At 42.0% G+C, this 72,089-nt stretch overlaps 1 protein-coding gene across 2 annotated transcripts; it reads left to right on the forward strand.

Moving 5' to 3' along the window:
- Positions 1 to 15,414: 15,414 nt before the first annotated feature.
- Positions 15,415 to 49,743, forward strand: ptdss2 (phosphatidylserine synthase 2). Of its 2 annotated transcripts, none has more exons than XM_024379124.2 (13): positions 15,415 to 15,511; positions 17,292 to 17,637; positions 35,989 to 36,090; positions 37,380 to 37,462; positions 42,849 to 42,916; positions 44,044 to 44,178; positions 44,633 to 44,683; positions 44,855 to 44,968; positions 45,447 to 45,565; positions 45,775 to 45,889; positions 46,115 to 46,260; positions 46,339 to 46,524; positions 49,513 to 49,743. In XM_024379124.2, the coding sequence occupies exons 2-13, from the start codon at positions 17,396 to 17,398 to the stop codon at positions 49,664 to 49,666; spliced, it is 1,515 nt and encodes a 504-aa protein (XP_024234892.1). In that variant the 5' UTR covers positions 15,415 to 15,511; positions 17,292 to 17,395; the 3' UTR covers positions 49,667 to 49,743. The 2 variants fall into 2 exon arrangements, with proteins under 2 accessions (XP_024234892.1, XP_024234893.1); XM_024379125.2 differs by lacking the exon at positions 15,415 to 15,511 and adding an exon at positions 15,531 to 15,962.
- Positions 49,744 to 72,089: the final 22,346 nt, after the last annotated feature.

A 72,089-nucleotide genomic window follows, 5' to 3' on the forward strand; every position in this document is an offset into this window, starting at 1 on the left:
CACAAAAACATTTAGGATAATAAATACAAATGGAGAAATCTGTTCTTGCAAAAGAACCCCTCAAATATGTTGTACAGTTTAATCGGGAATCATATTTATTTGGTTCTGTAATTAACCAACACTTGCATGTTATGAAATTTATTAATAAGGTGAACAGTAGGACAAAGTACATTTCATATGTCGTTATCACATGTTCTTTGCGCAGAATGTCAGTGTGATAATGACCCCGTCAGTTACAATCAGGTTAATTACCACACCTATTACCGCAAATGGGTGGGTATAAAAAAGCGTAATGACGCACAATGGCTGCTTTGGCGAATGGAAGAATTCATTGAGAGCGAATTTTCAGAGACAAGCAAGATTTACTGGCAGATGATGTGCTGCTTATGAGCCGGTTCAAATTACCAAGAGCTGTTCTCTTGGATCTCTGTGCTGTAGTGGGACCAGCTTTACAGAGAAACAACCTCAGAAATCAAGCCGTGCCTGTCCCACTTCAAATCCTGACAACCCTCGGATCTCTGTCAACAGTCACATACACCTCTTGGGAGGGAATGCAACACCCTGCTACACTCAACTCCCTGTGGAGTGAAAAAGGTATGCGACTGTACAGTAGGTGTGGGTAAAGATGACAGAGAATATTACCATTTACAGGGAATTTATTTCATTCACATGGTCATTTGGTGAAAAGGGGCTGGACGGAACCAAAGTAAAAGTTAGAGTTTCCTCTCCTACCTTACCTGCCTACCCACTACTTGCCTACATTAACACCACCTGGCACGCTAACAAAAATACAGGGAGGGGGGTCCGCCCAGGTCTTACCTAGTGTGCATAGACAGAGTACATACTACGGGTATATGTGTGCCCACAGGCCTCTTGCCTAAGCACTCCCAAGGTGCCTTCCCCCCTGGTTAAAATTTAAACAGAATAATACAAACTTAAAGTTATATAATCACAAACACAGTCCTTCTGGCATACACATACCTCAGCATGACCGGCTACAAAATACTTTACAAACTGTCTCTGAGCAACAACCAACACAGGACATCAAAGAAGCTCTCTCTCCTAACAAAGGAACACTGGCTTTTATCCAGCTGCAGAAGGAGTTTGTAATTGCCGACAGCTGTATCCCCTAACGAGAGGGCGGGATCAGAGCTCCAAACTGCAATGGGGCCGACCAATCAGCTGCTTGGGGGATTCAGGAAGCCATTTCCTGAAATACACACATACATTTACACAAACCCACAACACAGAAACTGGGGAACGTAACAGGCACTTTTCAAAGGGAATTGGCTGACAGGTCAGGAATGTCTCAGACAACCTTTATGCCAGACGTGTTAGGAGGTATAATTTAATTGATGCACCTCTACATAAAGTTTCCTTACACGGTGGGTGAACAGGCAAATAAAAAAGTGCAATTTGCAGCAATGTCTGGTTTCCCAAATGTAATTGGTGCTATTGACTGCACTCATGTTGCTATGCAGGCACAGAGTGAGAATGAATTTGCTTTCAATAATCGAAAACATTACCATTCCACTAATGTCCAAATCATATGTGATCTGGACATGGTACTGACTAATATAGTGGCTCGGTCAACCCATGACTCATTCATATGGAGCAACAGCAGTGTTGGGCGCAGACTTGAGGCCGGAGCTGTGCGTGTTGGCTGGCTTCTAGGTACAGATGATTAATGTAGAAATTCTAAATCAATTGCAATTTGTCTCTACTGCAGTGCCTAACCCATTCACTAACCTTGCAGGCGACAGTGGTATCCCCTCAAGTGGTGGCTGCTCACCCTTTTCACCAACCCACAGAGCGCAGAGGAGAGGAACTACAACATACACGCTGTTGTGGAGCGGGCTTCTGAAGGGCAGATGGTGCTGCCTCGATTCCTCAGGTGGAAACCTTTTTATACAAGCCTGAAAAGGTCTGGGACATTGTGAGGGAGTGTGCTGTGCTACATAATGTGGCACAGCTAAGGAATGTGGCTTTACCCCCTGACGCTGTTGGTTGTGTAGAATTGCATTGGGGGCATAGTTATCTCACTGTACAGCCTTACCTATAAATTGTGGATCAATGACATGGGGTCATTTGGATCCAAGATGGTGTAGCAGTAGGACTTGTGTATTTGTCTTATCCCGTGTAAATAGAGTCTATTTCGTATATATCATAATCTCACTTTCTATGTACGAACTAAATATGCTTTCCTGCAACCCAGCTCACCCAATGTGGTACGGATCTGCTACTTTTATTCCATTATTTCATTACAACTGGATCTTCCATCAGGAGCTAGTCAGCTAACTAGCTACTAGTCTTTGTTAGCCATAGCCCTTAGTTCACTCCAGACTTGACTGCCCTTGACCAGCACAAAAACATCCTGTGGCGTACTGCATTAGCATCGAATAGCCACTGTGATATGCAACTTTTCAGGGAAGTAAGGAACCAATATACACAGGCAGTTAAGAAAGCAATGGCTAGCTTTTTCAAACAGAAATTTTCATCCTGTGGCACAAACTCCAAAAAGTTCTGGGACACTGTAAAGTCCATGGAGAATAAGAGCACCTCTCCCAGCTGCCCACTGCACTGTGGCTAGGAAACACTGTCACCACCGATAAATCTCCGATAATCGCATATTTTTCTACAGCTGGCCATGCTTTCCACTTGGCTACCCCTACCCCGGTCAACAGCTCTGCACCCCCCATAGCAACTTGCTCAAGCCTCCCCCATTTCTCTTTCACCCAAATCCAGATAGCTGATGTTCTGAAAGACCTGCTAAATCTGGACCCCTACAAATCAGCAGGGCTAGACAATCTGGACCCTCTCTTTCTAAAATGATCTGCCGCAATTGTTGCAACCCCTATTACTAGCCTGTTCAACCTCTCTTTAGTATTGCCTGAGATTTCTAAGGTCTTCGAAAGCCAAGTTAACAAACAGATCACAGACCATTTCGAATCCCACCGCACCTTCTCCGCTATGCAATCGTTTTTCCGAGCTGGTCATGGGTGCACCTCAGCCACGCTCAAGGTACTAAATGATATCAAAACCGCCATCGATAAGACACAATACTGTGCAGCCGTCTTCATCAACCTGGCCAAGGCTTTCGACTCTGTCAATCACCGCATTCTTCATGGCAGACTCAACATCCTTGGATTCTCAAATGACTGCCTTGCCTGGTTCACCAACTACTACTCAGATAGAGTTCAGTGTGTCAAATCGGAGGGCCTGTTGTCCAGAACTCTGGCAGTCTCTATGGGGGTACCACAGGGTTCAATTCTCGGGCCGACTTTTCTCTGTATACATCAATGATGTCGCTCTTGCTGCTGGTGATTCTCTGATCCACCTCTATGCAGATGACACCATTCTGTATACTTCTGGCCCTTCTTTGGACATTGTGGTAACAAACCTCCAGATGAACTTCAATGCCATACAACACTCCTTTCGTGGCCTCCAACTGCTCTTAAATGCAAGTAAAACTAAATGCATGCTCTTCAACCGATCGCTGCCCGCACACGCCCACCCGTCCAGCATCACTACTCTGGTCGGTTCTGACTTGTGGACAACTACAAATACCTAGGTGTCTGGTTAGACTGTAAACTCTCCTTCCAGACTCACATTAAGCATCTCCAATCCAAAATTAAATCTAGAATTGGCTTCCTATTTCACAACAAAGCATCCTTCACTCATGCTGCCAGACATACCCTCGTAAAGCTATCTTACCGATCCTTGACTTCGGCGATGTCATTTACAAAATAGCCTCCAACACTCTGCTCAGCAAATTAGTAGTCTATCACAGTGCCATCCGTTTTATCACCAAAGCCCCAAATACTACCCACCACTACGACCTGTATGCTCTCGTTGGCAGGCCCTCACTTCCTATTCGTCGCCAAACCCACTGGCTCCAGGTCATCTATAAATCTTTGCTAGGTAAAGCCCCGCCTTATCTCAGCTCACTGTTCACCATAGCAGCACCCACCCGTGGCACGCGCTCCAGCAGGTATATTTCACTGGTTAACCCCAAAGCCAACACTTCCTTTGGCTGCCTTTCCTTCCAGTTCTCTGCTGCCAATGACTGGAACAAATTGCAAAAATCCCTGAAGCTGGAGTCTTATATCTCCCTCACTAACTTTAAGCATCAGAGCAGCTTATCGATAATTGCACTTGTACACAGCCCATCTGTAAATAGCTCACCCAACTCACCCATATTGTTATACATTTTTTGCTCCTTTGCACCCCAGTATCTCTACTTGCACATTCATCTTCTGCACATCTATCACTCCAGTGTTTAATTGGTAAATTGTATTTATTTCACCACTATGGCCTATTTATTGCCTTACCTACCTAATCTTACTAGATTTGCACACACTGTACATAGATCTTTCTATTGTGTTATTGACTGTAAATTTGGTTATCCCATGTGTAACTCTGTGTTGTTTGTCGCACTGCTTTGCTTTATCTTGGCCAGGTCGCAGTTGTAAATGAGAACTTGTTCTCAACTGGCCTACCAGGTTAAATAAAGGTGATTTTGTTAAATATAATAATAAATTCAGTCTACCCAGAGAATATTAGCGTCATAGCTTTTATTGCGGGACTCTGAAACTAGGGATGCACGAATTATCAGTGAAGATATTGGAATCGGACGATATTAGCTAAAAATGCCAACATCGACATCGGTCTGATGTCTAGTTTAATGCTGATGTGCAAAACTGATGTCAAAGCTTACGTACATATCTATATAACGTAGGTACATGACGTAATGACGCCACGTAAAATGTTGCGCTACACGTGCAACATTCCTAACCTAGCCCACAATGTCTGCTGTGTGGATCGAGCAGTCAACAAGTCAAGCAGTCATTTGAAAGAGACCATTTCAGCGACACAACTCAAAGGCGGAATCCATTAACGCCAAGATAATGGAATTCATTGCCCTTGACAATCAACCATTCTCTGTGGTGGGTGACGTTGGCTTTCGCCGACTGGTCGAGCACTTGTACACACTACCAAGTGTGCTATTTTTCAGATGTTGCCCTACCGGAGTTACACAGTAATAGCGCCGCTGCTATTAGCTTCACGACTGACATTTGGACCAGCGATATCAGCCCCATGAGCATGATGAGTCTGACAGCACAGTGGGTCGTCAAGGATTTCGCACTGAGAAAAGTTGTATTTCCTGCTCATGAATGTGCTGGTTGTCATATTGCTGCTGCCATTTCAATGGCATCTGAGAACATGTTTGAAACTTGGAAACATGAACATACTAGCTAGCTCCATTCGAACAACTGATTCGAGAAATAAGTTCATCAACTGCGCCTGCAGCAGACGTGATACCCTCTGTCATGGCATTGAAACGCCTGCTCAACAGGCATTCTCTTTACTGTGTCGCACCACTACTTCAATGCAGACAAGAAATAGGTTTTACGTGAAACGTTACATACACAGCTGGACAAGATGGAAACGGACACAGTGACAGTGCGCACCGAGGAAGAGAGGCAACAAACGTAAATGCCAACAAAATAACTTTTTGGTCAGTGTGGTGTGTGTGTGTGTGTGTGTGTGTGTGTGTGTAACCTTTATTTTTCTGGGCAAGTCAGTTAAGAACAAATTGTCATTTACAATGACGGCCTACACCGGCCAAACCCTGAGGATGCTGGGACAATTGTGTGCCGCCCTATGGGACTCCCAATCACGGACGGATGTGATACAGCCTGGATTCAACCAGGGACTGTAGTGATGCCTCGTGCACTGAGATGCAGTGCCTTAGACCGCTAACTGTACTGGAATGCTTAAAAGGCGGCAAAAATGTTCAATATCGGTTATCGGTATCTATTTTATTTGCAAGGAAAATATTGGATATCGGTATCAGTGCATCACTATCTGAAAACACTGTGAATTGAGACAAATGTATTGTACCAGTCAACCTACTATGTGTATTGAACACTATTGCAGCAGAAAAACAATACAACTTGGATGTTTTGGAGCCTGCTAACTCTGAGGAGGACTTTGCTAAAAAAGCACTTGGATACTGAGTAGAATGATACCCCATTTCATTGATCCCCAATCGTTAGGTAAGGCTGTATAGTGAAATATACATGTCAATATGCACAATAGGCTGACTGGGGAGGTGATTTCCCACAGTCAAAGTCCCTCAATAAGAGCTACTGTGACACTAATATTTGCATAAACTCTTCCCAGTTGTGTTCTGTGGGACTAGACTCATACTCCGTTTCATTGCTCCACATTCCAACACTCCAACCTTGTTTGAGATTGTCTAGTCTAAATATGTATGTATGTAACCTTCTGCATTACTTTCAAAGAGGGACTTTTATTTTGACAACACATAACCCGTCCGGTCAAGCAATACTGGTATGGAAGTTTATAGCAATAGTTTTGGGCAACAGGGTTAAGTAGCTGGCTAGCTAGTTATTTCAATATTTCAAAACAATCTTGTTTTGCACACTTTGTACAAAATAATACAATGCAGTACTACAGGATATTTCTTAACGTAGCTCTTTATTAGCTAGCTATAACTGGCATGTTCATGTATCGCCAACCAGGATCAAACTACCCATGACCTAACCATTTGGGTGGTCTTAACCAATCATAGCACAGTATGATATGGCGGTAAAATGCATCCAATTACAATTCAGTATGTTTACATATATGAATATTACAGAGAACAACAAGTTGCTACCTAGCTAATACTTACTCACAAGGATTCCTAAACCATTGCTAATAATATTGAAAATGACTGCAGTTTCTACTGGTCATTGTTTTCAGGCTGGTTGCATTGGTGCTAGCTAGGTACCACGCTAAAGCTAGCTAGCTACCACAGAAATTGCTAATAACATCTGTATCAAAGATATTTGCAAACATTTTTGATCTTGGTCTAATTTCATACGCTCACACAGACGTTTTCCCATTCGGTCAAACAATAATGCCTTATTACCAATGCAGTTCTGTACAGCTTTGAAAATAACATGAAAGGGGGATACCTAGTCAGATGTACAACTGAGTGCCTTCAACTGAAATATGTATTTTGCATTTAACCCAACCTCTGAATCAGAGAGGTGTGGGGTTGCCTTAATCAACATCCACATCTTCAGCACCCAGGGAACAGGTTAAGTGCCTTGTTCAGGGGCAGAAAAACACATTTTTACATTGTCAGCTTGGGGATTTGATATAGCAACCTTTCGTTTACTTGCCCAATGCTCTAACCACTAGCCTACCTGGTGGCGCTTGGCTTGTGTTTGCAAATTCAGCACACACAACATTATGTAATTAAAATGGTGTTATTTGACCGTCAAATTCTGTTATTTGACGTGTATCTTTTTGGACACGCAAAGACCCAAATGGCGTTCCATACGCAAAAACCCAAACAGCGTTCCATACGCAAAGACCCAAACAGAGTTCCATACGCAAAGACCCAAACGCTCCCGGTACATGCCCTCTATTCATTTGAATGTTGTCATTTGGCCAACGGTCCAATATTCTAGAACACCGCTGTGAGTACATATTACACGTTTTGGACTACAATAGACGCTTAACTCAGCACGTTCTCCGGTTTGTAAAGATGTACACATATACCAAAACCCAACCTGAATTGCCACACTGTCTGTTGAAAGTAGCTCCCAAAAGTAATTATTGGGCGAGTGTAGATATTGAAGTGAAAGAAAGTAAATCATCAATGTTATAAATTACGGTTAAACTGTCAACGTCTAGTGAATCTCTGTTTTCATTTCAATAATTTACTATCCGTGATGTGCTAGATGCCTTGCTTAAGATTGATGTGAAGAAAAAAAATCCACTGGGGCTCATATGGTTGATCCATTTCTGCTGCAGCTCTCTGATGGTGTCCGTATTGATCATCTCCCTGCTTACAAATATCTGGGCATCTGGATAGATGAAAAGCTGTCTTTTAAAACCATATTGAGGAATTAATTAAGAAGCTGAGAATAAAAATGGGCTTATTTTATAGAAATAGGTCCTGCCTCTTGCCAAATAGTAGAAAGCAGATTTATTTAGTTGACGTTCCTATCAGTCCTAGACTTTGGTGACATGAACACAGCTGCAACTTCATTAAAGCCGTTAGATGCAGTTCATCATAGTGTACTGCGCTTTATTACTGGCACCAATTGTAGTACTCATCACTGCATTCTCTACCAGAAAGTTGGTTGGCCCTCATTGATGTCACATAGGTTGATACATTGCTATGTTTTCATTTATAAAGCCATTTTTACAAAAAGTCCCACTGTACCTAATATCTTTACTTAACTTTAGACATGAGTTACCACACCCGGTCCCAGGGATGGTGAACTCTGGAAATTCCTTTGTTCTCTACTGAGTGAGGTAAATCAGCTTTTAGTTTTCTTGCACCTTATTTGTGGAACAATCTTGAACGTGTTCTTAAATGTCATGTTCCGGTGCCTCTAGGGCAATTCAGAAAGCTGATTAAGGACCTGACTGATGAATATGTTTGTTTTTTTATGACTGTTTTTCTCCCTGCTTGTATTTTGTATTTATATTGATGTGTGTATTTTCTGTAATTTATGTAAATCAGGGCTCATCTGTAAAAGAGACCTTGGTCTCGGTATGACTCCCCGATTAAAAAGGTTTAAAAAAAAAACGTTGAAATCAACTAGGCTAGATAACTTCAAGTCTGGTTGTGCATGTGGCAAAGGCATGAGTACTGCCTGTTTGTTTACTCCAGTTGCTAGGCAACCCAACTCACCCGGTGAGTGGGAGTACAGCTACAATCAGAAGGGACTTTTTCTTACCAGGTGAGGATCATTTATACAGCAGGTTAGGTTAATTAAAGTGGCAGGTTATGAGACTTAGGTTAAGGTTAGGAAAAGGATTAAGCGTAAATCATAGTCCGTAGACACGGAGACAGAATAGTCCGCCATCCCATTGCCACCGTGATAGGCCTAAGAAGACACAGTGGCAGAATAAATTCAACCACACCTTTGTCTCATCACAAAACCGGAGAGCAACATCTGTCCGGTGAAGTCCACAAAGCATTTTGCCTGTAAGAAACAGTTACATGACCTACAGCATGGTTAAGCAAGTTAACGTTTCCAACATTTTCGGACTACTAAACAACTATTGATTTAGAACACCGGAGAGTTACCACAAGTTGCAAAGAAAACAGGAGCATCCTCCACTATTCCAGCACCATTTCAACTTAAACATTTCAAAATAATCAAATCACATATTGCTTAGTGTAATACAGTGACAACTAAAAGATAGGGGAAAAAATGTTGTCCAATCAACGTAAGCTAAATATGATGTGGCTTGTCCATGGTTGTGATTTGTGTGTGCGTGCGTGCAAGTAGAAAAAAAAAACATTTTGACTCCCCCTACTTGTAGAGAAACGCCAATGACTTTCATGTTGCCAAAACGGTCTATGACTCTGTCATACAGTACATGCTTTTAGTTTTTGTTGTCCTAGGCTACCTGGCTAAAATACCTGCTCGCTATCTTAACTTATTTTCATAGGCAACAATGTGCCAGTCCAGCTAGTTAACATTAGCCTACTACATCTACAGTAGCTGCATATTGAACTTCCATCCTCTCAGGCCAGGGGCACAAAGTATGAATTTATGGTTGGATCAGAATAGTCGTTATAATCGTTGGCCAGTACGGAGGATTAAGTAAAACCACAATTCCAAATCCCTATCTCCATCCATGGCTAATTTAGGAATGTGATGATTTTAGCTAGCTAGCTAGCCACCGAAGCACAACAAAATGCAAAAATGTAAAAAAATTCTGTAAATGGCGATCTGTTTTTGATGTGGTGTGAAGTTAAATCCAAACTGGCTTCCTATGACTTCTGTTCCACAAGGCAACCAAAAAGAAGGCACTGGCTGTCGTTGGCGAACCCTCCCACCCTCTACACCCTCAGTTTGAGAGGCTTTCTTCGGGCCAGTGCTTCAGAACGCCCATGGCCAAGAAGAATGTGTTCAAACATGAATTTGTTCCTTATGCTGTTGGACTACTAAAAAAGTGAAGTAAATTATATTGGTATCTGGACTTATCTATCTAGTGCAGTTGGGACAGTGGTTGTTGTGAGTGAATGTATTAATGTCCTCTGTTGTTGTGTATGCAACATGATGCACTGACTGGTTTAAATGTGTATGATGTGAGAATGTATGTGTATGTGATTGTTTTGATGAAGGTGATGCCAAAGAAAAATGGCCATCCTGGATGGACAATAAAGTTTTATTCAATGACACTTTTTTTTGGTGTGCCTGCCAGAACTATTTACAGTTGAGATCACTCAGTTTAGCTCATCGGTGATTGGCTGTTATTTTATTAAATATTTTTGGTCAATTCTTGGTGGAAGCCTTGCTTCCCTTGGCATCCATGAGAACACACCACTGATTGTGACATAGCTACGCAGCTCTGAGACCAACATCTAAGGGGAATGGCCCAAACACGCACCTCCCCACAATTCCTAACCAACAAGTCTCCAGTACGCAGCCTCGATACATTTGAATTTGTTGACAGTTGGAGAATTTGCTGGAGCTGCACTGAGAATTCGAAAAGTATGAATGTCAACAGTACAATATTCCAGAACACTGCTGTGTATACCCATACAGTACTCTGATAGACCCTTTAGGGGCTGATGTAAGCCTTAAAGTAAATAAGATGTTTTAATTGTCACATAATGTAGGCAACACCAGATAGGTGCAATGAAATGTGTTGTTTTACAGGGCCATCCATGTACAGCGCCCCTGGAGCAAATTAGGGTAAGTGCCTTGCTCAAGGGCACATTGACTGAGGTTTCACCTTGTCGGCTCAGATATTTAAACCAGCAACCTTTCAATTGCTGGCCCAACGCCCTAACTGCTAGGCTACCTGCCGCCCTAAAGTGCCCTAGCCTTTGTACTGCATACACTGCCCTGTGCTGTTCTGTGCCAATTACTATGAATCTTCAGCATTATTAAAACACCTAAACTGTAATAGTGGACCACAGTATGAGTCATAATACCCATGGTTATCAAAACGTCACACCAGGGTAAGCCTATGTGAAACACAGCCCTTATTTTAAGTGTTTCTAAAGTTCTTGTGCAATTTTTATATAAAGGCTACATTGAGGTTTTTCTTTCATTATTTTAGGCTTTCTGACATTAGTGCGTAAACCTAATCTTTAGGGCCTAACTGTAGGCATGCCAAATAGCCTACATGCCAATCGCCAAATGCTTTTGGTTAAACAGGTTGATCCACAGAGACAATAACTGAAAAAGCTGCAAAATGGAGAGTTGAAAATAAAGAGAAGGGAGGGTCAGAAAAGTAACTTAATGTTTGAGAAAGATTTGGTGAAGTGATTAATGAGGATGACTGCAGGGCCTATGTTATGTGTGACGATTGTGAGGTGCTGTAGCCTACAAATTCTACAGTCACAAGATGGGACTTCAAATAAGGCCTATGGCACTTCAAGGGAACTGTAGCCAACTAATAGGATGGGTTAAATGGGAACTGAAATCTGGACATTGAATGAAGGTCTAGAACTTCTCACATAGCCTTACCATCAACTCCTGCATAATTAAGCATGTCTTACAGTAATATGATACGCCAAATTTAGGCTACAGTGAAGAAATCAGATTTCCTTCAGCATCTTGAGAGAATGCAAATGCTCATTAAGACAGGCCTACCATATGTATAGGTGATATCTGTATTAGCATTATAAAAACTGATAGTATTTCAACCACAAAATATGCACCCATGCCAAACTGAAATATTTTAAGAAACATGTTGCGTCATTTTCAAAGCTTTCTATTTCCTTACAACCGGTCAAGTTGATGTCATTTCACATTTTACACAGAAAACATGCCTGAGTTACTGCATTTTGTCCCCCATCCCTAAACGTCTTTGCGCCATGAAAGAAGCAGAGATGATATATAAACTTTACTGCTGTCAACTGGATTAAAGCATTCATTCTATCTACAGTATTTATGACATTATTCTGGTGAGAAAGGGTTCATTTAGTCTTCTAGGGCAACAGAAAATGACAGAAGAGAAGCTGCATGTATATAATTATACGACCTGGTCTCAAAGCATCTTGTATTATTTGTACACATATTATTTTAACACACTACGCCACCAGGGACTCAAATCCTGCAGTGCCAGACGTGTCCCCCTGCTTAAGCCAGTACATGTCCAGGCCCGTCTGAAGTTTGCTAGAGAGCATTTGGATGATCCAGAAGAAGATTGGGAGAATGTCATATGGTCAGATGAAACCAAAATATAACTTTTTGGTAAAAACTCAACTCGTCGTGTTTGGAGGACAAAGAATGCTGAGTTGCATCCAAAGAACACCATACCTACTGTGAAGCATGGGGGTGGAAACATCATGCTTTGGGGCTGTTTTTCTGCAAACTGACCAGGACGACTGATCCGTGTAAAGGAAAGAATGAATGGGGCCATGTATCGTGAGATTTTGAGTGAAAACCTCCTTCCATCAGCAAGGGCATTGAAGATGAAACGTGGCTGGGTCTTTCAGCATGACAATGATCCCAAACACACCGCCCGGGCAACGAAGGAGTGGCTTCGTAAGAAGCATTTCAAGGTCCTGGAGTGGCCTAGCCAGTCTCCAGATCTCAACCCCATAGAAAATCTTTGGAGGGAGTTGAAAGTCTGTGTTGCCCAGCAACAGCCCCAAAACATCACTGCTCTAGAGGAGATCTGCATGGAGGAATGGGCCAAAATACCAGCAACAGTGTGTCAAAACCTTGTGAAGACTTACAGAAAACGTTTGACCTCTGTCATTGCCAACAAAGAGTATATAACAAAGTATTGAGATAAACTTTTGTTATTGACCAAATACTTATTTTCCACCATAATTTGCAAATAAATTCATAAAAAATCCTACAATGTGATTTTCTGGATTATTTTTTCTCATTTTGTCTGTCATAGTTTAAGTGTACCTATGATGGAAATTACAGGCCTCTCTCATCTTTTTAAGTGGGAGGACTTGCACAATTGGTGGCTGACTAAATACTTTTTTGCCCCACTGTACATGTAGATAGAGTTATTAAGGTGACTATGCATAGATAATAACAGAGAGTAGCAGCAGCTTAAAAGTGTGTGTGTGGGGGGGGGCAATGCAAATAGTCTGGTTAGCCATTCGATTAGATATTCAGGAGTCTTATGGCTTGGGGATGATGGTGGTCTGCTTGAAACATGTTGGTATTACAGACTCGGACATGGAGAGGTTGAAAATGTCAGTGAAGACACTTGCCAGTTAGTCAGCTCATGCTCGGAGTACATATCCTGGTAATCCGTCTGGCCCTACAGCCTTATGAATGTTGACCTGTTTAAAGGTCTTACTCACATCGGCTGCAGAGAGCGTGATTATACAGTCATCCGGAACAGCTCATGCTCTCATGCATGTTTCAGTGTTACTTGCCTCGAAGCTAGCGTAGAAGTAATTTAGCTCATCTGGGCGGCTCGTGTCACTGGGCAGCTCTCGGCTGTGCTTCCCTTTGTAGTCTGTAGTAGTTTGCAAGCGCTGGGTTAAGGTTAAGGTTAGGATTTAGGTTAAATGGTTAAGGTTAGGGGAAGGGTTAGCTTATATGCTAAGTAGTTGAAAAGTAGCTAAAAAAAAGTAGTAATTAGTTGCAAAGTTTTTTTATTGGTCATAAACTCAATTTTGAAAGTTGTCCAAGATTTGAGCATGCAACATTTGAGTTGCTAGACGTTTGCGTTATACGAGACCAGGCTGAACTATAGACAAGTTGACGAACAAATAAGATACCAAAATGTTGGAATTTATAGGCAGAAACATATCTAAATCAGATTTTTTTTAATCCTGCACCTCCAGTCAAAAAAAACGTTCCGCCGTTTCTGACTGTAGCCTATAGCATTTTTTCTATATTAGCGGGTCGTGTGTGAGCCTCAGATTTTCACTTGATCACATATGGTTGTGGTTGTGGATGGTTTATTAGCAATTGTGGGCAGCTGCAGGTGAACAAACAGCTGACCCATGTGTAACAGTATAACTTTAGACCGTCCCCTCGCCCATACCCGGGCACGAACCAGGGAACCTCTGCACACATCAACAACAGTCACCCACGAAGCATCGTTACCCATCGCTCCACAAAAGTCTCGGCCCTTGCAGAGTAAGGGGAACCACTACTTCAAGGTCTCAGAGCAAGTGAAGTCACCGATTGAAACGCTATTTAGCACGCACCACCGCTGACTAGCTAGCCGTTTCACATCCGTTACACATGCACCACTAGGAGGTATGGCTACACGAGAAGAGCTGGAGATTAACTCCAGTTATACATTAACTCCAAGAAACAGTGTGGACGTAATTGTGTTGGGAAAGTTTGCTTTCTGTGTTGCACTGAAGAAATCCCCTCACAATGGCCCTCTGCCAAAGGTCATATTTGCTCAGTTCTTCTATTTCTATTTGGTTTGTTTTACGTAGACTTTGGAGACCTCATATTAGTACCTCATTAATTTAGTCTGGGACCGCAAGGCAAGGCAAAAAAACAAACACTTTTGAATTCATGTGATATTGCAAAACGGTATGGATCTAAAGATAGGCTACATTATAGATTGACCATCTATCAGGCTATTATCAAATAAAATCAAGAGAAGAGCCAATAGTGTTAGTGGTTGGGTCAGCCAGTTGGACTGTGCAGTGGGTAAATGACCTTTGTGTTAAATCTCCAGCTCATCAGTGCTTGTTTGAACCCACACAAAAGGAAGATATAGATGGTGTGACACTTTTTGAAGATTTTCGCCAGGATTTCTGTAGGATATTCCATATTCGGTCTAGTGAACAGATGTTCGCTATGATAACCTTGTGCTATCTACACATTCAGTCAAAGATCAACCGTGACAAGATCTATCACAATGAGAAAAGTTTTTAACACTTTAGCCCAAGACATGCTCTGACAGTAGTGGAGTGACTAAGAATAAAAGAAGACAGATTTTGAGCAGCTTAATCTGTTTTAGCCTATAGGCTAAAGGGGAATCAAGAACATTTGGGTTAAATTGAAATAATTCTTGGCTATTCAGTTGTATTGTTGCCTGCCCTTAATTGTATTCACAAGAAATAAAGACAGACCTATTCTGCATTAATTGTAACCTGTCTTTTCTCCAGAATACATCTGAACACTCTTCAAATGTTCAAAAGAGAAACCATGGGGGAGATGTTTGAACCTGAAAGGGTCGTTACATTATGAATCACATAAAAAGAGTATTGGTGAAGCTATGAGCTATATAATATATATTTTATAGTCTTTACTTATACAGATTAGAAAATTAATATCTATATAGATCTATGTCAGTAATATAGATATTCTTATTCACTATAAATATTCTAAAGAAAATCTTTGACAGTGAGTGGCACAGTTATCTTTGAGTAAAATAAATGACGAAAACGACACATTTGGTGACGCAATGGGATTATGTGTATGCTGATCCAGAAGGAAGTGACGACAAAAGCGGCCACCACAAAATGTTCGTTCGCATCCCCTGAAATTATTTTCGAGGCAACGTTATACAGGTAAGTTAGGTTGCAACAGTAGCTTTTCCACAAACTGGACGTTGCGCGGAGAGACAAGTATTTATGTAGCACAACCTAAGAGGAGAGTCGCCTTATGTGATCAACCCGTCGTTTACAAGCCAATTATATGCGATTTTGACGACGCTCACATTTGATTTTTTTTTTTTGTTGTTGTTCGCGATTCATCACTCTTGACGGAATGCCCATGTGTCCAGGTTGAAGTAGCTAACGTTAGCTACAGTAGCTTGCCTGGAGAGCTGTGGACACTGGGTCTGGCTTTTATAGGCTATCATCAGTGGTTTGCAAATTGCGTAATGGCTATCATTTATGTAACTATCCAGTTGAGCACAGTCTGACGTTGAACTGGTGTATTTAGCTATCTTATTCGCAGTGACATAACATTTGCGGGGTATGAACAGTTGGAATAAGTGATACATTTCTTAGATTTGCGGTAGGTGGAAAATGGCTAGCTAGCTAGCTAGCTAGCGAGATGTTGTTTTTCTTTCAGCAATGTATCACTACAACAACGTTATTATAGCATAAACGTTGAGACACGGGAACATTTGTAGCAAGTCATCGCGTTGATATAAATGTATACATTGTGTCAAGTTTGCTAGTCGTGTTGGCATGAACTGCCTGGCCCTGGCATTTACAAGGTCAATTAGAGAAAAAAGCTCGGATGGGAAAGCCCAAGGTTAATTTCGTAACGGGTTCAATTTATATCTGTATTTGTGACAATGATTTCCCTTTGTAGCCAATTCAATTGCAGTAATTACATTTGGTAACAGAATCTTACGTTTTTATCACTTAATAAACCACATAGCTATAAGTAAAAACGCGAACTAGTTGGAAGGTTTTAGTTCACACAAGTAAAGGTAGATTATCATCCCTGCATGAGGGAGAGAAATGAGAAGATATCTTAAAGCTATGTGGGTTTTTGGTAACAGAATTAAAGGGATACTTCGGGATTTTGGCAATGAAGCCAGTCATCTGCTCCTCACGAGTCCGATGAACTCGTGGATACCATTTTTCTGTCTCTGTGTCCAGTATGAAGGTAGTTTAATGATCCAATGCTAACTACCGTTAGCGCAATGAATGGAAGTCTATGGGTATATAGACTTTCAGTCATTGCGCTATCGCTAGTTAGGATCTTCCTTCAAACTGCGAGCAGATGAATAACATGGTATCCATGAGTTCTGACTCTGGGGAAGTAGATAAAGAGCCTCATTGCCAAAACCCCAAAGTATGCCTTTAAGGTCCAGGGCAATATTTCTTAAATGTACACAAGGCAAATGATATCTCAATAACTAAATATAGAATTGTTATTAGTTGGCAGGGGTCTAAAGCATTGTTATGTTTTGATGTATTTCTAGTACCTATTTAAAGGGATATTTAGGATATGAGGCCCCTTTATCTAACTCGTGGATATCATTTTTAATGTCTCTACGTACAGCATGAAGGAACTTAGTGGTAGTTTTGCGAGCCAATCCTAACTAGCGTTTGCACAATGACTCGAAGTCTATGGTATCTGCTATCATACTAGCAAATACAATAGACTTGAATGGAAATCTATGGTAGGGTTTCCCAAACTCGGTCCAAAAATCAACATCTTTGCTTATTCCTATTTTCTAGGATGGAAAATCTTTGAAGTAGTTTTATATGCTGTAATTTCTCAAATATAGACTCCTAACTTTAATTTGACACCAGCTTTAACATGCTCCCATGAACTTCACTTGTGCTTTTCAATTAACGGTGTGTTTGCTATCTCAACCCGCTTCAGATGCTGACAGACTTGGGTGGGGCTGTTTTGGATGACACGCAGTGAAATAACAGAAGATATTCTCAGGATATAGCTATCTACTCAACCTAGGGATTCAGAACACAATGACCAAGCCCGACTCGAAGAGGAGCAGCGTGGCTCTTGTCACTGGCAAACCTGCCAATGCTGCAGAGGAGCAGGTCAATAATGGCTCATCTGACCCTTCAGTGTCCGGTTCTCCCCACCACGCATTGACCCCGCCGACTCCAACCAAACACAAATCTGCTAAACAAGTCTCCCGAGACAACCTTTCTAGACGAAACACGGAGTCTGAAGTATTCGACGATGGAACCAACACCTTTTTCTGGTGAGTGCTGCTGATCAATGGCAGGTCATTTTATTCTCCCAAACTGAAGGCTGTCATTGTTGGCTATTGACGTGACTGCCTGGGGCTCTTTAGATGGTGACAGCTCTGCCTTTTATGTGGGCTATGAATTCAGGGTTAATTGTAAATTTGTCACATGCCACTGGAATACAAGCTCAAACAGGTTTTTCATGCCCCTGTGTATTTGTGATGAACATTGAGTATTTTTGGTGAGACAGATCTTTTGTCTCTGTTAAACTGAAAGCAACATGCCTAAAAAAGTTACCTACCATTATCTCCGATTGTGAAATGTGAGTTCAATAAAAAAAAGTTTAGCTTTTTTTAACACTTTGCAAAAGTGAGTATGGACCAGAATGAGGCTCTCCTCTCTAACTATTGTTCCTGCAGTCCGGAATTACCATCTTCAGATAAGGTTTTTATAAGATATCTCCAGATAATTGTTGTCTGGAGCTCAAAAAGTATTAGTAGCAGTATGCAAATCAGAGAGACAAATGAACAGCTCTTTTACAGATGTGATTTGGATCAAATCTCAAATAAAATGATATTTGTCACATGCGCCAAATAAAACGTGTGTAGACTTAACTGTGAAATGCTTACTTATGAGGCCTTCCCAACGACGGAGAGTAAAATAAATTAAAATAAAATAGTAACACAAGGAATAAAATGCACACACTGGAGCTATATACAGGGAGTACCAGTACCAGATCAATGTGCAGGGGTATGAGGTATTTGAGGTAGATTTGTACAGGAAGGCTGTGTAAAGTGACGAGGCATCAGGATAGATAAGAGTCAAATGAAGAATGGCGTTGCAGCACAATATGATAAGTGTGTATTCAAAGTATTTGTACCCCTTGTCTTATTCCTCATTTTGTTGTTACAGCCTGAATTCAAAATTGATGACATATTTTTTTTCTCACCCCCATCTGCACACAATCCCCCATAATGACAAAGTGAAAATAATTTTCAATACATTTGCTAAAATGTCTTAACATAAATACAGAAATATCTCATTTACGTAAGTATTCAAACCCTTTCAAATACTTTGTAGAAGCACCATTGGCAGTGATCACAGCTGTGAGTCTTTCTGGACAAGTCTCTAAGAGCTTTCTATACCTGGATTGTGCAACATTTGCCCATTTTATTCATTTCAAAATTCCTTCAGCTCTGTGTGAAATTAGTTTTGATTTAGAATGGACTATTATCATGCACATGTCTTGAAATGGGGGCAGGGGAAACAATACATGTCATCTATGCACTTAAATAGCGAATAGAGGATGCTTTTCTTGTGGTTAATTTTCATGACAGCTAGGTAGGCTATACTCATGTTGTAAAGATAAGCAATGTGATTTAATATTTGCTCAATATTAGGAATGTTGAGAAATCAACATAGTAGGCCTAGCCTATAGAATTCTGATGGGACCCTCTTTTTAAGAGGCCATCACTGTTTTCTCATGCAATTGCATAGCCTTTTTGATTACGTTTACATTGATGTCAGAGTGATTAGAAGGACAATAGAGTGCTGAGTACCAGGCAGGTAACAAGTTTGGTAGGCTACTAATGACCATCAGCAGCATCCAAGCTTTGAGAAGTCTGATTACCGTGACTAAACGGTCACATGGAATTTGACTGCCTTCATGACTTGTGACCGGCGGTGTGACGGTAATACAGTCGCCGCCCTATGCCTGGCTCCTACTACTATACCCCGTTCACAGGCACTTCAATATTTTGTCTTGCCCATTCACCCTCAATGGTACACTTACACAATCCATGTCTCAATTGTCTCGAGGCTTAAAAATCTTTCTTTAATCTGTCTCCTCCCTTTCTTATACACTGATTTAACAATCAATGTCAATAAGGGATCATAGCTTTCACCTAGTCAGTCTGTCATGGAAAAAGCAGGTGTGTTTTGTATATCTCTGTTATGCATGGGAATAATACATTTTATAACTGTTTACCTACACCTTAGCCAAATGCGTTTAAACTCAGTTTTTCACACTTCCTGACATTTTAATCCTAGTAAAAATTCCCTATTTTAGGTCAGTTAGGATCACCACTTATTTTAATGTGAAATGTATGAATAATAGTAGAGATTTATTTCAGCTTTTATTTATTTCATCACATTCCCAGTGGGAACACACTTAATTAGTATTTGGTAGCATTGCCTTTAAATTGTTTAACTTGGGTCAAACATTTCAGGTAGCCTTCCCACAATAAGTTGGGTGAATTTTGGACCATTTCATCCTGACCGAGCTGGTGTAACTGAGTCAGGTTTGTAAGCCTCCTTGCTCACACATACTTTTTCAGTTCTGCCCACAATGGGATTGAGGTCAGGGCTTTGTGATGGCCACTCCAATATTGAATTGTAAGCACAGAATAGTCTAGAATGTTATTGTATGTGTTAACATTTCCCTTCAGTCTTAACTACAAGACCCCATGAAACAGCCCCAGACCATTATTCCTCTACCACCAAACTTTACAGTTGGCACTATGCATTGTGGCAGGTAGCGTTCTCCTGGCATCTGCCAAACCCAGAGAAGTCCGTCAGACTGCCAGATAATGAAGCATGATTCTTTACTCTAGTGAACGTGTTTCCACTGCTCCAGAGTCCAATGGCGATGTGCTTTACACCACTCCAGCTGACGCTTGGCATTGCGCATGGTGATCTAAATAGGAGACCAGAAAGCATATAGGCCTACAACTCTATAGGCCAACGAGACCGACAGCGTTAGCTGAAAGGTATGGAATGGCTAAAAACTTTCAACAGAGAAGAAGAATATCTCTTCAAGGCTACACAGTCAGTCTGCAGCTGTATATGTACAATACTCTAAGGAAACTCGACAGAAGAAGAGCGAGAAGAACAATTTCCTCTAACGAACCGAGCCTGTGAACCACTGTTGGTATATCTGTGAACCACTGTTGGTATAACCACTGTTACTATATCACTTTCTGTCAAATTACTCCACAGATGGACCGGCAATTTCAACAGACAACAAAGGTGTACAATTGTAAATATAGTGGCTTGTGAAAATATTCAACCCCTTGGGATTTTTTCCTATTTTGTTGCCTTACAACCTGGAATTAAAATGTATTTTTTGTGGGTTTGTATCAATTCATTTACACAACATGCCTACCACTTTGAAGATGCAAAATATTTTTTTTATTGTGAAATAAACAAGAAATCTCCGCTGTGGTGCTTTGCAGCTCCTTCAGGATTATCTTTGGGCTCTTTGTTGCCTCTGAATACTCTCTTTGCCTGGTCTGTGAGTTTTGGTGGGCAGCCCTCACTTTGGTGGGCAGCCCTCAGGTTTGTTGTGGTGCCATATTCTTTCAATTTTTTAAGTAATGGATTTAATGGTGCTCTGTGGGATGTTCAAAGTTTCTGATGTTTTTTAAATAACCCAACATGGATCTGTACTTCTCCACAACTTTGTCCATGACCTGTTTGGAGAGCTCCTTGGTCTTCATGGTGCCCCTTGCTTAATTTCATGGTGCCCCATCTTATTTCACTGTAGAGCCTCTAGCCCTGCTCAATATGCCTTAACCAACCATGTTGTTCCACCTCCTACATATGCGATGACATCACCTGGTTTAAATGTCTCTAGAGACTAGAGGTCGACCGATTTATGATTTTTCAACACTGATACCGATTTATTGGAGGACCAAAAAATGCCGATACCGATTAATCGGACGATTTTTATTTATTTGTAATAATGACGATTACAACAATATTGAATGAACACTTTAACTTAATATAATACATCAATAAAAATCTATTTGGCCTCAAATAAATAATGAAACATGTTCAATTTGGTTTAAACAATGCAAAAACAGTGTTGGAGAAGTAAAAGTGCAATATGTGCCATGTAAAAAAGCTAACGTTTGAGTTCCTTGCTCAGAGCATGAGAACATATGAAAGTTGGTGGTTCCTTTTAACTTGAGACTTCAATATTCCAAGGTAAGAGGTTTTAGGTTGTAGTTAATATAGTATTTATAGGACTATTTCTCTCTACCATTTGTATTTCATATACCTTTTGACTATTGGATGTTCTTATAGGCACTATAGCATTGCCAGTGTAGCTTCCATCCCTCTCCTCGCCCCTACCTGGGTTCGAACCAGGAACACATCGACGACAGCCACACTCGAAGCAGCGTTACCCATCGCTCCACAAAAGCCGCGGCCCTTGCAGAGCAAGGGGAATAACTACTCCAAGTCTCAGAGCGAGTGACGTTTGAAACTCTATTAGCGCACACCCAGCCAACTTGCTAGCCATTTCACATCGGTTACACCAGCCATTAGGCTAATAGGCTTGAAGTCATAAACAGTGCTGTGCTTGCGAAGAACTGCTGGCAAAACACACAAGTGCTGTTTGAATGAATGCTTACGAGCCTGCTGCTGCCTACCACCGCTCAGACAGACTGCTCTATCAAATCAGACTTAATTATAACATAACACACAGAAATACGAGACTTTGGTCATTAATATGTTTGAATCCAGAAACTATCATTTCAAAAACAAAACGTTTATTCTTTCGGTGAAATACGGTTTGGTATTTTATCTAATGGGTGGCATCCCTAAGTCTAAATATTCTTGTTACATTGCACAACCTTAAATGTGATGTCATAATTACGTACAATTCTGGCAAATTAGTTTGCAATGAGCCAGGCTGCCCAAACTGTTGTATATACCCTGACTCTGCGTGCAATGAATGCAAGAGAAATGACACAATTTCACCTGGTTAATATTGCCTGCTAACCTGGACTTCTTTTAGCTAAATATGCAGGTTTAAAAATATATACTTCTGTGTATTGATTTTAAGAAAGGCGGCCTCCCGGGTGACACAGTGGTTAAGGGTGCTGTGCTGCAGCGCCAGCTGTGCCATCAGAGACTCTGGGTTCGCGCCCAGGCTCTGTCGTAACCGGCCGCGACCAGGAGGTCCGTGGGGCGACGCACAATTGGCCTAGCGTCGTCCGGGTTAGGGATGGCTTGGCCGGGTAGGGATGTCCTTGTCTCATCGCGCACCAGCAACTCCTGTGGCAGGCCGGGCGCAGTGCGCGCTAACCAAGGTTGCCAGATGCACGGTGTTTCCTCCGACACATTGGTGCGGCTGGCTTGCGCGCTGTGTTAAGAAGCAGTGCGGCTTGGTTGGTCGCATGACTTTCAACCTTCGTCTCTCCCGAGCCCGTACGGGCGTTGTAGCGATGAGACAAGATGGTAGCTACTAAAACAATTGGATACCACGAAATTGGGGAGAGAAAGGGGTAAAAAAAGGCATTGTTGTTTATGGTTAGGTACAGTTGTCCAACGATTGTGCTTTTATTGTAAATGTGCTTTTGTTAAAGCATCGATTATGTGCAACGCAGGACACTAGTAATATCGTCAACCATGTGTAGTTATAACTAGGGATTATTGTTTTTTATAATTTAATGCTAGCTAGCTGGCTTCTACTGCATTCGCGTAACAGGCAGGCTCCTCGTGGAGTGCAATGTAATCAGGTGGTTGGAGCGTTGGACTAGTTAACTGTAAGGTTGCAAGATTGGATCCCCCGAGCTGACAAGGTGAAAGTCTGTCGTTCTGCCCCTGAACAAGGCAGTTAACCCACCGTTCCTAGGCCGTCATTGAAAATAAGAATGTGTTAACTGACTTGCCTAGTTAAATAAAGGTAAAAGAAATACTGATTCCGATTGTTATGAGAACTTGAAATCGGCCCCAATTAATCGGCCGACCTCTACTAGAGACTATATCTCTCTCGTCATTACTCAATGCCTAGGTTTACCTCCTACCTTACCTTTGTCTGTAAACTATGCCTTACATCTATGCTATCGTGCCCAGAAACCTGCTCCTTTTAATCTCGGTTCTGAACGTGCTAGACGGCCAGTTCGTATAGCCTTTAGCTGTACCCTTATCCTACTTCTCCTCTGTTCCTCTGGTGATGTAGAGGTTAAACCAGGTCCTGCAGTGCCTAGCTCCACTCCCACTCCCCAGGTGCTCTCATTTGTTGACTTCTATAACCGTAAAAGCCTTGGTTTCATGCATGTTAACATTAGAAGCCTACTCCCTAAGTTTGTTTTACTCACCGCTTTAGCACACTCTGCCAACCCGGATGTCTTAGCCGTGTCTGAATCCTGGCTTGGGAAAACCACCAAAAAAACAATCTCCATCGCTAACTATAACATTTTCCGCCAATATAGAGCTGCCAAAGGGGGCAGTGTTAGCCTGCAGAGTTCTGTATTACTATCCAAGTCTGTACCCAAACAATTTGAGCTTCTACTTCTAAAAATTCACCTTTCCAGAAACAAGTCTCTCACTGTTGCCACTTGCTACAGACCTCCCTCTGCCTCCATCTGTGCCCTCGATACCATATGTGAATTGATTGCCTGACTATTCTTTAAAAGTGCCTTCCTCACCATCTTAAATAAGCATGCCCCATTCAAAAAATGTAGAGCTAGGAATAGATATAGTCCTTGGTTCACTCCAGACCTGTCTGCCCTTGACCAGCAGAAGAACATCCTGTGGCGTTCTGCATTAGCATCGAATAGCCCCCGTGATATGCAACTTTTCAGGGAAGTTAGGAACAAATATACACAGGCAGTTAGGAAAGCTAAGGCAAGCTTTTTCAAAAATAAATTTGCATCCTGTAGTACTAACTCAAAGTTCTGGGACACTGTAAAGTCCATGGAGAATAAGAGCACCTCCTCCCAGCTGCCCACTGCTCTGAGGCTACGAAACACTGTCACCACTGATAAATGCACTATAATTGAGAATTTCAATAAGCATTTCTCTACGGCTGGCCATGCTTTCCACCTGGCTACCCCTTCCCCGGTCAACTGCCCGGCACCCTCCACAGCAACCTGCGAAAGCCCCCACCATTTATCCTTTACCCAAATCCACACAGCTGATGTTCTGAAAGAGATGCAAAATCTGGACCCCTACAAATCAGCCGGGCTAGACATTCTGGACCCTCTCTTTCTAAAAATTATCTGCCGAAATTGTTGCAACCCCCATTACTAGCCTGTATCACCCTCTCTTTTGTATCGTCTGAGATTCCCAAAGATTGGGAAGCTGCCGCGGTCATCCCCCTCTTCAAAGGGGGTGACACTCCAGACCCAAACTGCTACAGACCAATATCTATCCTACCCTGTCTTTCTAAGCTCTTCGAAAGCCAAGTTAACAGATTACCGACCATTTCGAATCCCAACGTACCTTCTCCGCTATGCAATCTGGTTTTGGAGCTGGTCATGGGTGCACCTCAGCCACGCTGGACAGCTCTGACTTAGAATATGTGAACAACTACAAATATCCAGGTGTCTGGCTAGACTGTAAACTCTCCCTCCAGACTCACATTAATCATCTCCAATCCCAAATTAAATCTAGAATTTGCTTCCTATAACGCAACAAAGCATCCTTCACTCATGCTGCCAAACATACCTTCGTAAAACTGACCATCCTACCGATCCTCGACTTCGGTGATGTCATCTATAAAATTGCCTCCAATGCTCTACTCAACAACACGCTGGATGCAGTGTATCACAGTGCCATCCGTTTTGTCACCATTGCAACCTGTATTCTCTTGTTGGTTGGCGCTCGCTTCATACTCGTCGCCAAACACACTGGCTATAGGTCATCTACAAGTCTCTGCTAGGTAAAGCCCCGCCTTATCTCAGCTCACTGGTCACCATAGCAGCACCCACTCGTAGCACACCCTGCAGCAGGTATATCTCACTGGTCACCCCCAAAGACAATTCCTCCTTTCCAGTTCTCTGCTGCCAATGACTGGAACGAACTGCAAAAGTCTCTGAAGCTGGAGACTTACATCTCCCTCACTAGCTTTAATCACTAGCTGTCAGAGCAGCTCACAGATCACTGCACCTGTACTTAGCCCATCTGTAAACAGCCTATCTGTCTACCTACCTCATCCCCATACTGTATGTATTTATTTCTTGCTCATTTGCACCCCAGTAGCTCTACTTGCATATTCATCTTCTGCACATCCACCATTCCAGTGTTTAATTACTATATTGTAATTACTTTGGCACCATGGCCTATTTAATGCCTAAACTCCCTTATCTTACCTCATTTGCACTCACTGTATATACTTTTTGTTTTCTTTTGTTCTACTGTATTATTGACTGTTTTGTTTATTCCATGTGTAACTCTGTTGTATGTGTCGAATTGCTATGCTTTATCTTGGCCTGGTCGCAGTTGCAAATGAGAACTTGTTCTCAATTAGTCTACCTGGTTAAATAAAGGTAAAATAATGGTGTTGCAGACGCTGGGGCCTTTCAGAATTGTGTATATATTGTGGCAAGAAGGTTTGCTGTGTCTGTCAGCGTAGTGTCCAGAGCATGGAGGCGCTACCAGGAGACAGGCCAGTACATCAGGAGACGTGGAGGTGGGCAACAACCCAGCAGCAGGACCGCTACCTCCGCCTTTGTGCAAGGAGGAGCACTGCCAGAGCCCTGCAAAATGACCTCAGCAGGCCACAAATGTGCATGTGTCTGCTCAAACTGTCAGAAACAGACTCCATGAGGGAGGTATGAGGGCCCGACGTCCACAGGTGGGGGTTGTGCTTACAGCCCAACACCGTGCAGGACGTTTGGCATTTGCCAGAGAACACCAAGATTGGCAAATTCGCCACTGGCGCCCTTTGCTCTTCACAGATGAAAGCAGGTTCACACTGAGCACATGTGACAGACGTGACAGAGTCTGGAGACGCCGTGGAGAACGTTCTGCGGCCTGCAACATCCTCCAGCATGACCGGTTTGGCGGTGGGTCAGTCATGGTGTGGGGTGGCATTTCTTTGGGGGGCCGCACAGCCCTCCATGTGCTCGCCAGAGGTAGCCTGACTGCCATAAGGTACCGAGATGAGATCCTCAGACCCCTTGTGAGACCATATTATGGTGCGGTTGGCCCTGGGTTCCTCCTGGGTTCCTCCTAATGCAAGACAATGCTAGTCCTCATGTGGTTGGAGTGTGTCAGCAGTTCCTGCAAGAGGAAGGCATTGATGCTATGGACTGGCCCGCCCATTCCCCAGACCTGAATCCAATTGAGCACACCTGGGACATCATGTCTCGCTCCATCCACCAATGCCACGTTGCACCACAGACTGTCCAGGAGTTGGCGGATGCTTTAGTCCAGGTCTGGGAGGAGATCCCTCAGGAGACCATCCGCCACCTCATCAGGAGCATGCCCAGGTGTTGTAGGGAGGTCATGCAGGCACGTGGAGGCCACACACACTACTGAGCCTCATTTTGACTTGTTTTAAGGACATTACATCAAAGTTAGATCAGCCTGTAGTGTGGTTTTCCACTTTAATTTTGAGTGTGACTCAAAATTACACTTGCATGTATGTAATGTAATGTAATGTAATGTAATGTAATGTAATGTAATGTATAACTACAACCCCCCAAAAACCAAATAATTCCTGAATGGATTTTTTTTTCAGGTTTTCGCCTGCCAAATCATTTCTGTTATACTCACACACACACACTATTTTAACAGTTTTGGAAACTTTAGAATGTTTTCTATCCATTATATGCATATCTTCTGGGCCCGAGTAGCAGACCGTTTAATTTGGGCATGGTTTTTATCCAAAATTCCGACTGCTGCCCCCTACCCTAGAGAAGTTAACTTCCTGACTGATGTCTTGAGATATTGAAGCAACATATCCACAACGTTTTACCACCTCATGATGCCATCTGTTTTGTGAAGTGCACCAGTCCCTCCAGCAGCAAAGCACCCCCACAACATGATGCTCTCACCCCTGTGCTTCACGGTTGGGATGGTGTTCTTCGGCTTGCAAGCACCCCCCTTTTTCCTCAAAACATAACAATGGTCATTATTAGAGGTCGACCGATTTTAAACGGAATGGCTGATTTAATAATGCCGATTTCAAGTTTTCGTAATTACCATTTTTGATTATTGCCGATTACATTGCACTCCACGAGGAGACTGTGTGGCAGGCTGACTACCTGTTATGCGTGTGCAGCAAGGAGCCACGGTAAGGTGCTAGCTAGTATTAAACTTATCTCAAAACAATCAATCTTAACATAATCGCTAGTTAACTACATTACTAGGTTAACCTCTCTAGGGTTCGTGGGACGCTAGCGTCCCACCTGGCCAACATCCAGTGAGATTGCAGAGCGCCAAATTCAAATACAGAAATACTCATAAAAATTCAAAAAAGATACAACTATTTTACATTGGTTCAAAGATTAACTTCTTGTGAATCCAACCACTGTGTCAGATTTCAAAATGCTTTACAGCGAAAGCATACCTTATTATTTGAGAACATACCCCACCAGACAAATCATTACAAACCGTAACCAGCCAAGTAGATGAGTTACACAAGTCAGAAATGGAGAATTAATCACTTTGATGATCTTCATATGTTTGGACTCAGACAGTCATTTATTCAATAAATGTTCATTTTGTTCGATAGTCTCTATATCCGAAAACTCGCAAACAAAACTGAGGTTTTCTTCAGTAATCCACAGGCTCAAACGCAGACAAAATCCATTATATCCGTAAAGTTAATAGAAACATGTCAAGCAATGTTTTATTCAATCCTCAGGTTGTTTTTATCCTAAATAATCAATAATATTTCAACCGGACAATAACGTTATCAATATAAAAGGTAAACAAAGGCACTGTCTTTGGTCGCATGCATGAAAAAGCTCTGACACTGCAGGGTCCACTCATTCAGACTGTTCTTACTCCCTCATTTTTCAGAATACAAGCCTGAAACAAAAGACTGACATCTATAGGAAGGCATAGGAAGTGCAATTTGAGTCCTAAGTCAATGGATACTGTTATGGCATTGAATAGAAAACAACAACAAAAAAAGAAAATCCTACTTCCTGAATGGATTTTTCTCAGGTTTTTGCCTGCCAAATCAGTTCTGTTATACTCCGTCATTATTTTAACAGTTTTGGAAACTGTTTTCTCTCCAAATCGACTAATTATATGGATATCCTAACTTCTGGGCCTATGTAGAAGGCAGTTTAATTTGGGCATGCTTTTCATCCAAAATCCAAATGCTGCTCCCTATCCTATAGTAAAGACACAACATAGAAGTTAACTATCATTAAATTGATGACAGCTTTATCAAAGATTCCCTGTAATTAGTACACCGCGATCAAAGTAATTAATCGTGTAACTAATTAACTAGGAAATAGGGGCCACCAAGGAAAGTATTCAGATTAAAGTTATAATTTCCCAATATAACCTTTCAGATATTTTCATATCTGATCAATAGTCTTCTGATTAATTATTTATTTAGTTTACCTCACGCTAGTCTCATTCCAAACATCGTAAATTGTTGCCCATCCTGCACGAACCCAGTCATGACTATGAGTCATCCATACATCAATTGTCTTAAATCATTTATTACTAAGTAATGCACAGCAATGCATAAACAAACAGTAAATATGGTTACATAAAATGAGAGAATGTGCCCTAGTGGGCTGAACCAACATGGCAGCTTGTTAGACAGCGGGGCAATGGTGGGTTGACTAAGAAGTCCCTACAGAGTTAATTATAACAATTTAAAATGCTAATCCCTTACACATGAACGCTCACTCATTCTAGAACAATTGCAATCAATATATATATTTATGCTCAGTGTGTCGTCTTGATCGCTGGTGAAAAGTTCATTTATTTTGCAGAATTGTCCGTTTCTCTCCATCGGTTGTGGTTAGAGGATTGTTCCGTCACATTCGTTATAGAATGGATGTTTCGGCGGTTGTCGTTCTTCTCGTTCAATGATGCCGAATTCCTAGCTGCAGACTAGTAATTAGTATCAAAGACTTATTCTTATTCTGTCGGTATCGATAGTCTAAGAGTTTTAACCGCGTGGTATGGTTAAAAGATTCAGCAATGGTCTACAACCTTCAGTCCCTCTCCTACTGGAGAAAAACATGGTCTGCTGATAATTTCTCAAAGTGGGGTTTTATTCAGAGTGGCAGAAGAGGGATGTCCCAGGATGTCTTACCCTAACTGGGCTCGGGGGCAGTCCTCTGATTTAGTTCAAATCAAAAGGGAATTGTATTTTCCTTCATTAAACAGTCCACAATCATATTACACCATTATTCAAACAGTATCATCCTCACTCATTCATCTTAAACAACATTTAGATGTAAACCTCATATCTGAGGCTTTCATATAAACAGAGTTATGGTAATGTGGCCACACTGTCTCTCTTGAGCTTCCCAAGTTGTGACAAACGCACCAGTTCGTAGCTGGATTCTTCGCCGATCTTTTACACTTTCTCTGGAACATGAAATTTGTTCGTACCTCATGTTCTGTGAGGTGGAAGAATTTCCTTTGTCTCCATGAAACTGATTCTCTATAACTGTGTGTCCATGAGGCAGGGTCTTCCTTAGGAATTTACGACCTCACTCTGCCCACAGCAGTCTGGTTGTAGAAGCAGAGAGCAGGGGATGGTGCTCGATGAACTCAGAGGGCAACATCATGACAACTTGTCCTGCGTTGCATATAATCAATGCGGTGCCTGTTAATTTGTCATTGAATAAAAGCCTACTTCACCAAACGGGTGATTTAACAAGCGCATTCGTGAAAAAAGCACTGTCGTTGCACCAATGTGTACTTAACCATAAACATCAACGCCTTTTAAAATCAATACACAAGTATATATTTTTAAACCTGCATATTTAGTTAATATTGCCTGCTAACATGAATTTATTTTAACTAGGGAAACTGTCACTTCTCTTGCGTTCTGTGCAACAGAGTCAGGGTATATGCAGCAATTTGTGCCGCCTGGCTCGTTGTGAACGCCATTTCTTCCTAACAAAGACAGCCAATTTTGCCAAACGGAGGATGATTTAACAAAAGCACGTTCATGAAAAAAGCACAATCGTTGCACGAATGTACCTAACCATAAACATCAATGCCTTTGTTAAAATCAATACACAGAAGTATATATGTTTTAAACCTGCATATTTATTTAAACGAAATTCTTGATAGCAGGCAATATTAACTAGGCAAATTGTCACTTCTCTTGCGTTCATTGCACGCAGAGTCAGGGTATATGCAACAGTTTGGCCCACCTGGCTCGTAGCAAACTAATTTGCCAGAATTTTACATAATTATGACATAACATTGAAAGTTGTGCAATGTAACAGCAATATTTAGACTATTTTAGGGATGCCATCAGTTAGATAAAATGAGGAACGGTTCCGTATTTCACTGAAATAATAAACGTTTCGTTTTCGAAATGATAGTTTCCGGATTTGACCATATTAATGACCTACGGCTCATATTTCTGTGTGTTATAATTAAATCTATGATTTGATAGAGCAGTCTGTCTGAGCGGTGGTAGGCAGCAGCAGGCTCGTAAGCATTTATTCAAACAGCACTTTCCTGCGTTTTTGCCAGCAGCTCTTCAATGCTTGAAGTACAGCGCTGTTTATGACTTCAAGCCTATCAACTCCTCAGATTAGGCTGGCAAATACTAAAGTACCAATTAGAACGTCCAATAGTCGAAGGTGTATATGAAATACAAATGGTAAAGAGAGACCTAGTCCTATAATAACTACATCCTAAAACTTATTCTCTGGGAATATTGAAGACTCATGTTAAAAGGAACCACCAGCTTTCATGTTCTGAGCAAGGAACTTAAACGTTAGCTTTTTTACATATTGCACTTTTACTTTCTTCTCCAACACTTTGTTTTTGCATTATTTAAACAAAATTAAACATGTTTCATTATTTGAGACTAAATAGATTTAATTGATGTATTATATGAAGTTAAAATACTTGTTCATTCAGTATTGTTGTAATTGTCATTATTTCAAATAAATAAATATATATATATATTATATATCTCTCTCTATATATATATAAATAATCAGATTAATCGGTATCTGCTTTTTTTTTGGTCCTCCAGTAATCGGTATCGGCATTGAAGAATCATAATCGGTCGACCTCTAGTCATTCTGGCCAAACAGTTCTATTTGCCGCTCAGCAAGGAAGAAGCCACTGCTCCATAACCGGAATTAAAAAGCCAGACTACGGTTTGCAACTGCACATGGGGACAAATATCTTACTTTTTGGAGAAATATCCTCTGGTCGGATGAAACAAAAATGGAACTGTTTGGCCATAAATGACCATCGTTATGTTTGGAGGAAAAAGAGGGAGGCTTGCAAGCCGAAGAACACCATCCCAACCGTGAAGCAAGGGGGTGGCAGCATCATGTTGTGGGGGTGCTTTGCTGCAGGAAGGAGTGGTGCACTTCATAAAATAGATGGCATCAGGAGGAAGTAAAATTATGAGGAGATATTGAAGCAACATCGCAAATGGGTCTTCCAAATGGACAATGACCCCAACCATTCTTCCAAAGTTGTGGCAAAATGGCTTAAGGACAACACAGTTGAGGTATTGGAGTGGCCATCACAAAGCCCTGACCTCAATCCAATAGGACATTTGTGCAGAACTGAAAAAGTGTGTAAGCAAGGAGGCCTACAAACCTGACTCAGTTACACCAGCTCTGTCAGGAGGAATGGGCCAAAATTCACCCAACTTATTGTGGAAGGCTACCCGAAATGACGTTTGACCCAAGTTAAACAATTTAAAGGCAATGCTACCAAATACTAATTGAGTGTACTGTATGTGAACTTCTGACCCACTGGGAATGTGGTGAAATAAATAATTGTCTCTACTATTCTGACATTTCACTTAAAATAAAGCGGTGATCATAACTGACCTAAGACAGTAAAAATGTTGTATGATTAAATGTCAGGAATGGTCAAAACTAAGTTTAAATGTATTTGGCTAAGGTGTATGTAAACTTCCGACTTCAACTGTACCCGTCTGCGGTCTATATGAGATCAATGTGACGCTTAGATTGCACGCAGTTGGACTTTAACTAATTCTGTGACTTCTGAAGGTAATTGGTTGCACCATAACTTATTGAGGGACTTCATAGCGAAGGGGGTGAATACATATGTACGCACCGCCTTTCAGTTAGTAATTTTCTAGATCTTTTTTTAGAAAGTAACTGATCATGTGCAAAGCATTTCGTTATCAGCTGTATGTGTGTTGGTGAAGTCCTTTTTCTTTTCTCATGCTCTTTCTTACATGGCCTTCTCTCTCCATTTGGTCTTACAAGCTGTCATATCGGTTTAGTTCACTAGGGACCTTTCTTTGCATTGGATTAGTAACCAATAACTCAACAGTGTATGTAATTATTTAGTTAGCTAGTAAATAAATAATTAAACCAATTTGTGTATCGCTGATTCATTTATGCTAGGGTTCTTGCAGATATCCAAAGATTTTGCACAATTCAAATGAGACTTATAGGAGAGAACAATTCCTTGATGGCTGAAATGTAGGCGATATATATTTTAGAGTTAATTCGAAAAAGGTAACTCATGAAACAAACTTAAGTGGTGCCCCAAGATTGCTGATGTGGTTATTGTTACATGAGTAAATTAATCATCGTAAAAAATTTAACATTGTTTTATCAAATCGATTATCATCACATTAATGATAGCCAAAGACATGACACTACCAAGTGAATAGTGGTCTGTGAGATAGTCTAGGCCTTAAAGCTAGTCAATTGGAGTGTGCTGATCTTTGTTTGGTGCCTGCATGGAAGGATGTCCCAGCAAGCTTTTCTCCCCAGTGGTTGGTTGTTAGGCAGGAGTCATACAAAAAGCTCTCTCCTGCCAAAGGGATTACAGAGGGAGAACAACAAAACCACATGCCCGCTCCATGACTCAACATCACCATCTTGTCATATCAGGCCAATGCGATCCGCATACAACACCTCCTTTATGGCATGCGGCAGCACTCTTTATTCCCCTCTGTGCTCCATGTGTTTTTATCATTATCCCTTTCCCTCCCCCTCCATCACTTTACATTTCCAAATCAAGGATACTCTTGATAGGACATTTTATAAATATTGCCAAGGCCAAGTCACTTGTTTGACCAGCTTTTCAAAACACTTCATGGCTTCCGACGTGACTGCTACGGGCGGTAATCATTTAGGCAGGTTACCTTCGCTTCCCTGGGCACATGGACTATGGTGGACTGCTTGAAACTACATGTAGGTATTATAGACTTGGTCAGGGAGGGGTTGAACATGTCAGTGAAGACACTTGCCAGTTGGTCCGCACATGCTTTGAGTACACGTCCTGGTAATCTGTCTGGCCCCACAGCTTTGAATTTTGACCTGTTTAAAGGTCTTTCCCACATCGGCTACGGAGAGCGTGATCACGCAGTCGGCCGGAACAGCTGGTGCATTCATGCATGCTTCAGTGTTGATTGCCGCATTTAGCTCGTCTGGTAGGTTCGTGTCACCCGGCTAGGTTTCCCTTCGTAGTCTGTATTAGTTTTCAAACCTTGCCACATTCACTAATATTGACTTACTTCTTGCAGCAGGCATTATAGAAAATTGACAGTTCTCAAAAACAATCTCTCAATCATAAGCCCACGTGCTAATGATTAGCTAGCTGATCTTTATATTTCAAGTTTAGCCAACTTAGATCTATTTGCTAGCTAACAAGGCAGAACAGTTGAATAGTCATACACACCCTTCTGTCTGTCTCCTACTGTTTGAATAGCATTCTAGCCTGTCTACTTTGTTCAGATTTGAAATCAAGTGGCTTACCTTATTTCTCACAATGATTGCACATTTATAAGACAGACTTGACAGGTAGTATAACAGTCTTTGGCTAAAATGCTTCTAGCAGTATGTGGTACAGCAATACCATGTGTGACAAACTAAGCATTTAGTTTAAATTTAAATCTGTTATTTTACCAGGTAAATTGACTGAGAACACGTTCTCATTTGCATCAACGACTTGGGGAATGGTTCCAGGGGAGAGGAGGGGGATGAATGAGCCAATTGTAAACTGGGGATTATTAGGTGACCGTGATGGTTTGAGGGCCAGATTGGGAATTTAGGTACATACATTAACATTCCAGAGTAACTACAATGTTGTTAATCCATCCTACTTTTTCTCTTAACACAGCCATTAAATTTGAACTCTTTTAATCATCATTGGCCTTATGGGGAAATCCCTGAGCTGTTTCCTTCTTCTCCGGCAACTGAGTTAGGAAGGGTGCCTGTCTTTGTAGTGACTGTGTGTATTGATACACCATCCAAAGTGTAATTAACTGCACCATGCTCAAAGGCATATTCAATGCCTGCTTTTTAATTATTATTTTTTACCCATCTACCAATAGATGCCCTTTGTGGAAAACCTCCCTGGTCTTTGTCTTAAGCTGTGCTTGAAATCCACTGCTTGACTGAGGAACCTTTACAATTATCAGTATGTGTGAGGTGTAGAGCTGAGGTAGTCATTCAAAAATCATGTTTCACACTAATGCACACCGAGTGAGTCCATGCAACTTATTTAGACATTGTTTTACCTCATGAACTTATTTAGGCTTGCCATAACAAAAGGTTTGAATACTTATTGACTCAAGATATTTCAGCTTCTCAATTTGTAATTAATTTGTAAATGGTTAAAAACATTTTTTTTTAAATCCACTTTGACAATCTGGGGTATTGTGTATAAGATCAGTGACGCAAAATCTCAATTCAATCGATTTTTAAGTTCAGGTTGTAACACAAGATGTAGAAAAAGTCTAGGAGTGTGAATACTTTCTGAAGGCACTGTGTATACAGATCTCTGGTGTAAATAGGAAGGTGCACCTAGCACAGAAGGAGATGAGACCAAAAGGACCACATGAGAACAAGCGGGCATAAACACTCATTTAAAAAAAAAAAAGCGTTTGGAATATTGCGCTAAAACATAAGTCCAAATGAATTGAATGAATTCGATATATCGCCTAGCCCTATGCTCACCCCGTCTCTCTCAAGAAGGCTGGCAGTCAGGCATCGTACCGCTCAATGTCCTCTTCTACCCTTCTCCCTCCTTCTATCGCTCTTTCACACCATGTACCCTATTGAACAACCTCTGACCTACCACTAACATTCCCTCTGAGTTTTTTTCTTTTCCCTGCCCCTACCAGTCTTTTTGGTTAATGTGTGGGTGTGGTAGGTACAGACTTGAAACATGCAATGTGGCCTGTTCATATGTAGCACACTTAACTGTGGAGAAAAGGGAACTCTCTTAAGTGTACTCAAACTAGGATGCTGTATGGAGGAATGGTGTAACAGCCCAGTATTGGCACGGCGGAGATGAACGATCTGTTGTCATTGAACTGAATTCGCCCAAGAAGCTCAACTCTTTCTTACACACACACACTGCTCATTGCATGTCCAGCCAATGAATGTTGCTGATTCTTCTTGCCACACTGTCATTGATTGCCGCTCTCTCCTCACCCTCCCTCTCTCTCATTGCAGGAGAGCACATACAGTCACTGTGCTTTTCATTCTCACGTGTGTGTTGGTCTATGTCACTCTGTTGGAGGAGACACCCCAGGATACGACGTACAACACGAAAAGGTCAGCCATTCGGTTACGCACACACGATGTCTCTTCTATAATCTTATATAATCATGCAGCACGGTGACACACACTTAGTCACGACTGCTTGTGTGAAAGGAATCACTTCCACCTCGAACAGCCAGTCACCTTCAGCCCAGCTGGCTTGTAGCAGAGTCAGCACAGTCTTTTAGGTTCCTCCTTTATTTTTAGCTTTAACTGTTCAGTTCTTGAGCACTTTTTTGAAATGTCAAAATAGATATTGCACGGTAACACGTGCTCAACTCTTACTAAGTTCTGTAGCGTAAAGATGCTGTGAAGCCTAGTAAAAATCACACTATTATGAAAGAAATGGCCAGCACTCAAGCAAATTAAATATTAATGGCTGTTGGAGAATACATCGAAGATTGCAAGGCATAGATATAATGTAGGAAAAAGCTAGGTATTGACTAATGGATGCTTTGGGGAGCAGAGGACTGTTTCTATTCCCACCCCCCTGCTTTGGTACTAGTCATTAACATATACTTTTTTTTTTTTGTACGTTTTGTGACTATGATGTAAGTAAGAACTTTAAGAGCCTTTGCATGGTCTTAAGCCATTTCAGTGAGTTTGGCGAGCAGAGGAATTTGGCAGCATTGGGGAGTCTTCAGACGGAGGAAGTGTGTTTGCACGCTTGTTTCTGTGTGTAGTATTAGTGTTGGTGTTACTTAGGAAGGCGTTAACCCCAACCAGCTATTCTTGTTATCTGTACTGACAATCCGATGGTCATTAACGGGATTTGCCGTGGTCAGCGAGGCCCAGCTCGCCTGGGAGATTAGAGCCCACTACAACTTCTTCCCCCGGGTCACAACCGACGCCACTACCCTACTGCATGCCTGGTTGAATGCCTTCACCTGAATGCACTGATCCCCTGGGGGTGGTTGTCTCACGCACCTAGGCTTTCTCACCTTTTCGCCTCTTCAGTCATGTACACTGACATGATGGGTACAGCTAGCATGCCACACGTACTCAGCTTGCCTGGGCCCTGCCCTGAACTTGCCTGGTCTTCCACCTCAACTTGCTCTTTCACCCACCTTGACCTACAGAACAACCTCTAAGGAGGGCTGAAAGTAAAATGATGATTTAATGCTCTTTAGCCAAAACATGGGTCAAATAATGACATTTTAATGCAAACCATGAATTCCAGTCCATGTATCTAGATGTCATAATATTCTAAATGTATCTTTTTAGTCATCCTGTAAAGAGGACTGAGCTGTATGTGAGTTTATCATTAGTTCTATTTACTGAAGTCTGCTTGTGTTTTCTACCAGAGGGATTGTGGCCAGCATCCTAGTGTTCCTCTGCTTTGGAGTGACACAAGCCAAAGATGGCCCATTCACCAGACCACATCCAGGTAACACAACCTCCAGCTGCAGTGCAAATACTCTTCACATTTCTGCTTTGTCGTGCTGTTGTACTTCAGTGAATACGAGCCTGCCAAGCCTTTTGATACGTAGGCTAAGTGCATTGACATGGGACACGCTCGCAGCAAAACTACATCCTGTCCAAAGAGACACCGTTAGTGAGTCAACATGGTCACTTTTACACTTTGAAAGAAAAAAAAGAGGGATTTAATGCTTTTGTGAAACTGAAAACCTGTCATTCTTCCCAGATATGGCTTGCGGTGAATCGCTGCTTTCAAAGATGGTGGTGCTGCAGCACTGTGCACATGTCAAACATAAAAAGTTGTCAACTGCCGGGGCAAGCGCAGGTGTAAAACAAACTCTGTAATGGAGTATTGCTCTCCGGTCTTATTTTTATATTTCACCTTTATTTAACCAGGTTAGGCCAGTTGAGAACAAGTTGTCATTTACAACTGCTACGTTTGCCAAGATAAAGCATAGCAATTCAACACAGAGTTAGACATGGAATTAACAAACATACATTCAATAATACGGTAGAAAAATCTATATACAGTGTGTGCAAATGTAAGATTTAGGGAGGTAAGGCAATGAATAGGCCGTAGTGTTCGTCGTAATTACAATTTAGCAATTAAACAGTGGAGTGATGGATGTGCAGATGATGAATGTGCAAGTAGAGATACTGGTGTGAAGAGCAGGTCTGTTCTTCCTCTGAAAATGTCTTCAGTGGGGAGAGAAAGAATGCATGTCTGCTTCTAGATCAATATAGATGTTTGGAGGCACAGCAATGGAGTGGGCCATGAAGACTATCCTGACTGTGTGTGAAGTACATACAGATTACATACACTGTATCAGATTACATTACAATGGAGTGGGCCATGAAGACTACCCCGACTGTGTGTGACGTACATACAGATTACATACACTGCATCAGATTACATAGGGTTTACAATACATCCGCCAAATCCAGATTCATACGTCGGACTGCCAGATGGTGAAGCGTGATTTGTCACTCCAGAGAACACATTTCCACTGCTCCAGAGGCCAATGGCGGCGAGCTTTACTCCACTCCAACCAATGCTTGCCGTTGCACATGGTGATTTTAGGCTTGTGTGCGGCTTCTCGGTCATGGGAAACCATTTCATGATGCTCCCAACAAACAGTTCTTGTGCTGACATTGCTTCCAGAGGCTGTTTGGAACTCGGCAGTGAGTGCTGCAACCGAGGACAGACGCTTTTTACACGCTTCAGCACTCTGCAGTCCCGTTCTGTGAGCTTGTTACCTACCACTTTGCGGTTGAGCTGTTGTTGCTCCTAGACGTTTCCATTTCACAATAACAGCACTTAGAGTTGACCGGGGCAGCTCTAACAGGGCATACATTTTACGGGTGTGGCTGAAATAGCCAAGTCCACAAATTTTAAGGGGTGTTCACATGCTTGTGTGTGAGTATATAGTGTATCTATACTGATCAAAAAGTGTATTTCTCTCAAATTTTGTGCACAAATTTGTTTCTATTCCTGTTAGTGAGCATTTCTCCTTTGCCAAGATAATCTATCCACCTGACAGGGGTGGCATATCAAGAAGCTGATTAAACAGCATGATCATTACACAGGTGCACCGAGTGCTGGGGACAATAAAATGCTACTCTAAAATGTGCAGGTGCACACAAGACAATGCCACAGATGTCTAATGTTTTGAGGGAATTGGCATGCTGACTGCAGGAATGTCCATCAGAGCTGTTTCCAGAGAATTGAATTTTAATTTCTCTACCATAAGTGGCCTCTAATGTCGTTTTTGAGAATTTTGCAATATGTTCAACCGCAGATCAAGTGTAACCAAGCCAGCCTAGGACATCCACTTCCGGCTTCTTCACCTACGGCATGGTCTGAGACTAGCCACCCAGACAGCTGATGAAATTGTGGGTTTGCACACCATAGAATTTCTGCACAAACTGTCAGGAACCGCCTCTGGGAAGTTAATCTGCATGCTCGTCATCCCCACCAGGGTCTTGACCTGACTGCTGTTTGGCGTCGTAACCAACTTCAGTGGGCAAATGCTCACTTTCAATGGCCACTGGTACGCTGGAGAAGTGTGCTCTTTACGGATGAATCCTGATTTCAACTGTACCGGGCAGACTGCGTGTGTCGTGTTGGCAAGCGGTTTGCTGATGTCAACGTAGGGACCAGAGTGCCCCATGGTGACAGTGGGGTTATGATATGGGCAGGCATAAATTGGACAACGAATTCAATTGCATTTTATCGATTTGCAATTTGAATGCACAGAGATACCGTGACGACATGCTGAAGCCCATTGTCGTGCCATTCATCCATCACCTCATGTTTCAGCATAATGCACATTCTCATGTCGCAAGGATCTGTACGCAATTCCTGGGAAATTAAAATGTCCTTTCTTCCATGGCCTGCTCACCAGACATGTCACCCATTGAGTACGTTTTGGATGCTCTGGATTGACGTGTACAGCAGTGTTTTCCAGTTCCCGCCAATATCCAGCAACTTCGCACAGCCATTGAAGAAGAGTGGGACAACATTCCACAGGCCACGAACAGCCTAATCAACTCTATGCAAAGGAGATGTCGTGCTGCATGAGGGAAATGGTGGTCACACCAGATACTGACTGATCCACGCCCCTACATTATTTATTTATCTGTGACCAACGATGCATATCTATCTGTATTCTGTCAAGTGAAATGCATAGATTAGGGCCAAATCTGTTATCTGTGACTAACAATTTCAATAACAATAATGATTTGAGCCTACTTATACATAATTACACAATCATAAGAATAAATAATTAATTTAGCATTTGTTTTTAAACAACCTAAAATAAGAACTCTATAATGTTAATCATAAATTGATAAATAAGTGCTATGCTTATAGCACGCTATATTTCTATGATCATATAAAACATGCGTCTTGTTAATATGTAGGTGGTATGTAGCCTATAACAATGTTGGAAAAGATTTGTTTCATTTGGTCTTGTATTCTGTTAGCACAGTATGTATTAATTCATATGATCTCATATTAGAAGTGATGTTCTCTACACTGACAGTTGTTTTAACTTGGTAATTTTGTTAGGCATGTTTTTCACTCAAGTGTTGGAAAATTACAATTCATGATCACAATTGCAATATCTGGCCCCCCCAAAAAATTGCTATTTCTTTTGTCCAAATCGTGCAGCCTTACTGCAGAGACAGATTTAGCCTTTTCCTAGTGTGTTGTTTCAAGCACCACCAGTTGAACAACTTTTAGTTTATTTAATCGCAGCATGTGCATTGGTCAGGAACAGTGGAAACTGGGAATTTGTCTTTTACAATTTATCCCATTCAGCTGTGAAACTCTGAATTGCACAATTCAATCTGAACATTTACCATATCAGCAATATGTTTCATGTCCTACCTGAAATTAAACCTGTCTGATCCTCTGTTGTGGTAACGTCACAGGTGCATATTTTTCCAAGTCACATCCCAATCTTAGGAGATCAGACATAACATAGTATGTAGAGTCAGATGAGCTGAACTGTGAGTACATCCATTTCTGTGAGGATCTCGTTATTCCCAAAAAGAAAGTCTCAACGTCTTCCCCAATAATAAACCGTGGGTAACTCTGGAATTAAAAATGTTTTTGAATCGGGTAGCACTAATGAGAAAATGAAAAATATTCCAAGAGAAAATAAAATATTCCAAGGCAACTCAAAAGCAAAATCAAGGAGTGCAAGGCAGCATACAAAGACAAAAATGAAAACCTTTTCAAGGACAGTGGGAAAGCCTGGCAAGGGCTACAAACCATTACAGGCTACAAACCAAAGAGCCATTGTAAACTCAGCAAAAAAGGAAACGTCCCTTTTTCAGGACCCTGTCTTTCAAAGATAATTAGTAAAAATCCAAATAACTTCACAGATCTTCATTGTAAAGGATTTAAACACTTTTTCCCATGCTTGTTCAATGAACCATAAACAATTAATGAACATGCACCTGTGGAACGGTTGTTAAGACACTAACCACTTACAGGGAGTAGGCAATTAAGGAAACTTAGGACACTAAAAGAGGCCTTTCTACTGACTCTGAAAAACACCAAAGAAAGATGCCCAGGGTCCCTGCTCAGCTGTGTGAATGTGCCTTAGGCATGTTGCAAGGAGGCATGAGGACTGCAGATGTGGCCAGGGCAATAAATTGCCATGTCCGTACTGTGAGACGTCTAAGACAGCGGTACAGAGAGACAGGACGGACATCTGATCATTCTCACAGTGGCAGACCAAGTGTAACAACAACTGCACAGGATTGGTACACCCAAACATCACACCTGCAGGGCAGGTACAGGATGGCGAACAACTGCCCAAGTTACACCAGGAATGCACAATCCCTCCAGTGCTCAGACTGTCTGCTGTAGGCTGAGAGAGGCTCGACTAAGGGCTTGTAGGCCTGTTGTAAGGCATCACCGGCAACAACGTCGCCTATGGGCACAAACCCACCTTCGCTGGACCAGACAGGACTAGCAAAAAGTGCTCTTCAGTGACTAGTCATGGTTTTGTCTCACCAGGGGTGATGGCCAGATTTGCATTTATAGTTGAAGGAATGAGTGTTACACCGAGGCCTGTACTCTGGAGCGGGCAGATTTGGAGATGAGGGGCTGTCTTGGTCTGGGGCGGTGTGTCACAGCAGCATCGCACTGAGCTTGTCATTGCAGGCAATCTCAACACTTAGGGCCACTAACCATTTTTGTTAGCTATTTAAGTAGTCCTACTCATACCTACTCATTTGTTTACTACAGGTGATGGATAGATGGTCCGTTTAACCATTTTGTTAGCTATTTAAGTAGTCCTTTACTGTTTTCCGTTAACCCCGTAGAGTCGATTGACTCACCAGTGTGCCAATCTAAGTTATATTTTTAAAAATCCCATCAAAATGTGTCAGTTTAAACTGAAGATATCTGTCACGGGACTCATCTGAAGGTAACCGGTACCGGTAAAAAAAGGAATGAAGTATGAAGGTAGTTTTGTGAGTTATTTTTATATCTGCTAGATTTAGGACAGATGCATCAACCTGGTTTCTTATGATACATTTTTGGACTGTCCTTTTTGCCATTTATGAATGTGTTATTCAATGTGTGTCTGTGGGATTTAGTAGTAAAGGCCAAAATCTATATTGTTTGGATACCTGAGGGGTCCTAAAATTCTAAATCACATCGCTGAATGATCGATAGACCATCTTAAAACAATTCCATATGTCAGCTTAGCACTCCCGCCTCCTCCAATGTCTTAGACTCTAAAGAATTAACAAGGAAAGCACCTTGTGGATGTCCCAGGAGTGTAGATTATGCTAAAATGTATAATATTTTGTTATCTCTCTCTCTTTCTCTCCAGCATACTGGCGCTTCTGGCTATGTGTCTCCGTTGTCTACGAGCTGTTCCTTATCTTTGTGCTGTTCCAGGTGGGTCGATTGCACCAACACGTACACACACCCAAGCACTGAATTGTTTGCGCTATTATAGTTGCAATAGAATTGTTTGAATGAATAATCACTCCAATCAGCTTTGAAATACAGAGGCAAGTTCTCTCTGAGAGCACTGCCAACTAGGTCTTTTTTAGTAAAGCGGGACAATCAAAAGGGAAAAGGATCAATGACATGATTAGATGCGGAATGGATCTGAAGGGACTTAAAATGAAGAGAACACATCTTCCAGAAAATAGTTAACTTCTCTATGTACATAGAGAAGTTATGTTCAAAGTATACTGAACAAAAATCTAAACGCAACTGCAGCATTTTCAACAATTTTACTGAGTTAAAGTTCATATAAGGAAATCAGTCAATTGAAAGAATTAAATTAGGCCATAATCTATGGATTTCACATGACTGAGCAGGTGAGCAGCCATGGGTGGGCCTGGGAGTCAGGCCCAGCCAATCGGAATGAGTTTTTCCCCACAAAAGGGCTTGATTACAGGTAGAAATGCTCCTCAGTTTCATCAGCCGTCTGATGATCCCGCAGGTAAAGAAACCAGATGTGGAGGGCCTGGGCTGGCGTGGTTACACGTGGTCTGCGGTTGTGAGGCCGGTTGGATGTACTGCCAAATTTTCTAAAACGAAATTGGAGACGGTTTATGGTAGAAATTAACATTCCATTCTTTGGCAACAGCTCTGGTGGACATTCCTGCAGTCAGCATGCCAATTGCACACTCCCTCAACTTGAGGCATCTGTGGCATTGTGTTGTGTGACACAACTGCACATTTTAAAGTGGCCTTTTATTGTCCCCAGCACAAGGTGCACCTGTGTAATGATCATGCTGTTTAATCAGCTTCTTGATATGCCACCCCTGTCAGGTGGATGGATTATCTTGGCAAAGGAGAAATGTTCACACACAGGGATGTAAAAAAAAATGTTTGCACAACATTTGAGAGGGAAGCCTTTTGTGTGTCTGAAACATTTCTGGGGTCTTTTATTTCAGCTCATGAAACATGGGACCAACACTTTACATGTTGCGTTTGTTTTTGTTCAGTATACATAGACAAGTACTAAATACTATCTATTTGTGTATACTTAATTTACCCTCATTCATTAGACGGTCCGTGATGGGAGACAGTTTATGAAGTACATTGACCCCAAACTGGGGGTAGCCCTGCCGGAGAGGGACTATGGCGGCAACTGCCTCATATACGACCCGGGGAACACCACCGACCCCTGGCATAACATCTGGGTAAGACACGTGCGCGCACACATTAACCTGTAGCACAACAGCAATGGTGACACCTGCAAGGGACTGTGACACTAAAGACATTTCTCTTTCTCGGTGTGTGTGTGTGTCTCTCTTTCGCTTTCTAGGTGACTCTCTCGCTTGCGCTCTCTCTCGCTCGCTTTCTCGCTGTCTTGCTCGACGGAGTAATACTTCACTCAGGGCTCCTACTGGGTTCCCTTAAGCCAACAGACTGCCCTAGTGGACTGTACACTCAAATGTTGGCGTTCTGTGGGCTTTTTAATTTTGTAACCATAAATTCCACTCATTAATCACTAATTTCCACAGATATTTCAATATACTGTTGTCCGCGTCAAACAAGGTTCTCAGTTCTTTGTTAACATGGTTGTAAAAGGGCCGTCCCAAAGATCACTGTTGACAAAGGTTAAAAAATATTACACAAATGCTATTTTTGCAGGACAAGATGGATGGCTTTGTCCCCGCTCACTTTCTTGGCTGGTATATTAAGGTGGGTCTGAGTAGTGTACTGTATTTTAAGCCTATATTTCATGCTTGATTAGCATTAATACTGGATTAAAGGTAGAGTTGGCAATATGACGACATCATACACAGTGGTGGGCAACTGCTTACAGGAAGCCACAACATTCACGTCTCCCATCTCCCTCCCTTCTTCTGTCAGACACTTGTGATCAGAGACTGGTGGATGTGTATGATCATCAGCGTCATGTTTGAGTTCCTGGAGTACAGTCTGGAGCACCAGCTTCCCAACTTCTCTGAGTGCTGGTGGGACCATGTATGTACCTCTTCTTCATAACACACGAGGATATGTTTGTCCACTGTTGAGTTTGGATAATGGATGTTTGATACTAGGAGGCAATTCAAAGCAACTGACTTTACTGAATTTCCAGTGTCTGTGAGTTGAATGTAAAAAAATATATATAATGTTTTTGACCTTTTTTATTTAAGTAAGGCAAGTTGAGGACAAATTCTTATTTACAATGACTGCCTAGGAACAGTGGGTTAATTGCCCTGTTCAGGGGCAGAACGACAGATTTTTACCTTGTCAGCTCGGGGCTTCAATCTAGCAACCATTCGGTTACTGGCCCAACACTAAACACTAGGCTACCTGCCGCCCCGTCAGTAGATCGGTCTCCCTGTAAGTAGATACTGAATGATGTGTGCAAAAAGCTTGAGTTAGGATTTTGTCTATAGAGAATGCGGAATGCCATGTCTTGTTCTGTGAATCCTAAATGTCATGTCTGTCTTTCCAGTGGATAATGGATGTGCTGGTGTGTAATGGCCTGGGGATCTACGCTGGGATGAAGACCTTAGGCTGGCTGTCTATGAAGCCCTACCAGTGGCAGGGACTGTGGAACATCCCCACATATAAGTACGCTGCCCACCTCCTGTCACCTTGGTTACGCTTCCTTAAGCTTGTGCACAAAGGAGTCCCAATGTCATAAGAGTTATAGATATGGCCGTTGTTTACTTAACTAATATTCTCCCATCAGAGTTTGTAGTAGTAGTTTTAAAAAAAAAAATGGAATGTTCTTATTAGGGATGGATAGTGTACGATATGTGTGTGTGTCTGTTAATCAGGGGGAAGATCAAGCGCATGGCCTTCCAGTTCACACCCTACAGCTGGGTCAAGTTTGAGTGGAAGCCTGCCTCCAACCTACGCAGGTGGCTGGCTGTCCTGGGAATCATCTTCATGGTGAGACTCTCTCTCTCTGTTGCTCGCTCTCGCTCTCATTCCTCACTTAACTCTTTGTCGACTGTCACTCTCTGTCTAGGTTGCGCTCTCACTTTCACTCTCACCCACACTAAATCTGTCGCTTATCTCTCTCTACTCAAGTCTTCCTCTGACCTGTAATCTCTCTGCAATCTCCCTGCCTGTCTCTCCATCTCTCTCTCCCTTCTCTCTTGTTATCTCTGTTAGTTCCTGCTGGCGGAGCTGAACACCTTCTACCTGAAGTTTGTGCTGTGGATGCCTCCGGAGCACTACCTGGTGTTGCTTCGCCTCGTCTTCTTTGTCAACGTGGGCGGAGTGGCCATGAGGGAGATCTACGACTTCATGGACGACCCGTGAGTATTAGTAACACTGTATTGTGGGCAGTGTGTCTTTATAACTGACGAGCAATTAAATCCTCCGTCCTCAATCAGGAAGTTCTATAGGAAACTGGGTCAGCAGGCATGGCTGGTGGCGGCCATCACCGTGACCGAGTTCCTCATCGTAGTCAAATATGACCCCAGGACCATCATGCTGCCCATCCCCTTCTTCGTCACCCAATGCTGGTTCCTCGGCATCGTCCTCATCCTCAGCTGGACATTGTGGCGCTTCTTCATCCGGTAAGCTGCCAACCAGTCTGCCTGTCTCCTCCTGTTGTAGAACATAGCAATAATGACAAGAAAGTGTATGAACTGGAGTCGTTCTGGTCTCTTCTGTTACCTGTGCCATGCAGACGTGCTTTGGTAACACTTAACATTCTGATTCATTTACTGAATTGATAAGAAATGCCTTGCATGAAATTCATGTTTATGAATACATTTATGTTGGTTCTTCATGGAAGCTTATGTTCATTAGCTGCCCATTTTATTATTTTAGTAATGTAATATGTTTTATTTTTTTTGTATGTTTTTTCCCTCACCTCCCCATATGGTATAATGGTTGTGTATGTTTTTTGCGTGGTTGAGTGCAATTTTTATTTTATGTTGCCCCCCTCCCCTCATGCTGGACGTGACTGGGTATATTAGCCCTGCATGTTAAAGCTTCTCGTCTGTTTTCTCCACCCCTCATTCTTAGCGGCAATGTTCATGTCCAGTGAGGTAGGTGTAGGAGCGAGGCTGTGCCTCTTCTCCTACGTAGCGGTGGTCTGCCGTTGGTGCCATCATCACCCACCACCTCACCTTCTCTGGAATCCAGAACGGATCCCTGTTTTCCTCCACAGAATCAATCCATCTCATGATGCGTGTTGTTTTCGGTTCTGCCGTGTCGTACTACTATCCTCTTCCTGTTTTTTTGTTTTGTTTTTCTGACCTCACACTCGGGCCTTTTTGTCTTTTCTCTCTCAGATTGTTCCTCAATTAGAAAAGGGTTTGATCAGTGAAAACACTAAATGAAGTGGAAGTTGTCAACTGCACACTTCAAAGTGCCATTCTGGAACATTTGGAAAGCTATGACTACAGTGCATTCGGAAAGTATTCAGATCCCTTTTTCCACAATTTGTTACGTTTACAGGCTTATTCTGAAATTGATAAAAGAGAAAATCCTCATCAATTTACACACAATGGCCCATAATGACAAAGCGAAAAGAGGTTTAGTAATTTTGGAAAATTTTATACAAAAAATATACAAAAACATACCTTATTTACGTAAGTATTCACTCTAAATTGAGCTCCGGTGCATCCTTTTTCCATTGATCATCCTTGAGATTTTTCTACAACATGATTGGAGTCCACCTGTGGTAAATTCAATTGATTGGACATGATTTGGAAAGGCGCACACCTGTCTGTATGAGGTCCCAGAGTTGACAGTGCATGTCAGAGCAAAAACTAAGCCATGAGGTCAAAGGAATTGTCTCTAGAGTGCCGAGACAGGATTGTGTCTAGGCACAGATCTGGGGAAGGGTACCAAAACATTTCTGCTGCATTTAAGGTCCCCAAGACAAGTGGCCTCCATCAGTCTTAAATGGAAGAAGATTGGAACCACCAAGTCTCTTCCTAGAGCTGGCCCCCACGCCAAACTGCGCAATTGGGGAGAAGGGCCTTGGTCAGGGAGGCGACCAGGAACCTGGTGGTCACTCTGACAGAGCTCCAGAGTTCCTCTGTGGATATGGGAGAACCTTCCAGAAGGACAACCATTTCTGCAGCACTCCACCAATCAGGCCTTTATTTTTAGAGTGGCCAGACAGAAGCCACTCCTCAGTAAACTCCTCAGTAAATTGTGACTTCGTGACAAGTCTCTGAATGTCCTTGAGTGGCCCAGCCAGAGTCGGGCCTTGAACCCGATCGAACATCTCAGGAGAGGTCTGAAAATAACTGCAGCAACGCTCCCCATCCAACCTGACAGAGCTTGAGAAGATCTACAGAGAAGAATGGGAGTAACTCTCCAAATACAGGTGTGCCAAGCTTGTAGTGTCATACCCAAGACTCGAGGCTGTAATCGCTACCAAAGGTGCTTCATCGAAGTACTGAGTAAATGGTCTGAATACTTATGTAAATTATTATTTTTTATTTTAAATACATTTGCAACAATTTGTAAACCTGTTTTTGCTTTGTCGTTATGGGTTATTGTGTGGATTGATGGGGGGGGGGGGAAACAATTTTAACAATTTTTGAATAAGGCTGTAACTTAATGAAATGTGGAAAAAGTGAAGGGGTCTGAATACTTTCCGAATGCACTGTATGACTGATGAATGATTATTTCCTGTAACATGCCATGTCACCCTGCAAGAAGTAGAAAAATGACTTGAAACTCAACGCTGGTTTTCTAAAGCTGACGTGTCATGTTATCTCTGAGGGCTTTTCTAACGATTCTCCCTGGCAAACGCAGTGTGGCCAACCCCCCTTCTGGAGAGCTACCCTCCTTCTGGAGAGAGATGGCTACCCTCCTTGGGTGCATGCAGTTTCTCAACTCTAGTCCTTTAGTACCCTCAGCGGTCAACATTTTTGCTTGAACACACATCATTCTACAAATCAGGAGCCGGGTAAGCTTGATTATCTGAATCCGGTGTGTTAAAGCAGGGCCGGAGCACACCCAGTAGCTCTCTACAAGAGCGTTGGCCATCCTGGCTGTATTACAGGAGCTTCAACCTGTCAGTCAGCATGCTGACCCCACCCACCATCCTCTGATAGCCAATCAGATCAGCAGCTCCTCACCCTGCACCTTCCACCAACTGTCTTCAGTCATGGTTCTGAAGCGTACAGAGGTGTATATATATATATATATATTACTTACAAATGCCCTGATTCTAAAGCACCCCCAATGGCCCATCCTCCCTAAGGGACAGTGTAGAATAGTAAGACATACAGCTGGGGAGGAGGAATATATATATATATATATATATATATATATATATTCCTCTGTACGCTTCAGAACCATGACTGAAGACAGTTGGTGGAAGGTGCAGGGTGAGGAGCTGCTGATCTGATTGGCTATCAGAGGATGGTGGGTGGGGTCAGCAAGCTGACTGACAGGTTGAAGCTCCTGTAATACAGGGACAAAAAAAAAAGAAGAAATGTGCTAACGTTTAGGCCTATGTAGGCTGGTGAACATCCTTATACGTGTGTGTGTGCCACTGTGTCCCCCTTGACTCTCCTCCTCTGCTCTACCCGCAGTGACATCACTCTCCGCTACAAAGATGCTCGCCGACGGAAGCAGGAGGTCACAGGGGACTGCGGCCGTCCCCATGGCAACGGTGGCACGGCAACCCCGTCGGGACGCAGCAAACTCAACGGCATCTCCGAGTCTCTCCGACACAGGAAGTCCTGAGAGGCGGAGCCTGCCGCTGGTAGGGGGTGGGGAAAGGGACAAAAAAAAAAGAGCCGCAAAGCGCTGCAGCGCAGGGCGCCTGGATCACAAGTGTAGTGTGTCTGGGGGAAGGGGGATGTTGTTCTTGTGCCTACCTGAACAGTGTCATAGTCATTCCTGTGCTGGCTTTTCACTGTTAACACTAATCACAGAACAAAACACCGAACAGGGATTGTGGTGTCAGCTAGCTATCCCATACTACAGGGATTTACCTCATGTACGTTCATTGTGTAATCGTGCTGGGAACTTTACGGGGGCAATTTTATTATTCTGTTATATGTTGAAATTTAATTGGGTCCAAAAAACATTTTTTTTTTTTGCAAAACTGGGATCACAAAGGGTATTGGGTTGGGACAGATGATGGATTTTGTTTTCACCGTGGCAGAATTATGTTAACTTAAAATGTAATCAGGAGGAAGTAAGGGTTGGGAGGGAGAGGAACCGAACCCCCCAAGGGGCCAGCAAACATACTTACAAGCTAAATAACAGCCAAAGCATTAAACAAATCCCTGTTCAAGCCATTTTCTGCTAAAGCAGGGATTCCCAAACTCTGTCCTGGGACCCCCCTGGGTGCATGGTTTTTTCCTCTAGCACTACACAGCTGACTCAAATGATCACCGTTTGATGAGGAGTTGGTTATTTGAATCAGCTGTGTAGTGCTATGGCAAAAAACAAACACCAGGGTCGCGTTTGGGGAAACCCTGGTCTAAACCATTTGGGCTGTGCCACTCAACCTGCGCTAGGGCAATTCAGTCCCAATGCCGTGGATTGCAATCGTTATATCCTAGTAACATGTGGTAATGATGGCTGTAACAGGACAGGCGATGGTATTCAAACCAAATTGGATGCAAAGGAGGGATGCAAAGCTGGCCAAAACGAGCTTTAAATACAGAATGAACATCTGTACAATTCTAAATATGTTTAAAGAATGCAGGGCACACAGTCATTGGAGAAATGTGAACCATGTCTGACACACCTGTATTTAATTAGGCTCTTTAATGTCTTAATTAATCACACTGGCGTCATTCATGGGAAATACGTCTCAGAATAGCCAAAAGCCAGGTGACGGGTAACAACTGGTGTGGGCTTTCAAGTTGAAGTGGTAGCTACAGTATTATATAACCCTTTGGCCCTCTCCGCACTGTTCATCATGGGCGACTATCAAGCCTAGATGACATGAAGGGACTGAGAGGTGTCCACATTGTGGATGTTGGCTACAGACTTAATCCACTTGTGTTGGTGATCACCCTCCCAATAAATAAGGGAGAGAAAAAAAGCACATCACAAAGATGAGACTAAAATGGGCAGCCTTTGCACTGCTCAATGGTGACTCTTGCTGGGACATGAACTTCGGCACCTTGATTCCATGTGTAATTACAAGCACCATCCAATGTAAAATAACTAGTTGTGAGTCGCAATAGGTATTTTTGTGTATGTCACTGGATGGAGAGTAGAAGACTTGTGCTAAATAGTTCCAAACTGGCTGATGTGACCTAGAACATGCTTAATGCCATTTATAATATATTGTGAATGTAAACCAGCTGCTCTAAACCTTAAAATAAGGCGGCTTCTCATTAAACACCAATTATTTAACATGTTATGTGGTGGTTATAAACTGGGCTGTAGTGCAACGTAGAATCAGAGGAGTTTGCCATTGAAGTCTATATATATAGTTCTCAAAAGTTTCCTTTTTTTTAATTGTAATGCTTTTCCTCTCTCCTTCCAGAAATGTTTCTGAAAATTATGGCATATGTATATATGTGTGTGTATATATGTATATATGTATGTGTACATGCATACGTGTGTGTGTATACATATACATATCTCTGTGTGTCTGTCTGTGCACAGTACCAGTCAAAAGTTCAGACACACCTACTCAAGGGTTTTTATTTTTACCATTTTCTACATTGTAGAATAATAGTGAAGACATCAAGTTATGAAATAACACATATGGAATCATGTAGTAACCCATTTTTGTTTTTTAACAAATAAAAATATATTTTAGATTTGATTCTTCAAAGTAGCCACCCTTTTCCTTGACGACTTTGCACACTCTTGGCATTCTCTCAACCAGCTTCACCTGGAATACTTTTCCAACAGTTTTGAAGGAGTTCCCACATGTGCTGAGCACTTGTTGGCTGCTTTTCCTTCACTCAGCGGTCCAACTCATCCCAAACCATCTCAATTTGCTTGAGGTTGGGTGATTGTGGAAGCCAAGTCATCTGATGCAGCACTCCATCACTCTTCTTCTTGGTCAAATAGTCCTTACACAGCCTGGAGGTGTGTTGGGTCATTTGTCCTGTTGAGAAACAAATGATATTCCCACTAAGCGCAAACCAGATGGGATGGTGTATCTCTGCAGAATGCTGTGGTAGCCATGCTGGTTAAGTGTCCCTTGAATGTTAAATAAATCGGACAGTGTCACCAGCAAAGCACCATAACACCAGTTCTGTGCTTTACGGTGGGAAATACACATGCGGAGGTCATCCATTCACCCACACCGCGTCTCACAAAGACACGCCGGTTGGAACAAAAAATCTCCAATTTGGACTCATCAGACCAAAGGACACATTTCTACCGGTCTAATGTCCATTGTTTGTGTATCTTGGTCCAAGCAAGTCTCTAATTCGTATTGGTGTCCTTTAGTAGTGGTTTCTTTTCAGCAATTTGACCTTGAAGGCCTGATTTCAGTCTCCTCTGAACAGTTGATGTTACTTGAACTCTGAAGCATTTATTTGGACTGCAATTTCTGAGGCTGGTAACTCTAATGAACTTATCCTCTGCAGCAGAGGTAACACTGGGTCTTCTTTTCCTGTGGTGGTCCTCATGAGAGCCAGTTTCATCATAGACCTTGATGGTTTTTGCAACTGCACTTGAAGAAACTTTCAAAGTTTTTGAAATGTTCCGTATTGACTGACCTTCATGTCTTAAAGTAATGATGGACTGTCGTTTCTCTTTGCTTATTTGAGCTGTTCTTGCCATAATATGCACTTGGTCTTTTTCCAAATAGGGCTAACTTCTGTATAGCACCCCTACCTTGTCACAACACAACTGATTGGCTCAAAGGCATTAAAAAGGAAATAAATTTCACAAATGAACTTTTAACAAGGCACCCCTGTTAATTGAAATGCGTTCCTGGTGACTACCTCATGAAGCTGGTTGAGAAAATGCCAAGAGTGTGCAAAGCTGTCAAGGCAAAGGGTGGCTTTTTTGAAGAATCTCAAATATAAAATAGTTTTTTATTTGTTTGACAGTTTTGGTTACTACATGATTCCATATAGTTTTGATGTCTTTATTATTATTCTACAATGTAGAAAATAATGAAACATTAAGAAAAAAAACACACTCATTCAAGGGTTTCACTTTTTACCGGTAGTGTGTGAACAGTGCCTTTGGAAAGTAATTCAGACCCCTTGATCTTTTCCACATTTTATGTTACGGCCCTATTCTAAAATGGATTTTAAAAATTAAAAGAAAATCTACACACAATACCTCATGTCAAGGCGAAAAGTTTATTTAATTTTTTGCAATTGTATAAATATAGAAACTGATGCCTTGTTTACCTAAGTATTCAGACCCTTTTCTATGAGACTCAAAATTGAGCTCCGGTGCATTCTGTTTCCATTGATCATCCTTGATATTTCTACAACTTCATTGGAGTCCACCTGTGGTAAAAAAAATTAATTGATTGGACATGATTTGGAAAAATAAGGTCCCATAGTTGACCGTGCATGTCAGATCAAAAACCCTACCATTAGGTCGAAGGAATTGTCCGTAGAGCTCCGAGACATGATTGTGTCGAGGCACAGATCTGGTGGAAGAGTATCAAAAAATGTTTGGAGCATTGTAGATCCCAAAGAACACAGTGGCCTCCATTCTTAAATGGGGGAAGTTTGGAACCACAAAGACTCTTCCTAGAGCTCTAGAGTTACTCTGTGGAGATGGGAGAACCTTCCAGGAGGACAACTATCTCTGCAGCACTCCACCAATCAGACTTTTATGGTAGGGTGGCCAGACGGAAGCCACTCCTTAGTAAAAGGCACATAACAGCCCGCTGTCAGACCATGAGAAACAAGATTATCTGGTCTGATTGAACCAAGATAGACCCTTTACTCAGTACTTTTTTGAAGCACCTTTGGCAGCAATTACAGCCTCATGTCTTTTTGGTATGACGCAACAAGCTTGACACACCAGTATTTTGGGAGTTTCTTCCTCTTTGCAGATCATCTCAAACTCTCAGGTTGGATGGGAAGTGTCGCTGCACAGCTGTTTTTAAGTCTCTTCAGAGATGTTTGATCAGGTTCAAGTCCAGGCTCTGGCTGAGCTACTCAAAGACATTTAGATACTTGTCCCGAAGCCACTCCTGCGTTGTCTTGGCTGTGTGCTTAGGGTCGTTGTCCTGTTAGATGGTGAACCTTCACCCCCAATCTGAGGCCCTAAGCGCTCTGGAGCAGGGTTTCATCAAGGATCTCTGTACTTTGCTCTGTTCATCTTTGCCTTGATCCTAATTAGACTCCCAGTCCTTGCCGCAAAAGAACATCCCACAGGATGATGCTGTCACCACCATGCTTCACCGTAATGATGGTGCCAGGTTTCCTCCAGACCTGATGCTCGGCATTCAGCCCAAAGAGTGCCATTTTGGTTATCAGACCAGAGAATCTTTAGGTGCTTTTGGCAAACTTCAAGTGGGCTGTCGTGCCTTTTACTGAGGGGCTTCCGTCTGGCTGCTATCATAAATGCCTGATTGGTGGAGTGCTTCAGCGATGGTTGTCCTTCTGGAATGTTCTCCCATCTCCAGAGGTACTTTGGAGCTCTGTCAGAGTGACTGTCGGGTTCTTGGTCACCTCCCTGACCATGGCCCTTCTCCCCCAATTGCTCAGTTTGGTCGGGTGGCCAGCTCTTGTAAGAGTCTTGGTGGTTCCAAACTTCTTCCATTTAAGAATGATGGATGCCACTGTTCTTGGGGACCTTCAATACTGCAGAAATGTTTTGGTACCTTCCCCAGATCTATGCCTCGACACAATCCTTTCTCGGCTAAACAGGTGTGACTTTCAAAATCATGTCCAATGAATTGAATTTGATCAATGGAAACCGGATTCAGCTGAGCTCAATTTTGTGTCTCGTAGCAAAGGGTCTGAATATTTATGTAAATAAGGTATTTTGTTTTTTATTTGTAATACATTTGCAAAAATGTCTAAACCTGTTTTCACTTTGTCATTATGGTGTAGTGTGTGTGTGTGTGTGTGTAGATTGTTACATTACAGCCTTCATCAATGTGGAAAAAGTCCAGGGCTCTGAATACTTTCCAAATGGGGGGGTGGTGTGTTTTTAAATTGGTTTGAGAACATTTTGACCCCTTTGAATGTGCAGGTTGCCTGTACAAAGTACAAAAACAAATGTTTAGCTGAAGTATCCCTAACTCTGTACCTGTTTTCTTGTACTATGTTATATGTTGGAGTGTCTTGAAGATGACACTAAGATTTTTTTTAACATTATTATTATTATTATTATTATTTTAGACGTGGGCCCGGGAATTCAGTCTACCGTGCCCGTTGCGAAGGATCAGGATTTCGGGCCAATTCTATTTCAATTCAGGAAACTCATGATGATGATGATTGAAATTCAAAGTATTGGCTTGACAATTGTTCATTGTTTTCTATGTTTACTTTTCAAGCTGACGGCACTGAAATGAGATTGATCCCCAAACCTGCTTATTCTCCAAAACCCGATCCCCATGCAACATAGACTAGAGTCTGGTTTCAATGATGGGATCTTTTGGCATAGAGGAACTATGTCGTTGCCTACGTTGATAAGGGGGAGATCTGGTGACTCTCCCAACAAGTCACGAGGCAGACATGCCAAAACCTTGTGAAGCAAAGGTTGCAGCCAAAATCAATTTTGGATTTTATTCAAGTGGATAAAGTAGTGGCATAAGCAGTGATGTGGTTCCCCTATGCCAAAAGAGTCTGTCATTGAAACCAGAACTTAGTCATTGACCACGTTTACATGTACACCAATATCCTGTTTTTTGTGCAGTGCGCAGGCTCAATCTTACAAATCATGGGTGTTGTGTGATGATTTTCATTTGATTTGTCAAACAAATCTCTTCCAAAAGGTAGGCTACCTGCACAGTTCGTACGACCAAAATAATTCAATCATTCATTTAGCTGATTATCCGTACTGGACTCGAGATTAATAAAAAAGTATAATATTAATATTCTTCATTCTTGTTCCCAAGACATTTGTTGTATAATTTTACTGCTAGTGATAGTATTATGACACTGCATGTGAGAGGTGATAGGCCCTACTATCAGTCTGTGTTTCTGTTACAATTCCATTTAACCTATAATGAGGAATATTCAGTTTATTCATTCCAGAATAAGACCTTAAGCGGGATATGAGCTACTATCTGGAAATACTGTGCCCATATAAATTTGGTCACTGCTTCCCAGGGTCGGGTTTCTGAGACTAAAATCTGTTTGACTTGCCTAGTTAAATAAAGGTAAAACATTTAAAAAGGCCTATAGTGTGGTGTTGGGGAAGTGAACTCCCACTCTTAGCCACAAGAGGGCAGCAGATCCCTTCTGTCTCAGTCTCTGCCTGTGCGGTTGGTCTGAGGGCTGTTAAAGCCATTTTCTACAGTTTGAATAAATGTGAACATGTAAAGGATGGTAAACAAAAAATGAAATGCTGCTGTAGCATGTTATTTTATAAAGTTTTCAATAAAATCTAATGAAAAATGTGAACATTTGTTGTCCTGGCTTTATTTGTGACTCATCAATTATGCATGATGCAGCTCACATGGCAAATTTCCACTGAGAATTTACACCGATGTTTTACCAAAAAGGCGCAGACGTTTGTTTCCACCTACACGGCCCGGCTCCAGTGACACACAAAGCCGTGGCCTCAGCGGACCTGCTCTGACAGCGGGGTCGCTGGTACTTTTCAGCTGGCATTTATATAACAATGGAATAACTGTGAACATGGGTTCACACCTTCTCACAAAGCAACTCCACCAACACTGCTCTCCCAGTTCTCTCCCCTGCATCCAGCAACTTGAGGGAGGTCTGTCAAATGTTCAGACTGCTTTGCTGTTACGTGGTTGGCCAGGGACTTTATCGAAGTCTCATCTCACTCGACAAATGGCTGCAGATGACCCTATGCCTGTTCGCTCTTATGGGAATGATCTTAATACCCTCTCTGACTTTACACTTCATAGAGGGCTCACGCTTATGAAACTAAATGTGACAAGAATTATAGAAAAAATGGACACAATTGACACAGGTTTAGGGCTCATGCCTGACATTCTGGTTCTCTAGGAAACATGGTTGAATGGTTCCTTCTCTGATAAAGACATTGAAGTGATTAATGTATTTAGATGTGACAGATTAAAGGAAGGAGGGGCCATATGTAAAATCAAATTTCATGGTGTCCAAATCTTTCTGTTCCCAAGAAATTTGAGATCCTGGCTGTAGATTTTCATAATCCAAAAATGAACATCTTCACTGAACAAAAATATAAACAACAATTTCAAAGATTTTACTGAGTTACAGTTCACTCAATTAAAAAATAATAATTCATTAGACCCTAATCTATGGATTTCACGACTGGGAATACAGATATGCATCTGTTGGTCACAGATACCTTAACGGTAGGGACGTGGATCAGAAAACCAGTCTATCTGGTGTGACCACTATTTGCCTCATGCAGCATGACCCATCTCCTTCACATAGAGTTGATCAGGCTGTTGATTGTGGAATGATTCTCTTCAAGGGCTGTGCAAATATTATATATTGGCAGGAACTGGAACACGCTGTCGTACACGTCGATCCAGAGTATCCCAAACTTGCTCAATGGGTGACATTTCTGGTGAGTATGCAGGCCATGGAAGAACTGGGCCATTTTCAGCTTCCAGGAATTGTGTACAGATTCTGTGACGTGGCCGTGTATTATCATGCTGAAACATGAGGTTAGGCGGCAGGTGAATGGCACGACAATGGGCCTCAGATTCTCCTTACGGTATCTTCATTCAAATTGCCATTGATCAAATACCATTGTGTGCGTTGTCCGTAGCTTATGCCTGCCCATACCATAACCCCACCTCCATGGGGCACTCTTCACAATGTTGACGTCGTCAAACCGCTCACCCACACGCTACACTGTCTGCCATCTACCCGGTACAGTTGAAACCAGGATTCATACCCAAAGAGCACACTTCTTCAGTGGCCATCGAAGGTGAGCATTTGCCCACTGAAGTCGGTTTTTGACTCCGAACTGCAGACAGATGAGGACGACAAATACGCAGGTGAGCTTCCCTGAGACGGTTTCTGACAGTTTGTGCAGAAATTCTTTGGTTGTGCAAACCCACAGTTTCATCAGGTGCCCAGGCTGGTGTCAGATGATCCCGCAAGTGAAGGAGCCGGATGTGGAGGTCCTGGGCTGGCATGGTTACAAGTGGTCTGCAGTTGTGAGGCCGGTTGGCTGTAGGGCTGTTGCAGTGACCATATTACCGGCAGTCATGAGTCATGACTGCAGTAAAATTCCACGTGATCAAAATTACAGGTGACCGTTGAGTCACAGTTATCTCCTTTTATGCACTCTGGACATACTTTGGTAGTACCCAACTTGCTACTGTAACTACCATCAGATCCTAATGGCCTGGTACTCCGGGCTCTATTGTCCCTTTAACCACTTTGACATCAATGCAAATGCATTTGAAAATCACATCAGACACATTTCATAAAAACAGTATGGTGCTTTTAAAACTCACCTCGCTGTGATGATCAGTTTGAAGAAAGAAGTTCAGCAGCAGGTTGAAACAGTGTAAAACATTGTTGTGGATGTTTCAAAGCCTAACACAATGAAATGAAAGGCTGTGCAAAGGTGATGATTAGTTCAAAACACTAATGCATATTAGAATATATGATTCAAAGTATTCAGTCCCTTTGACTTTTTACACATTTATGTTTTACAGCCGTGTTCTAAAATGGATTCAATTGTTGTTTTTCCTCAACCATCTACATACAATACCCCATAATGACAAAGCAAAAACTTTGTTTTTCAAAATTGTGCAAATGTATTACAAAAAAACCAACACATTTACAGAACTATTCAGACCCTTTACTCAGTACTTTGTTACAGCCTTGAGTCTTCTTGGGTATGATGCTACAAGCTTGGCACACCTGTATTTGGGGAGTTTCTTCCATTCTCTTCAGATCCTCTCAAGCTCTGTCAGGTTGGTCACAAGAGTCACCACCTTTGTGGATGAGAGAACATAGGCCTCCTTCCAAACCTTGGGGATAGTGCCAGATATATAATCGCCAGGTAAAACATATGGGTTAATAATTCGGCAATCGGGCAGAGAGATACAGCAAAAATGGGTTAAGCATATCAGCTCCAGTAGATCTTTATTTGCATTAATGCAGGGCAGGGATTTAGCACATCACAGATCGTAAACGATTGAAATGAAAACAAAGATTCACCAGCAATTGAAGGGGTTAAACCGACAAGTCAGCTAGAGGCAGTCGATAAACTGACCAAGGTCAACTACACCACTGTTTCTCTCAAATAAAAAGCCTGCCGAGATAAAATGACGATCACTTATCCCATTCTTCTCAGTTATAATGCCAGAGTCAGACATACAGTGCATTCGGTAAGTATTCAGGCCCCTTGCCTTTTCCAACATTTTGTTACATTACAGCCTATTCTAAAATGGATGATATATTTGTTTAACTCAATCTACACACAATACCCATAATGACAAAGCAAAAATAGGTTTAGAAATTCTGCAATTTTATTAAAATTAAAACCAAAGTATTCAGACCCTTCTCTATGAGACTCGAAATTGATCTCAGGTGCATCCTGTTTCCATTGATCATCCTTGATGTTTCTACTTGATTGGAGTCCACCTGTGGTAAATTCAATTGATTGGACATGATTTGGAAAGGCACACCTGTCTATATAAGGTCCCACAGTTGACAGTGCAAAAACCAAGCCATGAGATCGAAGGAATTGTCCTTAGAGCTCTGAGACAGGATTGTGTCGGTACAGATCTGGGAAAGGTACCAAAAAATGACTGCAGCATTGAAGGTCCCCAAGATCACAGTGGCCTCCATCATTCTCAAACGGAATAAGTTTGGAACCACCAAGACTCTTCCTAGAGCTGACCGCCCGGCCAAGCTGAGCAATCGGGGGAGAATGGTCTTTGTCAGGGAGATGACCAAGAACCCGATGGTCACTCTGGCAGAGCTCCAGAGTTCCTCTGTGGAGATGAGAGAACCTGGGTTTGAATACTTAGGGAATGCAGTGCTTTTTCAAAATGTTGTTATGTTACAGCCTTATTCTAAAATCTATTAAATGTGATATCACATTTACATAAACCCTTTACTCAGTACTTTATTGAAGCACCTTTGGCAGCAATTACAGACTTGTCTTCTTGGGTATGACGCTACAAGCTTGGCACACCTGTATTTGTGGAGTTTCTCCTATTTTTCTCAGCAGATCATCTCAAGCTGTCAGGTTGGATGGCGAGTGTTGCTGCACAGCCATTTTCAGGCATCTCCAGAGATGTTCGATCAGTTTCAAGTCTGGGCTCTGGCTGGACCACTCAATGACATTGTCCCAAAGCTACACCTGCGTTGTCTTGGCCATGTGCTTAGGATCGTTGTCCTGTTGGAAGGTAAACCTTCACCCCAGTCTGGAGCGCTCTGGAGCAGGTTTTCATCTCTGTACTTTGCTTCATTCATCTTTCCCTCGATACTGACTAGTCTCCCTGTCCCTGCTGCTGAAAAACATCCTCACAGCATGATGCTGCCACCACCATGCTTCACTGTAGGGATTGTGCCAGGTTTCCTCCAGACGTGGCTCTTGGCATTCAGGCCAAAGATTTAAATCCTGGTTTAATCAGACCAGAGAAGCTTGTTTCTCATGGTCTGAGAGGCTTTGTGTGCCTTTTGGAAAACTCCAAGCGGGCTGTCATGTGCCTTTTACTGAGGAGTGGCTTCCGTCTGGCCACTCTACCATAAAGTCCTGATTGGTGTTGTCACGTCTACCCCCGCTCCCCCTCTCTGGCGCTTGTTGTTGACAGTTGTCTTATTATTACGCACACCTGCCACCATCGATACGTGCACCTGCTCCTAGTAAGACTCACCTGGACTCAATCACTTCTGTGATTACCTCTCCTCTACATCTGTCACTCCCTTTGGTTCTTTCCCCGGGCAGTATTAGTTATGTTTCTCATTGTCTCGACGCTACTCGTTTTGTATTGTTCCATGTTCTATTTATTGTTAAATTCACACCCTGTACTTGCTTCCTGACTCCCAGCGTCTGCGTTACAGGTGGAGTGCTGCAGAGATGGTTGTCCTTCTGGAAGATTCTCCCATCACCACAGAGGAATTCTGGAGCTCTTTCAGAGTGACCATTGGGTTCTTGGTCCCCTCCCTGACTAAGGCCCTTCTCAGTTTGGCCGGGTGGCCAGCTCTAGGAAGAGTCTTGGTGGTTCCAACTTGCTTCCATTTAAGACTGATGGAAGCCACTATGTTCTTGGGGACCTTCAATACCGAAGACATTTTTTGGTACTCTTCCCCAAATCGGTGCCTCGACGCAATCCTGTCATGGAGCTCTATGGACAATTCCAACTCAGGTGAGTTCTGTGGCTCTGTCCTCTGCTTCGACACGGCAGAGGCTGGATCATTCCTGCGATTGTGATAGAGAGTTCGATGGTGAGGCATATATCTGTACCTAGGGCAAAGACCTGGTTGCTTCCCAAGGCTGTGAGTCTGTCACTGGGGGCTGATACTGTCGTGGTTAATGTGGGGTCAAATTACATTATGAAGGTCAGCTCAGAACAGCTGAAGATGGATTTTAAAGTCCCTACTTAACATCAACAAACGCCCCATAATATCTGGCCCTCTGCCCTCCCTAAATTAAACATTTATGAAACACTTATAAACAATTTTGACACCTTCAGGAAACAAAGCTTGTTTATAAGGAGGATGGGATCCACCCAAATCACTTGGGTTCCTGGATCCTTTCACAGCAGTATAAGGCTGCGTTGAAACAATGACTTATCAATGGCCCAATTCCAGCTCATTTAATCCCTACCATTATGTCGCTGATTGTCAAAATGCTTCAGCAAAGGTACATTCTCCCAGGGGCGTTGGAAGACACAATGTAAATAACCTAATTGATGTCCCTCTTACTGCCCGTAATGCCTCTGCTGATCCTACAGCTATTGTATGCAGTAATCATATGCCTATGAACCATAGTAAATCTGTTAGCATTGAGGTGGTGTGCCCTAGTAGGAAGACCACTGTGTGCAGCTCACCCTGCACTAATAAAAAATAACCAGAGTATGTCTACCTCTGCTGAGCTTCCCAGTAAAGCAAGAAAAATAATCAAGCATCCCAGAAAAGTGTTAAAATAGACCACGATAACATATGTAGCTTAAAAGAAACAAGGTTCATGAAATCAATAATTTGCTAACAGATGACATTGATATTTTCACAATCTCTGAAACTCACTTAGATAATACCTTTGATGATACAGTGGTAGCAATACATGGTTATAACATCTACCGAAAAGACAGAAATTCCAAAGGTGGAGGTGTGGATGTTTATATTCAGAACCACATTCCTGTAAAGCTTAGAGAGGATCTCATGTTAAATACTGTTGAAGTAATATGCATACAGGTTCATCTGCCTCACCTGAAGTCCATTCTGGTAGGAAGCTGCTATAGACCACCAAGTGCTAACAGTCAGTATCTGGATAAAGTGTGCAATGCTTGATAATGTATGTGATGTCAATAGAGTTATACTTTCTGGTTGATTTAAATATTGATTGGCTTTCATCAGCCTGCCCATCCAAGAAAGCTTCAAACTGTACCCAGTGCATGCAACCTGGTTCAGATTATCAGTCAACCTACAAACAGCACAGGAATGAAATCATCAACATGTATTTATCATATCTTTACTAATGCTGCAAAAATTTGTTTGAAGCAGTATCCAAATCCATCGGATGTAGTGATCACAATATAGTAGCCATATCTAGGAAAACCAAAGTTCCAAAGGCTGGGCCTAATATAGTGTATAAGAGATCATACAATAAGTTATGTAGTGATTCCTATGTTGATGTGAATAATATTTGTTGGTCTGTGGTGTGTAGTGACGAGCAACCAGACCCTGCACTTGACACACTTATGAAATTGCTTATCCCAGTTTACTAATAAGCATGCACCCATTAGGAAAATTACTGTAAAAACTGTTAAATCGACGTGGATCGATGAGGAATTGAAATGGTTGAAAGGGATGAGGCAAAAAAGATGGCAAATAGGTCTGGCTGTATACAACCGATTGGCAAAAATACTGTAAATTGAGAAATCATGTGATTAAACTGAATAAAAAGAAGAAACTACACTATGAAACAAAGATAAATGACAAAGAATTATAGTAAAAAGCTTTGGAGTACCTTAAATAAAATGTTGTGCAAAAAGGCAAACTCTGATCCAACATTCATTGAATCAGATGGCTCATTTTCAATCACAAAATCCACTTATATTGACAGCTGCTTTAATGCTTTTTCATTGGCAAGATTAGCAAACGTTAGCATGACAGTGTCAGCGTTTGTTGCTGGCATATCTGACCAAATTATGAAAGACAAGCATTGTAATTTTGAATTATGTCAAGTGAGTGTGGAAGAGGTGAATTTTTGTTGTTGTATATCAACAATGACAAGCCAACAGTGTCTGACAATTTGGATGGATAATAGCTGACGATATTGCCACTCCTATTTGCCACATCTTCAATTTAACCCTACTAGATAGGGTGTGCCCTAAGGTCTGGAGGGAAGCAAAAGTTATTCCTCTACCTAAGAATAGTAAAGCCCCCTTAATTGGCTCAAATAGCCGACCAATGAGCCTGTTACCAACCCTTACTAAACTTTTGGAAAAAATTGTGTTTGACCAGATACAATGATATTTTACAGTAAACAAATTGACAACCGACTTTCAGCATGCTTATAGGGAAGGACATTCAACAAATACAGCACTTACACAAATTCCTCATCATGGTACTGTAGTTTAACTGAATCACGTCCGAGAAAGACAATTCCTATTGATGACCCCATAGAGAAGTCAAATTTGAAAATTCCTAATAAGACACTTTAGTCATCACCATAGTGCACAAAACAGCAACTTAATTATTTTTTTTCCTTCATCACTCTCAGCCAAAGATATTTACATTTTATATTCATGCTCTGAGGTCAAGACCCCAGCTAGCCAGGGGCTCTGACAGAGTATGTTCACACGATACTGCTATCCAGCACAGGCACTGTAATCCCAGTAAGAAAGATGGCAGCAACCACGAAATGGCGTATGCGAACCTGAGTTGATTACGTTGAAAACAAAGGTTAGCCATCATAGTTCTTATTATACCCAAAGACTATGGATATACTGACAAGCTGCATGTCTCTCCTACCTAATAATGCGATTCGTTGTCCACAAAGCGGAACAGTGGGCTGTCTAGTTCCCACCTATCCTTTCTTTGGATTGGTGGAGTCATCTCCTTATTGTAATCCTTTTTTGAAAATGAAATGAGGGTTGTTGACATCAACCGCCTGCATTCAATATAGAGAGATACTATGCTACTAGCCTCATGCCATGAAAATGCCATCTCCATACAACTGATAGTGTTTTTCTTTATCAAAGTTGCCGGGGTGTCCAATGTTCCCTCTAAGCTGCCTGCGGCACAGTAGAAATATCATAATGTTCAGAGAAGCACAAGACTGAACTCAACTTTCTGGTGGTTTCCCTGTTAGTTAACGTTCCCCTTTACTGTGGGAATTGTTGTAAGCAGAACGCATCGGAGTAGGATTCTATTGCATTGACAGGCACAACTCTTACCCTACAAAGTCCGGAGCCTGCTGGTTTTCTGTTCTACCTGATCATTGCATATGCCTGGTGTCCCAGGTCTAAATCGGTCCCTGATTAGAGGGTGACAATGAAAAAATGCAGTGGAACTGGCTTCGAGGTCCAGAGTTGAGTTGAGTTTGAGGGCTCTACGCATACCGGTGCGCCATACCCAATCAGAGCTTCAGTAGGATTATATGCAAATAAACCATTGCCATATATGGATCTGTGTCATTCACTTTGAACTGGACTGTTTACAGCATCAGCGGTCGAGAGTAAATGTGCTTGTTTTGAGATCAAAGCGAGAGCTGCATGTAGCCACGTGTGTACATTTGTTCATTTCCTTCGCTAGTTAGTGAGTTATTAGCCCAGTTATAGATCAGTTGTAGTCAGCAATGGGGGAGTAATTGCTTCCTACAAGAGCACAACGTGTGTATTTCTAGACATTTTTGTCTTCATTTTTGTCTTTTTTCTGTCTTAAAGGGGCAGTGTTGTATTTTGAGTCTAGCCAATAGGCAGAGGGTAACATTATTTGTCTGATTCTCTAATAATGGTATGGGAATAACGATGCATTTTATTTTGTGGTTTCTTGTATCAAACAAAAACATTTTCAGTCACCTCCTTGTCCAAAGAACAAGTGGATGAACAGGTTAATGTCAAGCTCTGCATGTTTTTTTCGAAGGTCTCATGGAATGTAGGCCTACGTTGAACACCAGACATTGCCTGATACTGTAGGCTGAACATCCCGAGTTCAACGGGCCAGTCAATTGGGCATTTCTGCAGTATATTAGAGCATGTCCAAATCGTGATGGTTAATGCCCATTGTAAGACATTGCAAATGGACAGTGTACAATTGTACATTTCCAATGTATTTAATGAGGGATTTACAGGTGAAGTCAGAAGTTTACATACACTTAGGTTGGAGTCATTAAAACTCGTTTTTCAGCCACTCCACAAATTTCTTGTTAACGAACTATAGTTTTGGCAAGTTGGTTAGGACATCTACTTTGTGCATGACACAAGTCATTTTTCCAACAATTCTTTACAGACAAATTATTTCACTGTATCACAATTCCAGTGGGTCAGAAGTTTACATACACTAAGTTGACTGTGCCTTTAAACAGCTTGGAAAATTCCATAAAATGATGTCATGGAAGCTTTAGAAGCTTCTGATAGGCTAATTGACATAATTTGAGTCAATTGGAGGTGTACCTGTGGATGTATTTCAAAGCCTACCTTCAAACTCAGTGCCTCTTTGCTTGACATCATGGGAAAATCAAAAGAAATCAACCAAGACCTCAGAAAGAAATTGTAGACCTCCACAAGTCGGGTTCATCCTTGGGAGCAATTATCAAACACCTGAAGGTACCACATTCATCTGTATAAACAATAGTACGCAAGTATAAACACCACGGAACCATGCAACAACTCATACAACTCAGTAAGGAGACGCGTTCTGTCTACTTTAGATGAATGTACTTGGTGAAAAAAAGTGCAAATCAATCCCAGAACAACAGTAAATTACCTTGTGAAGATGCTGGAGGAAACGGGTACAAAACTATCTATATGCACAGTAAAACTAGTCCTATATCTACATAACCTGAAAGGCTGCTCAGCAAAGTAGAAGCCACTGCTCCAAAACCGCCATAAAAAAAGCCAGACTACGGTTTGCAACTGCACATGGGGACAAAGATTGTACTTTTTGGAGAAATGTCCTCTGGTCTGATGAAACAAAAATGGAACTGTTTGGCCATAATGACCATCGTTATGTTTGGAGGAAAAAGGGGGAGGCTTGCAAGCCGAAGAACACCATCCCAACCGTGAAGAATGGGGGTGGCAGCATCAGGTTGCGGGGGTGATTTGCTGCAGGAGGGACTGGTGCACTTCACAAAATGGATGGCAACATGAGGAAGTAAAATTATGAAGATATCAGTTAAAGCTTGGTCGCAAATGGGTCTTCCAAATGGACATTGACCCCAAGCATACTTCCGCATTTGTGGCATAATGTCTTAAGGACAACAAAGTCAAGGTATTGGAGTGGCCATCACAAAGCCCTGACCTCAATCCTATAGAATATTTGTGGGCAGAACTGAAAAAGTGTGTGTGAGCAAGGAGGCCTACAAACCTGACTCAGCTACACCAGCTCTGTCAGGAGGAATGGGCCAAAATTCACCCAACTTATTGTGGGAAGCTTGTGGAAGGCTACCTGAAATGTTTCACCCAAGTTAAACAATCTAATGGCAATGCTACCAAATTCAAATTGAGTGTATGTAAACTTCTAACCCACTGGGAATGTGATGAAACAAAATAAAAGCTGAAATAAATCATTCTCTCTATTATTCTGACATTTCACATTCTTAAAATAAAGTGGTGATCCTAACTGACCTAAGACGAGGAATCTTTACTGGGATTAAATGTCAGGAATTGTGAAACTGAGTTTCAATGTATTTTGCTAAGGTGTACTTGAACCTCCGACTTCAACTGTAACATCACCAAATGGAAAGACTGAAATCCACACCAACGAGCGATTGGACAGTGTCCATTACACATATGCTATGTTGTCGTTGTGAACAGCTCTTCTCTGCAAGTTGACAGTGTCCATTGCCAGTGTATCTCCATAAGGACTTCCCATTACGAAATGAACATGCTGAATCAACATCAATGAGAAATTATTACTTCCTTTGATTTCCTATAGACCTTCTAGGTTGATTCAGAGCTTAACATAGTGATAAATGATATATCACTTGGATGTTTCTTATGCAATTTGGACATGGTTCACTGACTTGGGTTCAGAAGCCGACTTCCTATGATCATATATGGCAAATTAACAAAACATGAGCCTTATGGACAAAATCAATAAAATAAGACAAATGTATGTCCGTACGGTTACTGCATATGTATAATTGACCAAATAAAATGTCACCCTTGGGACCTATAGCGCTCCATTTTTATGGAATGTTCTGTCTATCCATGTGAGAGATGCAGACTCGGTCTCAACCTTTAAGTCTTTATTGAAGACTCATCTCTTCAGTAGGTCCCTTGAGTGTAGTCTGGCCCAGGAGTGTGAAGGTGAATGGAAAGGCACTGGAGCAACGAACTGCCCGTGCTGAGTCACTGGCTTACTGGTGCTCTTCCATGCCATCCGTAGGAGGGGTGCGTCACTTGAGTGGGTGAGTCACTGACGTGATCTTCTTGTCCGGGTTGGCACCGCCCCTTGTGTTGTGCTGTGGGGGAGATCTTTATGGGCTATACTCAGCCTTGTCTCAAGATGGTAAGTTGGTGGTTGGAGATATCCCTCTAGTGGTGTGGGGGCTGTGCTTTGGCAAAGTGGGTGGGGTTATATTCTGCCTGTTTGGCCCTGTCCGGGGGTATCGTCGGAAGGGGCCACAGTGTCTCCCAACCCCTCCTGTCTCAGCCTCCAGTATTTATGCTGCAATAGTTTGTGTCGGGGGCTAAGGTCAGTCTGTTATATCTGGAGTATTTCTCCTGTCTTATCCTGTGTCCTGTGTGAATTTAAGTTTGCTCTCTCTAATTCTCTATCTCTTTTTCTCTTTTTTCTCTTTTTCTCCTTTCTTTCTTTCTTTCTTTCTTTCTTTCTTTCTTTCTTTCTTTCTTTCTTTCTTTCTTTCTTTCTTTCTTTCTTTCTTTCTTTCTTTCTCTTTCTTTCTTTCGGAGGACCTGAGCCATAGGACTACCTGGCCTGTTGACTCCTTGCTGTCCCCAGTCTACCTGCCCATGCTGCTGCTCTAGTTTCAACTGTTCTGCCTGCGGCTATGGAACCCTGACCTGTTCACCGGACGTGTTACCTGTCCCAGACCTGCTGTTTTCAACTCTAGAGACAGCAGGAGCGGTAGAGATACTCTTTTTAATGATCGGCTATGAAAAGCCATCTGACATTTACTCCTGAGGTGCTGACCTGTTGCACCCTCTACAACCAGTGTGATTATTATTATTTGACCCTGCTGGTCATCTATGAACATTTGAACATCTTGGGCATGTTCTGTTATAATCTCCACCCGGCACAGCCAGAAGAGGACTGGCAACCCCTCATAGCCTGGTTCCTCTCTAGGTTTCTTCCTAGGTTCTGGCCTTTCTTGGGAGTTTTTCCTAGCCACCGTGCTTCTACACCTGCATTGCTTGCTGTTTGGGGTTTTAGGCTGGGTTTCTGTCTAGCACTTTGTGACATCAGCTGATGTAAGAAGGGCTTTATGAATAAATTTGATTGATTTCCTATATGAAAATCTACTGGGGAGCGCTCTCTCCCCCTATGGGATTTTGGTTTATTACACTTGGCATTTGTAATGTTCCGGTTGCAATGTGGTTTTGATGAACTGCCGTCCATTTGAGTGGTATTTGCGATTGTGTATATGGTTCGCCCATTGCCATTAATTTTTGTCCATTTTATGTTGTTCTTCCCTTAGCCTTAAATAAAGAACAGGTGCAAGCAACTCCCAGGTCCCAATCAGTGACCCGTCAATTAATAACTCCTGTGATCAACAGGGGGAAGAGTTAACAGGGACAAAAGAGGGTCACACCTTATATTTGTCTGGGTGAAACCTGTAGCAGGTGAATTAGGTTATGGGCATGTAATGCAATGTATGGGGGGCTGCTTCTAATTACATTGTCCCCTCCGTGACATACTTTTGTATGTGCATGTTTAGTGTATGTGGACCCCCCTCCAAATGAGTGGATTCAGCTATTTCAGCCACACCTGTTGCTGACAGGTTTATAAAATCAAGCACACAGCCATGCAATCTCCATAGACACACATTGGTAGTAGAAAGTCCTTACTGAAGAGCTCAGTGACTTTCAACATGGCACGGTCATAGGATGCCACCTTTCCAACATGTCAGTTTATCAAATGTCTGCCCTGCTAGAGCTGCCCAGGTCAACTGTAAGTGCTGTTATTGTGAAGTGGAAACGTCTAGGAGCATCAATGGCTCAGCTGCTAAGTCGTAGGCCACACAAGCTCACAGAATGGGACCACGAGTACTGAAGCGCATCGTGTGTAAAACATTGCGTGTCCTCGGTTGTAACACTCACTACTGAGTTCCAAACTGCCTCTGGAAGCAACGACTGGGTCGCATCTCTGGCAACTGAACCAATAGAACAAATGACCAGCTGGCTTGGGTAGCAACCCTAGATTTGTTTCGGTACTATATCTTGTGGAAGGATGAAACGGTATGAATAAATGAATCCAAATAAGGTTTTTAATGAAAATATGTCAATCGTTATTTGATTATGTTGGTATCCCTTCGTCTAGGGCCTAACAACAACCATGCCAATATCCTCCAAGCACCGGCTTCTCGGGCATTGTCACTTAAATAGAGTCTTCTGTCTAGCCTGAAACGAATGGTTGTTATGTTGTGGAACAGAGCAATAGGCACTTGCCATTTGGTTGAGACGAACATTAGTTTAGAAAGTAATTGTTTACGTTGTGTATATTGGTTGGCTTTGCTAGTTAGCAAGCTGAGATGTATTTGCTCAAATTGGCTAGCTAGTCACTAATGAATAAGATCTGCTGTGCAGCTGCTTCTATCTGGCTGTTGCCGTGCCCAGATGAAGTGAGAGCAAACTGCTACTGAGATAAAAAGTTAAGATCTCTATCTTGAGTAGCTAGATTTCAAGGTTGAACCAATGCAATATATTTATATTTTATTGGCTTGCTAAATTAGCTGGTTTTCCTGAAAATGTCTATCCGATAAAGTTGTTGTTCTTATGCTTATGTTCTAAATTCCCAATCTTGCCCTCAAACCATTCACTGTCACCTAATAATCCCCAGTTTACAATTGGCTCATTCATCCCCCTCCTCTCCCCTGTAACTATTCCCCAGGTCGTTGCTGTAAATGAGAACGTGTTCTCAGAGCAAACTGGCTCTAACCAGAATAGAAAGAGGAGTGGGAGGCCCCGGTGCACAACTGATCAGGAGGACATTAGACTGTCTAGTTTGAGAAACAGATGCCTCACAAGTCATCAACTGGCAGCTTCATTAAGGTATTTTAGTTAATTCTGTTTCTAAAGTGCTTTATGTTGGATGTGAGTAATTGAGCAGGTCTATAGTATAATGCATTGTTTTGAAATGTTTATTACATATCTATTCAGTCACAACTCACTCATTATTTTATGTTGCCTTTTTATGTATGCAAAAATTATATGTATTTTTTACTGTTACCTTTTACATGCTGAAACAGTCTCATTAGTTTTGGGCTAGACTATGATCTGTAAATATATACTGTAAATGTCTACCCTTTAAAAATAGTTGTTGATGAATGAAATTAGCACCATTTTGAATAGTTTGTTGCTACTGCCTGGTGAGGAAGTGGGAAATGTGGAATAAATCAGAGGAGGAAGGGAGAATGATGAGAAATCAGAACTTGGACAATGTCAGGGAATAAGCAGGTAAATGTACAGCCTATCAGTGACAAAAGAAACGGTGCAGAGATGTAGCCTTAAGATAATATTAGATATTTGCATTTTATGTACTGGACACAGGGCTAGCCAGCAATTCTCAAAACATTGGATTACCAACTTGAGCAATGAAGTCTCAATTTGCAGCACGTTTTCACATGGACGTATATACACTGAACAAAATTATAAATGCGACATGTAAATTGAAATAAGAGATCCCAGACATTTTCCATACGCACAAACAGCTTTTGTCTCTCAAATATTTGTAATTTCCTTTTTAGAAAATATTTTCATCCAGCCTTTCTGGTTTGGAAAGTATGGTGACTTAATATTGCTTTAATTTATCCATCAAACACATGGAGTTTTTGAAAAAGTAGGTACTTTTCTCAAAACAACCCCATCTGGTGAATAGAAAGTATGATTAAAATGTGTTTTCACATGCAGCTTAATACTTTAGACAAGGAAAAATGATGGATAGCTAATTCAAGTGAAAAGCGATAAACTATAATCTTGGAATGGAGCACTAGAATTGTATTGTTGTCATCACCGGGAGTCTATTAGTCAGTCAGTCATTCAATTAGTCAGCTAACCACTAGGACACTTATGATATCAATAGCAATAGACGTTGATTGTATTGTTTCATAGAGTCATCATAGATTTTGGGTGAAATCAGTCACAGCAGCCTATTTTCAAGTTGGCCACCATTAATTTCAATGTGGAGGAACTGAATAGATTTTTCAATGCCATAAATTTACAAATATTGGTGTAATAAGACCAACAAAGGCTGGAAATGTGTGTTACTGTAAGAAAAATGCTGAAAGATTTTGTCACGACTTCCGCCGAAATTGGTCCCTCTCCTTGTTCGGGCGGCGTTCGGCGGTCGACGTCACCGGTTTTCTATCCGCCACCGATCCACTTTTCATTTTCCATTTGTTTTGTCTTCATTGTACACACCTGGTTTCCATTTCCATAATTATGTTCCCTATTTAACCCTCTGGTTTCCCCATGGTTTTGTGTGTGTTTGTTCATTGTAAGTTGGTCTGTATTTGAGCTTGATTATTTTCCTTCTTGGAA

This window comes from Oncorhynchus tshawytscha, linkage group LG19 (assembly GCF_018296145.1).
Source record: "Oncorhynchus tshawytscha isolate Ot180627B linkage group LG19, Otsh_v2.0, whole genome shotgun sequence".
Classification (NCBI taxonomy): domain Eukaryota; kingdom Metazoa; phylum Chordata; class Actinopteri; order Salmoniformes; family Salmonidae; genus Oncorhynchus; species Oncorhynchus tshawytscha.

Bases quoted from the DNA above. Each gene is read 5' to 3' on its own strand.
- ptdss2 (XM_024379124.2), top strand. From the start codon at position 17,396: ATGACCAAGCCCGACTCGAAGAGGAGCAGCGTGGCTCTTGTCACTGGC. The intron at 42,917-44,043 runs GTGGGTCGATTG...CTCATTCATTAG, and splicing joins TTATCTTTGTGCTGTTCCAG to ACGGTCCGTGATGGGAGACA. The intron at 45,890-46,114 runs GTGAGACTCTCT...TATCTCTGTTAG, and splicing joins TCCTGGGAATCATCTTCATG to TTCCTGCTGGCGGAGCTGAA.